This window comes from Schistocerca gregaria, chromosome X (assembly GCF_023897955.1).
Source record: "Schistocerca gregaria isolate iqSchGreg1 chromosome X, iqSchGreg1.2, whole genome shotgun sequence".
Lineage (NCBI taxonomy): Eukaryota > Metazoa > Arthropoda > Insecta > Orthoptera > Acrididae > Schistocerca > Schistocerca gregaria.
Window position 1 is genome coordinate 600,964,324 of NC_064931.1, and position 72,089 is coordinate 601,036,412.

At 39.8% G+C, this 72,089-nt stretch overlaps 1 protein-coding gene across 3 annotated transcripts; it reads right to left on the reverse strand.

Moving 5' to 3' along the window:
* Positions 1-3,784: 3,784 nt before the first annotated feature.
* On the reverse strand, positions 3,785-59,728 carry LOC126297865 (vacuolar protein sorting-associated protein 26B-like). 3 transcript variants are annotated; one of them, XM_049989155.1, is made up of 7 exons: positions 59,446-59,728; positions 49,629-49,772; positions 35,341-35,573; positions 34,926-35,090; positions 24,376-24,482; positions 23,512-23,723; positions 3,785-5,302 (listed from the first exon to the last, which is right to left on the reverse strand). In XM_049989155.1, the coding sequence occupies exons 1-7, from the start codon at positions 59,446-59,448 to the stop codon at positions 5,078-5,080; spliced, it is 1,089 nt and encodes a 362-aa protein (XP_049845112.1). In that variant the 5' UTR covers positions 59,449-59,728; the 3' UTR covers positions 3,785-5,077. The 3 variants fall into 3 exon arrangements, with proteins under 3 accessions (XP_049845112.1, XP_049845114.1, XP_049845113.1); XM_049989157.1 differs by lacking the exon at positions 59,446-59,728 and adding an exon at positions 58,973-59,362; XM_049989156.1 differs by lacking the exon at positions 59,446-59,728 and adding an exon at positions 58,676-58,773.
* Positions 59,729-72,089: the final 12,361 nt, after the last annotated feature.

The following is a 72,089-nucleotide window of genomic DNA, read 5'->3' on the forward strand; positions in this document are numbered from 1 at the left end:
TGTTTTTATGATAAAAATTCATGGCCCCTCTTTGTCTGAAGTTCTGTTGAGTCTTGGAGGGATGGAGGAGACAAGGGTGCTACAAAAATTATGCTATCACCCACCTAAAGCTCTTGAACATGATTAGAATATGGATTATGAAGGTTGATGTACACTCCTGTTTCAATTTCTAGTTACCATCACACACCGTACAGTGGTTTACAGGTTATACGTTTAGATATACAGTAATGATCAAAAGCAGTTTCTGGTGTCAGCTAGCTAAAATTGCAACTGTGGACCACCCTTCTCCCTGCTCAAATTTCTTTCATTACTTCCAATACTGGAGTGAGAAAACACATATGAGTTGCATCAAAGCAACATAAAAATAAAGAAATGAGTAATAGGGAGCAATACCTTTCAAATCATGCCTTACTTGACTGAGGTAACTAGGGGCTGCATTGTAAGTACATGATACAGTAGTCACCTGATTGCCCATTCTATGAAAGCAATTGGTATCTCACAGGTAACAGCAAAAATGTGGGTGTGAAGATGTTGAGAGGAGGGCGAAAAGGTGATTGTACTTTGTAAAGTGCATGGAGGCCAAAAACAACAACTAGGGACTTACATTGAGCCAGTTTAGATGCCTGTGTCAAGAATACACACACAAATGTAGATCAAAGTCATATCTGCCAGTGAGTGTGATTACTGTTTGCCAGTGGCAATATGCTGTCAGCTCAAAACCATAAATGCACACAAAATTGACACACTGTATGTCATCATTGAAATGTGGCCATAGCATTCTGTCCCCAGTTCCTCCCAGCTAGTGAGTACCTGTGGGGCTTTTTATGATCTAAAGACAAAGATTTTTTGTTTGGACAAGGATGGAAGATTTTCTTCACAGAGATAACACTCACTGCTGTCCAAATTGCATTCTCGCCCAAGGAATGATAAGTTTGGTTGTTTAGGAGTGGGTGATTGTATCTGAGGTGAGAGAACTGGATTACTTCATCCACAATGGACTCCAAAGAATATTTTCAGATACCAACTGCTCAAAATATTTAGCCAGCATATGAGATACCTAACCAATCACTTTGTGCATAACAGCAACATGCATAGCCTAAAAAACAATTAGGCTGAATAGGTACTTAGATGCATTAGTATTTGAAACTGGCTTTAAAGTCTCCAGAGGTAAATCCATTCAAGCATGTATGGGCAGTGATGGTTCAAGACTACGTATTGAAACAGGGTTGTACTTTAACCTTCACAATCTTATTTCAGCCATGTAGGAGAGCATTAGGTGATTAACTCCCTTGGCTCTTCCATCCCTTGGAAACATTGGACAATGAATTTTATACTAAAAGCCTTATTTCATTTTAATCACATACACAATTACTTCTTAGTTTTTGATAAAATAATGTAATTATTTCCACAGTCTTCCACCTACAACAGTTCTGGACAGTAAGGGTTCATTGTTTTCTCTCAGACTAGAAAAAAAGATATAACTTTTAGTTTCTCATAACTAATTTTTGTTATTGTTATAGTTCCATAATGACGTCTCATTAAATCTCAGACAAAAAGGTTATTTTACTCATTGATTTTATGACTGTATTTTGACATATCTTTCAAGAATGAAGAAAACGTTACTTTATGATTACATATTTCAGATCAGTATAACTGAGCTCAAAATTCAAAAGCTTATTGATTCAACCTACATACAGCAAATTTATAAAATATGTAAAACAGGCATTCTAGAGAAAAACTTTGCAACCAGTTGCTGTTGATAATTGTTTATGTAAAACCATTATCAGCTTTAATGACGTAAGTATAAAGTCCTTCCATGTATAGAAGGCATTAAAAATTAATTTAAGAAAAGTTGTTCACATAAGAAAAATATGAGTCTTCTTCATATTTCAATCTTGATATGTCATTTTTTTGACAAGTATCTATAAATGTAAAACAATACTATATTAAATTCTGTGTGTGTCATTTTCTATGTATTATATGAAATTAAAATTTGGAACATTAGAAATTCTGATTATTAATTATTGATATGACTCTTCCATGTAAAAATCAGCTTAGTGTTTATTATTGATATGTGTGTATAGGTTAGGCATTTTATTAACGAGCTACCACACAAAGTGGTACGGTGGTTAAGATACAGGATTTGTATTCAGGGTGGCAGTAACTGAAATTTCTGTTCAGTTATTCAAGTTTCAATATTTTTTTGTGGTTTTCCTTAAGCTGATTTACGCAGTGCAGGGAAGATTCACCTGAAAGGGGGGGGGGGGGGAGGAGGAGGGAGGGGGGAGGGGGGAGGGGGGGGGGGAGAGAGAGAGAGAGAGAGAGAAACAAACCCACCAATTAATTCCCCAATCCTAGTTTGCACTCCATCTCTAACCACTTCATTGGTGATGAAATGTTAAATGCTAAACTTGCTTTTATTCTTCCTTATTCATGACCTCTTTCTGATAGATGTAATTGGAAATTCTGTCACTAAGTGTCAGATCTAGGGGTTCACTACAGAAAAAAAAATAATTGATGTAATTTAATATTATGATGTGACTTTGAACAAAGATTTTCTTTCTGTTTTGAAAATTCAGTCAGTAAACTTATGTTAGCACCATAATGTTTTCGATGAAAGAGTATCCCAATATCAACAATGGTGAGTTCAAAGGTTTCTAGAAAATTTCACAAGATTTATGAGACTTTTTAATAAATAATATGGCAATAGCAGATCTCACTCTTGTATGTGCCATATAAAAAAATGCCTGGTGGCAATGCAGGAAGCAGACACTCGTGAAGCTTGTGCTGTGACAGTGCCATCAAATTCTAGGGGGTTTTACACTGCTACATCAAGTGCGTCATATATTCTTTTGAACACGAGTGAAGAAAGTAAACTGGAGTCGAAGAAGTGGGCAGATTCACACAAAAACAATGTGAAGTTAAATTCCAAAGCTGGTAAAGTTGTCATCAGCTACCTTTTCAAATGATACAACCATGACTGGTGAATATTACACCAATATGCCTGCCCAACTGGATGAAATAGATACAACCATGACTGGTGAATATTACACCAATATGCCTGCCCAACTGGATGAAATAAAATGAACTTTTATCATCTTTCATTAGCACAATTCTTCAGCTCAGAAAAGCGCAGTGGTAGTAGGAAAACTGAGGAACAAATTTTTAGTGTATCCACCATATTATTTAGATTTTGACACACACACACAATTCTACATATCCCACCATTATAGAAAGTTGTACCTGGAAACCTGGAAAATATTTTCAGTGAAATGAAGTACTTGTGATGACGATGAATGAGTATTTTCAGACAGGGACAGGACATACATGAACACGTGTGCCCCAGCTGTGCCACTCATCCTACCTATCCCAAGTGCATGGCAGACATTCACAGTGGTTTTCTAGATGTAACCTCACTTTAAACCAATTGTGTCTCTACAGCTGCACTGAAGGAAATTGGCATGGGTGAGACCCAATGCACTTGAGCAGGTTCTAACAGGAAAACCATTGACACAAATTGCTTTACATGCACTCAAAATGTTGGGTGTTATTTTACTTTGTGATATAATTATTTCCCTTCAATTTACAATTTTCAGTATATTACAATTAATTTAGTCGTCAACAGCCTCCTTGGCACTTTTAAAAATGTAATTCTGTGTAATTCTAATTACTTTTTTATAAGAAAACTTTAATTTTTAGCTCCTCACTTCATAATTGTGATAAAATATTCTCAGATTGAAAATTAGATTTGTCAACGAATCTTGAGAAAGAAGAAAATAAAGGCTACAGTAAAAATACAAACAGATCTATTTAACTTCCAAATAGATTCCCACTCAGATACATGTGGTGTACCTTGGTATGACTATAACAGCATTTCATTTTACTACACACACACACACACACACACACACACACACACACACACACACACACACACACTCTTCTCTGAATACAAGAAAGATATTAATCACAATGCAATATAACATTCAAATTACTTAGTCTGCTATGAAAATTGCTTTAATAAGCAACATATATTACTGTACAGCTTAGTTACTTCCTCAACATATATGTTACATATCATTTCTCAAACATGCACATTCACAGTTACTGAGACAGTGGAAACTGAAAATATAACTCTGAGGCTCTCTCTGAGTAACTCTCTACATAGTTTAACATTCTGCAACATGTTAAAATATTGTTGCTCTCACCACTTACATCTTGAAGTTCTAACATTCTCCGCAAATCAACAGACACAATATAATTATTCTTGACTCTTCCACGAGTATTAACTGCAATGATGACAAGCTAAAACATTATTTACTTTACAATTTCATCTTATTTATGTTCTCAACCAATTACAGGGCATAAATAACATATTTAGAATGAAAGAGAGAAAACATAAAGTACAAACAAAGTAACAAAATATTGAAAACAATACATTTTCAATAAAACATACAGAACTCTTTCAAATAAAACAGAGAAAAACTACCAAAGTACATAAACACACATAAAGGACATCATCATCACATCAACAACACTGCAAAAAGAAAGTAGTGCCAGACACTGGTATAAAATAACACTTCAAAAAAACTACTTTCATAAAAGGCTCAATTTTTCCTTTTTGAATCATGATGTCATTCAATATGTATATATTGAATCATAATGTTATCCAGAATGTATAAATCCCACTTTGAGTTATAACATTTCAACATCAGCACTGATTTGATTGCTGTCTTTTCACATAACAAAATATTTATAGAACAACATTCTTTTACTAAAAGCTGCTTTGTAAAAGACTATACAGACAGATTTCACATCTCCTGAAGATAATGGCACATATATGCAATACATCATACAAGAAAAACACAGTATTTGTAGGACAAAATTGATACATACTGCACACTGAATATAGTTACAACAAATGTACAGAGTCACTGAGTAATGAGAACAGCACTCCCAGTAGTAAATACTCGAAGTTCTTAAGCACAATTACATATTTCACATGACCATGTGCATCAGGAATGGGAGCATGTGAACATATCTGCATAGTACTTTACACAATCTGGCTTTTGTGCAGTCAGTCATCAGCCTTGTCACCATCAACAGCCACTTTCCTTCTCAAATCATTCTCAGCACCTGACACTGTACCCTTGTCTTCATCTTCTCGTTTCATATCTTCAATTGGTTGGTTGGAGGTGTGTTCCTGAGTTCCTGGAATTGCGTGAGGCAGTTGGGGTGATGTCCTTGAGGATGTTTGAAGATTTTTTCGAGTTTTTTCACCCTTTCGCCATAACGTTATTTCCTGTAAAATGGACAACACTAGTTTTTAACTTTGATGCCAATATTTATCTAGGTAACGCACTATACCATTATGTACTGATGCCTAGTATGAAGCATTCTCAAAGACAAATATTTAAACCAGTTTTTACACATCTCTTGTGAGAACACAAAATTAAAATCACTGCTAAATTCAAATACAGTTACTTCCATTGAAGTATCAAATCATTGGGCAGGTCTTACGTGGTCCTCATACTGGAAGTTCCTGTTGTTGAACTGCACTTCATGTCTACGATAGGGATTCATGTGAAGGACATGGGTAATGTCTTTGCACCTTTGTCTCCTTGATGTAGGATCATCAACCATGACTGGACATTACAGAGGATTCATTAAAGTTTAAAGTAGCATTTTAATAATTTTTCTATTAGATTGACCTCCAGCACAGGTGTAAAAATCCAAATTAATGTGCTTGGTTTATAACTTATAGGTCAGTGTTTGGAGTTTTAACAATCACAGTCCTTACAGTCCTTAGTTTGGGCAGCCAAGTTCCATATGCATACCAGCTATCTTGCTTCATCAATTGTGGTGATGAACTGTTAGATGTAATCCTCCTGAGCACCATAAGGTTGAAACGGAAACTAAGTATCCATTGCTATTTCAGCTTCAAGACCATGGATCACGAAAAATGAGGTGTCCTATGATTTGCTGTGTAGTTTGTGAAAATCACAAGCATTATCATACCTGAACATATATCTTCATATGTCAACATACATAAAGAGAATATCTGCCAACAGCTTGAAATACTTTTCCACAAACATCAATCATTACACATGGTGCTCTATGCTTCAAAATTATCCCTTCTACAAGGATTCTGGCAATTTCTGGAGCTTTGGCACTCTTGATGACAGTAGTGGTTGATGTAGTCAGCGCACACTATTATCCATTTATACCTATTTGTCAACTTTGAACACCACTCCAAAAATTCAGTTTCTTTCCAGTGAAAGGGAACAACTACAAGAGGATTTGGTATCAGATGTCCTGGGGGCAACTGAGACACATGCTTCCACTGTTGGCAATAAAGTGGCTTACTTAATGTCAGACAGATTGGTGGAGGCCTGGTCAATTATGCCTACTTCTGATTCTGTCACAGATATTTGCAAATCTTAGATGACATGATGGAGTATCAACAAAAATACTTCAGTATGGTGGGCCACAAAGGAGTTTTGATGACAAGCAAACATTTTCATCCCAATGGATCCTAATTCCATTTATACCATGTTCCATCTAAAAATCTGAATTCTCCTGTGACACTTTCTTCCTTCATTAAGGCATCTGTGCACTTCAGGAATGCTGGATATTCCATTTTGTTTGGCTGCAATGTTTGTCAGTGCAATAATTAGTGGGTTATCATCAGCACCAGGAGATACTGTGAAGGGCAGTCGATATCCATGTGTTTATGCCCATTTCTGTATACAACTGTGATTACATATTCCTGAAGCTTTAGTGCACATCTTGTCAATTGTCCTGTGGATCCTTCATCCTTGTCAGCCACCATAAAGAAGGGTGCTCAGTCAGAACACTGAATGGTCTACCATATAAATAGGGGCAGAACTTACTGATTGCCCAAACAACAGAAAGACACTATTTCTCAGTCAGAGTAATTCTTCTTGGAACTGGAAAGTACTCTTTCAGCACTGCATTAGAATTGTACCTAACCCATGATCACTTAAATCATTGTGTAGTTCCATCTTTGTATTCACATAAAAAGGGACAGGACTTGGGAAAATTTCAGCATCTCCTCACCATAAAGAAAATCTTTCTTGCTCCCTGCTTCAAGAATATTTGCCTTCTCTCTGTAGCAGTTCTTGTAGTGGCTATGCCATACAACTGAAATCATTTACGAAGCAACAGTAATAGCACATTGGAAGAAAGCCTCTAAGATCACAAATATTCTGAGGAGTTCGAAAATCTGTTACCGCTCTTACTTTTTTCAATAAAGAGGAATTTCATTTTTATTAACTAGTTGCACAAAGATTTTTATTTCTTGGGTGACAAAGAGGTACATTCTCAGATTCAGATGAAGCAGTTCCATTTACACACTTCAGCACAGTTGTCAACAGGCTTAGATACTCTCCAAATTTTTTCGGAAAGCAACATCTTCATCCTGGTAGCAATGTTATAATACATTTAGACACCAGAATGGGTTGTCCACCATGCTCTCAAAGATGGCTTGGGTGTTGCACAGACCAAATGGCCCATCTCTGAACTCAAGAGTCAGTCAGGTGCTATGAAACCAGTCACTTCTTGGTCAGTCTCATCAACCTCAATTTACCAGTAGCTAATCTCCATATCTATAGTGAAGAAATACAAACATAAAAAGAAAGTTTTGCATCACCATGGTTCCCAGAACTCCTGAAGATAGACATTGATTGTGGATATTGTATCACAGACGCAGTCCCTTTGACTGTTCAAAGATGTCACTAAACCTGCCCAAAGATGTAAACAATCACGCATGAGCAGCGCCTATTAGACAAAGGAAGTCCAACAGCCAATCACTTCTGGTCATTACAGCAGGAAGGAGGTACACAGCTCGTGTTGTCTGTAGCTCATCCATGCCTAGCCAGTCAATACCGCAGTTTGATAGCGTCCACATTGTTACTTTGTGCCACAAAGGGCTCTCACCAAGTTAAGTGTCCACGCGTCTGAGTGAACTAAAGTGATGATGTTCAAGTATGGAGGAGATACAGGGAGATACGAACTGTCAATGACATGCCTCGCTCAGACCGCCCAAGGGCTACTACTGCAGTGGATGGCCGCTATCTACGGATCATGGCTCGGAGGAACCCTGACAACAATGCCACCATGTTGAATAATGCTTTTTGTGCAGCCGCAGGAAGTCTGTGTTATGACTCAAACTGTGCGCAATAGGCTGCATGATGCACAACTTCACTCCCCATGTCCCTGGTGAGGTCCGTCTTTGCAACCATGACAACATGCAGCCACGCAGCGTGGTACAGATGGACCCAACAACATCCCAAATGGACCGCTCAGGATGGCATCACATTCTTCTCACCGATGAGTGTCGCATTTGCCTTCAGACAGACAATCGTTGGAGACATGTTTGGAGGCAACCCAGTCATGCTGAATGCCTTATATACACTGTCCAACAAGTGCAACAAGGTGAAAGTTCCGTGCTGTTTTGGTGTGGCATTATGTGGGGCCAAGGTATGCCGCTGGTGGCCATGGAAGTCACCGTAACGGCTGTATGATATGTGAATGCCACCCTCCAACCGATAGGGCAACCATATCGGCAGCATATTTGCAAGGCATTCATCGTCATCAACTACAATTCGCGCCCCCATTTTGCTCATCTTGTGAATGACTTCCTTCAGGATAATGACATTGCTCGACTAGAGTAGCCGGTGTGTACAGCAATCTAGACCACCAACTCTGAAGGACTCACTGCATGGCGGTACAACATGCAATGTGTGGTTTTCATGAGGAATAAGCATGGCAGAAATAATGTGGTATGTTGATCTCTATTCCAATTTTCTGTAAAGGTTCCGGAACTCTCGGAATTGATGTGATACAAAACTTTCTGAAGTGTGTAGTTTGCACCCTTCAGTGCAGTGCTACCCAGCACCCATAGGGAGGCTGTTACACACACACACCTCCAAGGCGATCTGTTTCGCAGCGAGAGCTTTAATGATTGAAGCAGAAGCTTCTCTTAAACTGTGTGCTGTATATTGAATTGCAAATTCACAGTGCTTGTTGATTTTAGGAGAAAACTGCTGTGTTTTTGCTGTTCTGACAACACCAGTAAATTTTCAGTGTTAAATTAGTATGCAGCATGGGAGGTACCAACCGCAAAAAGCCAAAGAAGACTATAATATGGCCGGAGATGTCCACCACTCAAAAACCAGAGAAGGCAGGGTGACAGAGAAGACAACAGTGAGGAGGAGGAGGAGGAGGAGGAGAGGTATATTCACGTTGAATGACCAGGATACAGTGAGGAAGATTATGATGGACTACCGTATTGAAGAACCAATTAGAACAGCACTTCAGAAGAAAACACCACAATTTATGGATCTGCTAAGTGATCTACCATGGAGATTCGATGTAGAAACAGTGTGTCACACACTGCTGAACTGCAGATTTGCTGCCATGGTGAAACTACACAACTGAACAAACAAGAACAGACCACCATCGTTTGTTCTGGCTGTAGATACATCACAACAAGCGAGTTTCAAGAAGGCAAAAGAAATCTTTGAGGTGAAGAGCCTCGTGGGATTTGACACCAAGATCGAGCCTCTCCAGCAGGATTTGACATTAGACACAATGCTGTAAGTGTCAAAAGTAAGTATATGTGGCAAAATATTGTTACAATTAAGCAAAATGCATTAAGTGTGCTGGCAGTCATGACAGTTGTAACTGTACGCAGAGAGGAAAATCCAACATGTGCTCACTGTGGGGGTCACACATTGTGAGCTGATGTGGCTGCAAAGCCTTCAAAGCCCACAATAATGCTGGTGAAAAGAAACAAACAAATTCAGAAGAAATTGCTAAGAAGAAGAGGCAGTGAAGAAGGCATAGGAAATGCACAACATTGTGGAGTCAGACCAGTGTGGAGTCAGAGCAGACAGCACTGAGACATGAAGGAGATAAAGCTGCTGCAGTGACAGCAGGTAGCCCAGAATCCTAAGACCAAGAACCTGGAGTGGAGCTACTGCTTAGAATCGAAGCACTTGTCAATGCAGAAGTGGCGAGACTCTGCACCTAGCTTGAGAAGAGATTTTTGAACAGGATTGAGGTGGCAATTCATGCCACAGTGAAGACTTTGAAACAGCGCAGAAGTGCACAACCAGTTCGAGCCTAGGTTTTAGCAGTGGTTTTCCTTTGGCTGTGAGGCAAATGTCGAGACTTCCATTTCTTCCTCCAGCCAGCAAAGGGTGTCTTCACAAAAGGTAAAATAAATTGTCTCTCCACAGATGTACCAAATATTCTTTGGCCCAAACTACTACATTATTTTGAACACAGGCCCAACATCCCTATCACCAATGCAATGAAAATGATAAAAAAAAAGGACAGTCCAAAGTGTCATAAATTCCTGACAATAGGTATATATTTTTGGTAATCAATACATAAATGTCACATGCCATCTTTCTTCTTCACAAACCTTCTGACAGCCGAATAATGTCTTGCAGAATTTTCTCCACTTCCATCTGATTTATTCATCATTCAGCTGGAGCCACCATACCGAAGTACTGACTTAAGAGGGGTATGATACCCAGTGTTGCAAATTGTGTTTCACATTAGATTGTTTCTTTGGTCTTGCCTGTACTCCAGACCTGAATTGGTGCAGAATGGCCAATGACGTTTCTAAGTCATTCTGGGACCTATTGGCAGCTCATAGTAGAAAATACCTAGGGGTAGTCAGTAGTCGTATGATTCTCCACGAATGACACTGAGTAGACCTACCTGGACTGGTTTGCCTATTGCTACCCACATACCCTTCACAGCAGTTGCTGCTGTCCATGGCAACTGGTGAACCAAAGCTCTCGTGGGGGAAGGTTATGACTGTCACTGACATACAGACTTCTTTTATGAGTCTGAATACCTTTCTGCACTTGACTAGAGCTTCACAGTTTAACTGTGGATCCAGATTGTCAAGTAGAACTATTTTCATTGATGCTTTTAAAAGTCAGACAACTGGCCAGACCAATCATCATTACATGAACATTTTCTAGCAGCTTTCTGAATAGGTTACTGTGGGTTGGTTGATTGATCAGGGAAAAGAGGGGGGGGGGGGGGGGGGGGGAGTGAGTGCAGCGAGGTCATCTGTCTCGTGATATAAGGTGGCAGAAACCAAGGGAGGAACAACACAAATGGCATAGTCCTGTCAAGGGAAAGGGAAAAGGGGGCAAACAGAGAGTGGCGGAGAATACTTTGAGTACCTCTATCGTTTCTCCCTTCTATTCCAGTCTCATACTGTTCAAGGAAAGAAAGGTTGTCAGTATGCCTCTGTGTGGGCTCTAATCTCTCTTATTTTATCCTCATGGTCTCTTCATGAGATATACGTAGGAGGGAGCAATATACTGCTTGACTCCTTGGTGAAGGTATGTTCTCGAAACTTCAACAAAATCCCATACCGAGCTACTGAGCGTCTCTCTTGCAGAGTCTTCCACTGAGTTTATCTATCATCTCCGTAACGCTTTCGCAATTACTAAATGATCCTGTAATGAAGTGCACTGCTCTCCATTGGATCTTCTCTCTCTCTTCTATCAACCATATCTGGTACGGATCCGACACCGGTGAGCAGTATTCAAGCAGTGGGCAAACAAGTGTACTGTAACCTACTTCCTTTGTTTTCGGACTGAATTTCCTTAGGGCTCTTCCAATGAATCTCAGTCTGGCATCTGCTTTACCGACGATTAATTTTATATGGCCATTCCATTTTAAATCACTCCTAATGAATACTCCCAGATAATTTACGGAATTAAATGCTTCCAGAAGTTGACCTGCTATATTGTAGCTAAATGATAAGGGATCTTTCTTTCTATGCATTCGCAGCACATTACACTTGTCTACATTGAGATTCAATTGCCATTCCCTGCACCATGCATCGATTTGTTGCAGATCCTCCTGCATTTCAGTACAATTTTCCATTGTCACAACCTTCTGATATACTAGAGGATCATCTGCAAAAAGCCTCACTGAACTTCTGAAGTTCTCCACAAGGTCATTTATGTATATTGCGAATAGCAACGGTCCTACAAATCACACTTACTTTGGAAGGCTTCTCTCCGTTGAGAATGATATGCTGTGTTCTGTTATCTAGGAACCCTTCAATCCAATCATACAATTGGTCTGATAGTCCATCTGCACTTACTTTGTTCAGTAAATAACTGTGGAGAACTGCACCAAACGCTTTGCGGAAGTTAAGAAACATGGCATCTACCTGGGAACCCGTGCCTATGGCCCTCCAAGTCTCGTGGACGAATAGCGCGAGCTGGGTTTCACACAATCGTCTTTTTCGAAACCCATGCTGATTCCTACAGAGTAGATTTCTAGTCTCCAGAAAAGTCTTTATACTCTAACATAATAAGTGTTCCAAAATTCTACAACTGATCGACGTTAGAGATATAGGTCTGTAGTTCTGCACAGTGTTTGATGTCCCTTCTTGAAAACGGGGATGACCTGTGCCATTTTCCAATCCTTTGGAACGCTACGCTCTTCTAGAGAACTATGGTACACCGCTGCAAGAAGGGGGCAAGTTCCTTCTCATACTCTGTGTAAAATCGAACTGGTATCCCATCACATCCCGCAACCTTTACTCTTTTGAGCGATTTTAATTGTTTTCCTATCCCTCTGTCATCTATTTCGATATCTACCATTTTGTCATCTGTGCGACAATCTAGAGAAGGAACTACAGTGCAGTCTTCCTCTGTGAAACAGCTTTGGAAAAAGACATTCAGTATTTCCGCCTTTAGTCTGTCATCCTCTGTTTCAGTACCATTTTGGTCACAGAGTGTCTGGACATTTTGTTTTGATCCACCTACTGCTTTGACGTAAGAGCAAAATTTCTTAGGATTTTCTGCCAAGTCAGTACACAGAACTTTACTTTTGAATTCATTGAACGCCTCTCGCATAGCCCTCCTCACACCACATTTTGCTTCATGTAATTTTTGTTTGTCTGCAAGGCTTTGGCTATGTTTATGTTTATGTTTGCTGTGTAGTTCCCTTTGCTTCCATAGCAGTTTTCTAACTGGTTGTTGTACAACGGTGGCTCTTTTCCACCTCATACGATCTTGCTTGGCACATACTCATCTAATGCATATTGTACAATATTTTTGAACTTTGTCCACTGATCCTCAACACTATCTGTACTTGAGACAAAACTTTTGTGATGAGCCATCAAGAGCTCTGAAATCTTGCTTTTTCTCACTTTTGCTAAACAGAAAAATCTTCCTACTTTTTTAAAAATATTTCTATTTACGGCTGAAATCATTGATGCAGTAACCACTTTATGATCACTGATTCCCTGTTCTGCGTTAACTGTTTCAAATAGTTCTGGTCTGTTTGTCACCAGAAGGTCTAATATGCTATTGCCATGAGTTGGTTCTCTGTTTAACTGCTCAAGATAGTTTTCAGATAATGCACTTTAAAAAATTTCACTGGATTCTTTGTCCCTGCCATCCATTATAAACGTTTCAGTCTCCCAGTCTATATCTGGTAAATTAAAATCTCCACCCATAACTATAACATGGTCGGGAAATCGACTCGAAATATTTTCCAAATTTTCCTTCAGGTGCTCTGCCACAACAGCTGCTGAGCCAGGGGGCCTACAGAGACATCCTATCACCATGTTTGAGCCTCTCTTTAATCATGACCTTCACCCAAATTATTTCACATTTCCGATCTCCATCAATTTCCTTCAATACTATTGCACTTTTTATCGCTATAAACATGCCTCCCCCTTCACTGTCCAGCCTGTCTCTGCGGTATACATTCCAATCTGAGTTTTAGAATTTCATTACTGTTTACATCTGGTTTCAGCCAACTTTCTGTCCCTAGTGCTATGTGGTTATTGTGACCCTTTATTAATGAGAACAGTTCTGGGACCTTTCTATAGACACTCTTGCAGTTTACTATTACCACATTAATATTGTTATTCCTTGTTGTGTTTTGCCTACTACTACCTTGTCGCATCTCAGGAGGCATCTTGTCAGGCCTAAGCAGGGAATTCTCTAACCTAAAAAACCCACATGTGCACTCAACACGTACTCTGCTACCCTTGCAGCTACTTCCTGCATTTAGTGCATGCCAGACCTATTCAGGCGGACCCTACATTTCTCCACCCGATAGCGGAGGTCGAGAAATTTGCACCCCCAGATCTCCGCACAATCATCTGAGCCTCTAGTTTAAGCCTTCCACTCGGCTCCAAACCACAGGACCGCAATCGGTTCTCGAAACGAAACTACAAATAGTTAGCACAGATTCCACCCCACAAGCGAGGCTTTCCACCTTCACCAACTCTGCCAACTGCCTGTATGAACTGAGGATGACCTCTAAACCCAGACAGCAGGAGTCATTTGTGCCGACGTGAGTAACAATTTACAGTTGTGTGCACCCAGTGCTCTCTATAGCCGTCGGCAGGGCCTCCTCCGTATCTCAGATAAGACCCCCCGGCAAGCAGACAGAATGAACACTGGCCTTCTTCCCCGGGCTTTCCGCTATTTCTCTAAGGGGTTCCATCCCCTGCCTAACACTGGAGCTCCCAATCACAGGCAAGCTGTGTCATAGGCATTACAAAGATCAAAGAGAACCATGAAAAGATGGCGCCGCTGAGAAGAAATCTGATGAATTATGGTTTCCAATCAAAGCAGATGATTGATCAGAGACAGTCTCTCCCAAAAGCCGCACCTTAACGGAGATGAACAGGAACCACTGAGAAGGGAAAATACCTTGGCAACAAATACAGTTGAATACCTGGAAGAGATATTGTTGCTGTGGAGGATTGAGGTGTTGAAGCAATTGGTTATGAATGAAATCATGCCCAAGGGCTGAATTGTGGGAAGAAGAGATGTCCAGAAGAAGTTCCCATTAGTAAAAAGTTCACTGGAGGATTCCACGTGACAAGGAGTACAACATAAGTGGGAAGCTCCAGCCTGCTGTTTCCTGATGAGGAAGGAGACTATATAGGAGGCTGACACTGATGCCGCCACAAAATGGGTCTGTGAGAACTGACAGAGCCATAAAACGGCCACTAGGAAGGGCAAGCCTTGGAATGTAAGACTGCCACACACAACCCTGGAGCGTGCAGCGAGGAGCCCACACCCATGACGAAGGGACAGATGAACCTAAAGAGGAGACAATGCAGACCCAACACCCCCACTTGCTCTGTTTTAGTAACAGGCTTTGATGCAAAGATGTTGAAAGGCAATAGACCAGATGGGTGCCACTTACGATGTTGCAAGGCATGACAAAGATCACAGATGGCGGCAGCAATGGCTGTACTCAACAGCAGAACTGGCCAGTGGTGAACGATGCCTGTCGAGTGGGGAAAGGCAATGCCGGCAGCACAAATTATCTTACTGGATGGATCATGAATGACTTCATCAATACAACCTAAGAAAGCAGGTGTGAACACAACCTGGGTAGTACACAGAGGCCAATCAGCACGATAGAAAGCGTATTGGGGTAACTTGGACATTGGAATGGAGAATCAACGGAATGTGGTCAATATCACAGAGGTCATCTGTGGTGACCAGTGTAAGGAAGGAACAAGGGAAGGGGAGGAAATAGAAAGAGCAATGGTAAAAAACTAAGTGCCACACATGGCACTAAAATGAGTAGGGGAACCATCATTAAGAAGGCACAGGTTGTGCTCTACAATAAATTGGTCAATGAGGAGCCACTGTGTAGATGAAAAAGCACTGTCCTACAAAGGGTCATGGGCATTCAAATTCCCAAGGAGGAGGAAGGGAGGGGGAAGTTGCAGAAGGAGAGCAGTTAAGGCAGCAGATGTAGGCAGCAGGTCAGGAGAGAGAGATAGTAAGTCTGTCAAATTTCTGATGAGTCTCAGTTCTCCAAGGACTCATACTCTTGTATCTTCTTTTCTTTCTTGTAAGCCGGGCAATCTGGTGAGTGTTGAGAATGATAGTCATGACAATTACACACATACGTGGTGGAAAACAGGGGCTCCCCTCATGGAGTGGGTGTCCATATTCTCTGCGTAGAGGGTCGGCCATACAGTGGGAAGACATGTGCCCAAAATGGAAGCACCGAAAATACTTCATGGATGGCGGGACGTATGGCTTAGCGTCACAATGGTAACGCATAATCTTGATCTTCTCTGGGAGGGTATCTCCCTCGAAAGACAGAATAAAGGCGCCAGCATCAATGGGACTGTCCATACATCTTTCTGAAAATAATGAACAAAATGACCACTCAGTCATTATAGACTGGCCTGGAATTATTCTTCAGTTTGAAGTATGAGATCCCCATGAAAAATGACTCACCCGACCATATTCATAGACTGGTGAGGTGTAACGGACACCAGGATGTCACCAAGATGACCACAAGCAAGAACAGCTGCAGATTTGGTGGTATAAGAAGTTTTAATCAACAGGAAACTCGACTGTATCTAACTGAGAGACTTCACTTTGTTAATCTTGTCTTAAATATTTTCCACAAAAAATAATGGTTTGGTAGCAGTGCGTTGTCAATGCTAGTGCAAACCAAGTAGCAAGTAAAGTATTTCCTCTCAAGCCGGTGAGCCTGGCTCCCTTCTCCCAGGGTGTAGCGAGGGAAGGGAAAGCCGCAGGGTCACAAGAAGCAGCATTAAATGATCCATTGCCAACCAGAGATGGCTGCAGAAGAGTAGTCAGTTCATATGCAGAGCATCTGCCCCAATAACACCGACCCAGACACAGCAAGCGCCATCTTGCACGACAGCCAATGCCGAGAATTCCCTTGCTTCAGTACAACACACAGCCACCCCTATGCATACATGGGGAAGGGACAGCTCATTATCAGAAGTGTGATCTCTGTGTTGTCAGGGGTTCAGCCAGATAGATACATAATAGCCCCGCCACATGGGCTGGTTACATGTGCTGGTGACATGGGCTACAAAGGGGAAGGAAGGGAGGCAGGGGTATCAACACTGTAGACGTCAGTGAGTTCTTCCCCAAATGGCTCACACTATGGAGAGAAATTTTAGAAGTGAAGGCCAAACTCCAATTGATGACCAAAATGCCAAAAAAGAAGGATGAAAACAAAAAAGCAAGGGGAACAAAAACCGGATAGCAGAGCCGACATAAGTAATAACACAGAGAGAGGCAAGCTGGGGGCAGAGAGGAAAGAGTGAGGACAGGGAGGAAGGGAGAAGAAAATGCAGCCCAAGAAGGAAGAATGGACCACAATATCTTTCGGACTCGTGCGCCAAGCACGAACTCGTGGAAGACCCATGAAGCCCCTGGAGGGTACTGTCAGACACATTTTCCATTTGCATGATGGCTTTTGTATTTTCAGTTGGTGATGAAAGTCCTCAATATCACACAAAATGATACCCCAGAATTAACTATTGCTTGCATAGGTGGACTGTCAATAATGTGCGATTTCCCAACATCTTGCCACCTGACATTCATGGAGAATTTTCATCTGTGACAACCTCACCTAGACAGATAGTAGCCTGACACAGCTTTCCCAATTTTGGCAGCTGGGAACAGCTGGAACCTCATTATGATGGCCCAACTACTTCACGCAGAATCCAGAATCTATACTCGGTTCATCATAAAATAAACCTGATGTAAACAAGCAAAAATGCGATGATTGGTCAAAATCTGTAGCACACCTATACTGGTGGTGCTATGCTCTTGAAAGGAGGATATACTTTCACATTAAATATATTACTACTAAGTTGCATTAAATGAAACTTTAAGATATTCAAATGTATTAACAGCCACCAACGTTTTTCTTAATCATGCTTTAGCTATGTAGTTTTAATTTCAAAAATCGTGTACAGTCACAGCCACTGCATTTCTGTGTTCTGATTGTTGCGCTGTTAATATAGCAGTATGAAAATGGTTGAGGTTGCTCCCTGTTCCGTAGTGAAACCCACATGTGGAACACGGTTAAAAAGTACCAAGAAATAGGTTATTCTTAATGTTCGTCATAATTTCACAGAGATAAACAACTTTGAAGTTTTATGAGAGACTGTATTAGACACAACTGAGACAAGCACATGTTCACTATAAATCAGAATTGGTAGTGTAGTGACTTGACAACTGATTGCAATTTATGGTTTGGTGGTTGAAGCCTCGCCTGTGTCAATTTTTTTTTCTTGTTCAATTTCAAATACCTACATATTTTAATTGTAAAATTCATCATGTTTTATGCCACACATGTACATATGTGTTGTAGAAACATGATAAACAATCATCTTCACATCATCGAGCACTCCATACCAATGTTGTAATTTTACATTTGCCACTGTACCATTACAATGTGAACCTAACAGAACTGATCTGGAGCCAAGTTAAAGAATTTGGCAAGAGAAATATGACCATTAAGCTGCCAGACATACTGGAACTAAAGCACACAGCTTTTTCACACGTCGCTGTCGAACACTGGGGGGCTATAGAAAGGCACGTCATAAAAGAGGAGGAGAAAATGTGGCGCATGGGTGGCTTCATGGATTGTGTTGCTGATCGACTCATTATCAATGGAGCAGATGGCAGTTCCAGAACTGAAGTGCATTTCTGATTCGGATAAGGAAAGAGCTAAGAGATTACCAGATGACTGACTGTAATTAATACCTTCAGTATTCAACAGCACACTGAAATCCCTACAGTATGCTTTTGTATCACACATAGCTCATTCAGAAAAATTACCCTGTGCTTAAGTTAAGAATTTTCATTACTCTTGTTTGTAATCAGTCAGGGGACAACGAGAGCATTTTATGCTTTCCGTCTGATCATTTAACAAGCACGCAGTAGTGCTGGAGTTTTGCCGAATACTATTTCATTCTCTTTAAAAGTTAAACATCATTTGAAGCTATACTGTTTCTTTGTCTGTCTCTTTTTACGTCTGAACTGCAACTGCTCAAATCATTGCAGATTGGGTGGACCGCTGGATGGCCATGGATGTCCAAGTTTAATGCACCAGTAAAGCTGTTGTCCCACACATTACGCTCAGACTGTGTGTGTGACAAGGCATAAAATGTATCCTCATGATTGTACTTGACTGTACTGGTCACAACTTGGCTTCCACTCCACATGAAATCCAATGAGATTCAAGCAAATGCAGAAGAATACATGGCTTAATGTTTACATCAGGTTTATTCTTATGGTGAACAGAGTATAGTATCAGTTATGAGAGTGAGGTCACATACAAACTAACACTTCAGACTGAAAACATGGTTATTGAGTGCACATGATGATGATGGAATTGTTTGGATATACAAAACTGAGATCTTTAGTGCCCATAGCACAATCAGACAAAACAGCTGTCATTACAATGGCTAAACAGATTAAAATAACTCTTAACATTTTCCTTAAAGTTCAAAATGTTTCTTATGTATATTATTCTCCCACAGCTGAACGGCATTCTGAATCAACAGCAAGACAGTTCTCAGGGGAGCAGCACATCGTATCACACTATGTTTCCTACAGGCCTAATTGGTCTGCTTGCTCACAGATTTCTACATGACCTGGTATCCAGCACAACAATTTCTGCTTCCCCTGCTGTTGAAGAAGAGCAGTTTCCCCTGTATTGATGAGATTATTTCCTCTGTTGGGTAAATTTGTTGCAATGCTTGTAGAGCTCTATGGCACTTAGAGCAGATGATTTATTCTGTTTGGTTATTTCTTTATATATCTGTTTAAACAGCTCACTCTAATGCCTCCAGGAGTACATACAGTTAAACACTAATAACTTTAAACTGGTTGGGAAGTAGAAACCCAAAGACACAGTCACAGAAGACTGTCTTTCCAAGGATATCCCTTGTTTCATGTCATTTGTATATGCTATTGTAAAATTGCAGTGCTTATATAAAATATTGTAAAAACAGACATAAAAAATTGGATTTCGAATGCATTCTTTCTTGAACATAGTAATTCTAAAACATTTCTGGGCCTATTAAGAAGATGGGTTTTTTACTCCACCCTAGGCATAATATATAAATATCTACCACTCCAGTTTCCAAAAGGTAAGCCTTTGCAGTAGTCAAAAGGGCCTAATTACTCTCTCAATGGTGTTAAGTGTGTATATGTTAAGATTGGCAAGCAATGGAGCAACATGCAGATGACAGGAGATAGAAAATACTTTGCATGCTTGTCACACGACAAGCCTGCTGCTTCCTCCTCGGAAGGCAGCTGCATAGGAAGCTGATGCCATCGCAAAATGGGTCACAAGGTGTTCTGCAAGAACTGATGTATCTGTACAAAGGCTAACAGAAAGGGCAAGGCCCTGAATGAAATATTGCCACAGACAACCATGGAGGGTGCAGAGCATAGACCACATCCATGGCAAAGGGACACAAGAACCTAGAGAGGAGACAAAGTGTTCCCAACACACCTGGTTCCTCTACTTGATTACGTAATAGGCTTTGGCAGGAAGACATTTAAAGGTAATAAGACTAATAGAGGATGGGTGCCACTTACGATGTTGCAAAGCACGACGATGATCAAAGATAGCCACGGCAATTGCTGTGCCCCACCATGGAATTGACCAACTGTGAATGGGGGCTGTCAAGTGAGAAGCGGCAATGCCAGCAGCACTGGTTATCTTATCAGACAGATTGCGAACCATTTCATGAACACAAACTGACAAAGGAGAAAACACGACCTGAGAGGTATATAAAGAGGCCAATCAGCACAATGGAAAGCCCAGCAGGTAACCAGGCCATTGGGAGGTGGGAAGGGGAAGAGAGAATGAACGGGAAGCGGTCACTATCACAGACTTCATTCTGTGGTGACCAGTGTAAGGAAGGAAGAAGGGGAGGGGAAGAGAATGAAAGATCAATGGCATAGAAAGTGCCATATGCGACACTAAGATGAGTAGGGGAACAATCATTAAGAAGGCACAGGTTGTGTGCTACAAAAAAATTGGAAAATGAGAAGCCACTGTGTAAATGAAAAAGCATGGTCCCACAAAGGGGTGTGAGCATTAAAATCCCTGAGGAGGAGGAAGTTGCTGAAGGAAAGCAGTTAGGGCAGCAGGCTTCTGCCAGATCTGGAACTGAAAGAGTCAGTGAGCTTGGGATGCACAGCCTCTTTGTTCCACGGTTGAGTTGTGGTAGCAGGCCTTCGGCCTGAGAGACACCAGGAGGAGGGGCCCCGGAGGGAGCCCAATCACCGGTAGTTTCCGGAAGAAGGGAGGCAACTCCAGGCATGGGAACTGCGGGGGAGGGGGATAGGAGAGATGGATGGAGCGGCAAAGGACATAACAGGGCGAAAAGTAGAAGTCATCGACACAGGATGAAGTCTGTCAAATTTCTGATGAGCCTCAGTTCTCCAGGGACTCTTACTCTTATCTTCTTTTCTTTCTTGTAAGCCAAACAATCTGGTGGGGGTGGAGAATGACAGTCATGACAATTAACACACATGCATGGTGGATCACAGAGGCTCCTCTCAGTGGGTGTACATTCACCGCATAGAGGGTTCGTCGTACACATCAGGAAGACATGTACCCGAAACTCAATCACTGAAAGCAGTTCATGGGTGGAGAGACGTATCAATTCATGTCAAACTGTTAACACATAACGTCGACCTTCTGTGGAAGGGTATCTTCCTCAAAAGACAGAATAAAGGTACCGGTATTGGTGTGATAGTGCTTGCAACCTTTCTGAACATGCCAAACAAAATAAACTCCCCATCATTGCAGACTGACCACGAGTTCCTCATAAATTTGAAGGCTGAAGTTCCTATGAAAAATGACTCACTGGGTCACATTCAAAGACTGGTAATGTGTAATGGGCACTGGGATGTTGCCATGGTGATCACATGCAACAACACTCGCACACTGGATGGCATAAGAAGTTTAGTGCACAGGGAACTTAACTACATCTTACTGAAAGACTCCAATTCATTAATCTTGTCTTCGTTATTTTCACAAAGAGAGAGAGAGAGAGAGAGAGAGAGAGAGAGAGAGAGAGAGAGAGAGAGAGAGAGAGAGAGAGAGAGAGAGAGAGAGAGAGAGGGGCGGCTTGGTGGCAGTGAACAATTCCTTGTCAGGGCTAGCGCAGACTATGTAGCAGGTAGAAATATTTCACCCCAAGCCAGTAAGCCTGGCCCTGCTCCCAAGGTGTAGCCAGGAAGGTAAGGCTCCTTAGTCAGAAGAAGCAGCATTAAATAATCTATTAGCAATCAAAGAGTCGGCTGTAGAACAGCACCAAATGTTTTGGAGCTTACTACATGTAAAGTGTCTGCCCTGATACCACCCACTCTGATTAGGGCTTTTCCCATGGGCGCCACCCAGCCACAGCAAGTGCTGCCTTGCACAGCAGTGCTCCAGAACAACAAGCAACCACCCCTACACAAACATGGGGAAGTAACAGCTCAGTACCAGAAGTGCAATCCCCGTGTTGACAGGAGGCTCAGCCAGATTGGGACATAACAGCTCCGCTACAGGGACTGGCTACATGTGCTGGTGACCTGGCAGTGGGGAAGGGGGCCTACAGCCTATAGCGAAGAAGGAAGATGGGAAGGGGGGGGGGGGAGGGGGGAGGGAATGTATGTTGTAGATGCCAGGGAGTTCTCCCCCAAATGGCTCACATTATGGAGAGAAAATTTAGAAGTGGAGGTCAAACCCCAAAGGTGGACCAAAAATGCCAAAATGGAGGGATAAAAGAGTAAAGACAAGTGGAACAAAACTGCAGGAAATACAGAAAACCAGGTGAATATCCAGGTTAAAATCAGTAGGAACACCGAGAGAGGTGAAGGATGGATAAGCAGGGAAGGAGCGAGGATTGGGGAGGGAGGGGCACGGGGAAAGAAATGCAGCCCAGGAATGAAGAATGGGTTGCAACAGCTCTGGGCCCTGAGGGCACAATGCACTAACTCACGAAAAAACCGTCAGCCCCCAGAAGGGGGAGTCAATCCAAGCAAATTAAAAACAGTGTGTGAATGGTTAAAAATGACACCTATAAATTTTTCAGTCAAGAAAACCTAAAACTGATTTTGGGGGTGGTGGTGCTACTTTCCTCAGAATCTGGTGGGTTATGTCAATATTGCAGCTACACATTACATTCCACAGGCACAGGGAAAATGCTGTCGCTTTACAGTTATAAGTGACTGGCAGTAATGACCAGCCAGTCCCTAATTCAGGGTCTCAAGGATTGCTATTTCTGGCCCAGTTTCTTGGGGGCAATCTCCTGAATTTGGTAACAAAGTATGAATTAGCAATGTAACAAGATGTCCCAATTTTTCTGTGAAGTAAAAACATATCTTCCTAAAATGTGTGTGAAATAAAAAATAAATATCATGCAAGCAAACAAACCAAGCATGTCACTGCTGTTTATTACAGATTTCTCGTAAGTTGGAAGATTTCTGACTGCCACTATAGATTTAGAAATAAAATACAACAAAAGGACAGTATTCCAATTGCAGTAATTCAGATAATACACAGAACAAATTCACCTCAAATTTTAACAAAAGTGTGTTTACATTTCTCAATCTATGTCTAAATGTTAAAGAAATGGTATGTTATCAAATTAATTCAAGATCACCACACCTGTTGCTTGAAATAACGGCGATCTTCTTCATCCATAAGCACGAGATTCAAATAATACCGCACTGAAAATTTTTTGTTAATATCTCTCATTGTAGGAGTAAGATCATAGCCGGCAAGAAATACTCTTATTGGAATGCTCTCTCCTCTGACTGGAGCTCCATCCATTATTTCATATTTTGCTATAGTTTCATTTTCCGTGAATGTGTTTGGTCCTACAACAATAATAAGAAAAGGACATAATAACTGATTAACACTTTTTATAACAACAATTTAGTAACTCGAATTCACTTATTCCCACACAGAATGAAAGCAAATGTTCAAATATTCCTTCAATTATGTGCATATCCAAATACATGTCATTCCTAAATTTAAAAAAATAAAGATAATTAAAAATGTTTCTGCTCTACATTCAGTAATGTTAACCACTCAGACTGGAAAACAAAAGTTTCAGTTTGTGTGCATACAGGTTTCGGTTTCACACTGTTGACACAGAGCACGCATCAACCTACCTCTGAATGGGCATATCTCATGAATACCACATATATCTCATTTAGGTTTTATGTCACTAGTCCTCACGCTGTGCTGTCTTCAAAATTGTTGTTTCTGCTGAAATCATTTATATAATACTTCTACTGACACTTCAAGAATATTTAACTGAATTCACTGAATGTCAATATCACTATATTACACATAGATTGCAGATTATGGTACTTCCGGTACTTGTGATCGTCAGATTCTTATTTTGCAGGCGTTTTTCCTGACAGTCTCACGGTAACAGAAAATTCTGCTTAATATGAATATATATTACATTGACAGATCTGAGACAAGGGCCAAGAGTGGATATTTATGACAATGTTTACTTACCAGATCCTGTGGTTTCCCTTTTGATTATTGCAATCTCCATATGTTTGATTTTTATGCGCACAAGCAAAAAGTATATCTTTCCCACTATAACGTCTTTTAAATGATACCTGTAAAAAAATTACAAAATAACCATTACCAAATGTAAAATCAGTTATTTATAGTTCAGTAAAGCAGACAGTGTCAAAAACCAACATTTCAAATTTAGGTTCATTATGACCGAATACTCTAGTAAAAACAATGACATTTAGTTGCCTTTCAAACACACTGAGTTCTTTGTCAATTAGACTTTAAATTTGAATATAGAGACATGTTTAGTGAATTATTCTCGAAACAACTGTTGCATTTGTTGTGAATAGCCACTGCTTCTGATGTTGTAGGTGACAAATATTACATTAACAAATGTGATACATCATTCACAAAATACGAGCTTCCTTGAAGATATAAGCAGTAAACAGTGGCCTGATTTAGATGTTGGCTTGTCCTATAAATGTACTTCAAATGCATATGGCATCAGCATGATAATCATTGAACAGATTGCCCATGGAGTTAGTTCACCTGTCTAGAATTGTGAACATACATTTTTTTTTATCTCTAGGTGAAGGTCATGGTTGTGAGAAGCCACTAAAAATAGTCAGAAACCTCAAGCAGGAAACTGAGCTACTGCTCTTTCTTTAATTTAAGTACACATATTCACACAGCATTCCAAATTCACTCAATCACTAAGCACTGTGGATGTGTGGAAGAGTATGTACAAATTAGCAAGAATTTAATAACATTCTTTAATTTAAGGGGACATTTTATGTCCTATGATGCCAATGTTAAATTACTGAATGCAAGTTTCTAGATACACTGAACTAGAATTATTACTAAAATTGTATTCTGGGGCATGTTATTTTTTTCGAGACACTAAATCTTTGGCACAATTTCATAAATAGATGAACATAAAAACAAAACAACACAGGATATTTTTATTATTCTAGTTCCATATGTGTTGAATCTCACATTTGGCATGCTGTGAAAATAGTGTGTCTCTACCATCAGTACTTTTTTAGAAAACGGGTCATTTATTGCAAAAAATGCAGTTCAGAGATATTGCGGTTTAAAACTTTTTTTACTACAAATTCTTATACAGACTTGCATTTCTGCATCTTTTATGCACTAGAATTGCCCTGGCCCATAGTCTGTGTCTTCTTCAGTGTCACAACAGCCCAGTGCTTGTCTCCTTTTCATTCTTGCTTCTTTTGTCATTTGCTGAACAGCTAACTCTGCTTCACGTACACGAAACTCGCCCAGTTCCCGTAGTCCTTTAGCTGTGTTCTGTCCAAATCTTACACCTAACTTCTCCAGAATCTTAAGTTTTTCATAGTTCCCACCATTACAAGTTATTGCAGCATCAGATACTGCTAACTTTAGAGTCATAAGGCCAACAAATACGTTTTTAGGCACATAACACCACACAACATTATTGAAGGACTTATTTACATTCTGGGTCTTCCCATGTAAACACTTCTTTAGTAGCCTACGATTTGCCAAATCTCTGTAAATAGGATTGATTGCCTCCATTACTGCCAAAGGAAGAGAATGTTTGTGTGTAAATTCATGCAGTGTGCCAGAAAATTCAGCTTGCCTATATTTACACCAAGCGTTGGAGGTGGACACAAAGCATAATATGGCTTTTCATCAGTTGATATTCGTATTTTCAAGCACTTCAGAAGAAAATGCAGGTCTCGCATATATGTTACCTGCGCATTTGCAATTCTTGAAGTTACTTTTACGCTTAGTCATTTTATTTATGTATAAAAAGCAATAGAAGCTAACTTACTACAAAAATAGCAGATATTCACACTACTTTAAACGAAAACTAGTATCAGAATCGAAGGACTGATTTGTTTATTCATAATGTCAACTTCTGAGATGTAGCAGTAGGCACAAAACAAAGCAATTCATAGCCTTCTAGACTGTGTAGTTCCTAAGATATGACTACTCAGCTGTGACAGTATATGCGTAGCCACAAAATTTGACAGTCTCACGTCAACATTAAAAATATTATTTGAAGGTCTCACGATTGTCCGGTTTTAATGTATTATATACCAAAATGTTCAGAAAAGTCAAAGTACATTATGGAATAGAAAACAGAAAATGTCAAATTTCAACGAATTTCATAGATGTCCCTTAATACGTACAACAAAAATGAATTTCGAACTACTGAAAAATTATGCTGTAAATATCAATAACCTATTAACTTCAAATGCAGTATTGCTGCACTGTAATGAATATTGTGTGTTTATGATTCAAATACCTAAATACAAACAAAGGAAGTAAAATTTTAATGGAGCATAAAGACATTGTTGCTAAATGGATACTGACAAAGATAATCCAGGAATATGATGTCTCATCTGCTGTGTAAAACATGGCTAAACCAGAATATGAGGAAAAAGTTAGGCAAAGAGCAATGGTTCAGGCCATTTAAAAGTATACCAGACTGGGCTGGAAAAATTGTCGTATTAGCTGGTCGTACTTTGGAGTATGTTATGAAAATCAGTATTCCAGGTCAAAAAGAGAGCTATTCAGACAATAACAATTAATCTTGAGCCACCAAAGATATGGTTGATGAAACTGTATTTCATATCGCCTCAAATAAAGTAGTTGTTGAAAACGAGCATTATCCTTCAGGAGTAGTTGGTGATGAGACACCCGACAATGAACGCAAAGAGAGCCAATATCACATGCTGTGGATCCTCTGACTCTCACAGAAATTCTTAAAATGTTATGAAATCAACTGTATTCCAAATGTACAACTACACACAGCTCTGCAACTACTACAATTTCAACATAATACAACACAACTTCTATGGGCACAAATCACAGTGTATGTTGCACAATGAGACATGTTTTAAAACTACCGACATACTAATATTTGCATCAACCCATTGACAACTTATGTTCTTCAGAATAGGCTGAATGAGGTCAGCATGGTGAATGGCTACAAACAGAGGACATGGAGGAGAAAATTTTAATCTATTCTCTGCTAGATCTGATTATCACCACAAAAATCAGATAAACTCAATGACAGCAGAATAAAAATTATAAGATGAACAACATAAAAGTAAAACAAGGGTAACTGAATGCAATTGAATGAAATCAGGTGATGCTTAGGGAATTAGATTAGGAAGTGAAACAGTAGAAGAAGTGGAAGAGTTTTACTATACAGGTAGCAAAATAAAGTTTATGGCCAAAGGAGAGGGAACATAAAATTAAAACGTAGACTCACAATAGCAAGAAAATCCATTTCTGAAAACAAAGTGTGTGTTAACAAAGAATTTAGATTTCGAGATTAGGTGCCTTTTAGGAAGGCATTTGTCTCGAGTGTACCTTTGTATGAAAGTGAAATGTGGATTATAAGCAATTCACACAAGATTAAATAAAAGCTTTTGAAATATGGTGCCACAGAAGACTGCTGAAAAAATATGAGTAGATAGAATAACAAACGAGGTGGGAACAAAACTGGGAAAAAAATAAATTTACGACCAACATAACTTAACTAAAGGAAGGGATCGGATGATAGGACACATTCTGTGAGATCAAGGAATAGTCAATGAGGTAGCAGAGGAGAGTGTGAGGGGTAAAAATTGTAGAGGGAGGAGACCTAGGCATGAATACAGTCAACAGGTTCAAATGGACATAGGTGCAGTAGGTATTCAGAGAGGAAGAGACTAGCATAGGACAGACTTGTGTTGAAATCTGAAACAAATCACTCTTTGGACTGAAGACGATGACATCATTTACATTACTTATGATACTTAAACTGCTGTGTCAGACGTTTATTTAACATGTGTGTCCAAATTGGCAGTAATTACTTTCCCACCTCACTGTACACAGGCAGAGAAAATCAAACCAGTATTTATGACTTATAAGCATATGAGACACTGCCTAAGTATGCACCTAATACTATAAGGCAGTTGAGTGTAGGCAGCTTTGTGTAGTGTAGCCTTTCTATTTCAGTTCAAAGGTCTTCAGAAATTTCATGAAAATTGTTTCAGTTCATACGTCTTCAGAAATTTTAAAAAAGTTATGACATCCGTAGGTCCACAAGCATTAACCTGTTATCAGGAATAGGTAACACCCCAATTACTGCCACTGCCCCTCTCAGTATGGCCCATTTCTGTTCATAACTCACTATAACTACAGTAGAAAAGGTAGTTTGTCACAATTATTAGTGCTCTTAAACAGGGTATTGGGTCACTGTCTGGCAGTCATAATGCTTTGCTATTTTCTTGGTCTCCCAATCCATGGGACTGTACAATAGAAAAAATGGTTGTAAATTCTGTTACGGATTCATGTAATGTAATACGTAAATCTGAAAACATGGATTATGTCACACCACAACTGCTGCAGGTGCAGCAGCAGCAGCAGCCACTTCAGGAAATGGCAGAACAGCAAAAGCCGCAATAATGATATTTCAGTCACTAGTGCTCCACTAGCAGAAATAACTGCCACTGCTATCATAGTGGAACATCAATGCACCAACCATATCACCAGGGCCACATGCATTTTCAAAGAAAGAAAGAAAGAATAAATGAAAGGAAGACTACAGTGTAGTGTGCTGTTGACAATAAGGTCATTAAAAATGGAGCACAAGCTTAGATGACAAACAGATCAGGAAGGAAACCGAGTGTGTCCTTTTCAAAGAAGCCAACCTGGCATTCAGCTCTATGAACACGGACAAAGAGGGTAACTGTATGCTGCTGCTCCTGAATCTCATTCCAGGACAACCACCATGACTTTTCACTAAATGCCTTCTTTTTCAGAATTCTGTCCAGCCAGGGATGATAGGCCAAAACATTAAATGACTGTCCTAACATTTTCTAGTTCACAACAAAACTTTTATTATGCATTCTTTCTACCACAGACAGAACTGAATGTATTTACATTATTGCATCATAAGCAGAATAAGCATTTTTGACAGAATAATGCCATGTCAGTGAATTAATTTTTCTTTTGAGCCAATAAATGTCCTCATGAGTCAATAAACTGCCGGTCACAGAAACTCATGTCCTTGCCAAGCAGTGTTACTTCAACTGTGCACAGCTGTGCTAAACTGGTACGTACTAAGTTCTGCAGCTTGAAGGGGTGTTTATTAAGTTTATAGGCAGAAAAGATAAGAGTCACAAGATGAGTATCTAGAGCTGCCAGTAAATGATGCCAAACAATAAGTAGTTGTCAATACAATTCTTGGCATATACCAATATCCGCAGCTTCCACAAGAATTCATGTGCCTGAACAATTTTTCATTGTTTCTTACAACAGATTACTCATCATATGTTCAGTTGTGCATTACAGGGGGGCACAAGCAAAGACCACATGGAACATTTTCAACCTCTTTTTTTCACATCTAGCAAGAAGCCATGCTTTAGTGCAGCCTCATGAATTCACTTTTTTTTCCAACTCCAAGTCAAATACTTGGACATATCCTAGACAACATTGGTATATGGCAAAAAACGACGCATCTCCCAACTATAAACAAAATGCCACAACACCACACATCTAAAGGAGCTACACCCATTTATAGGAGAGGTATTTAGGTTTCAATGAGCCGGATTACTGTCTCAGACATGCCATGAACGTGACATGCACTGCTGCTGGCACTGCTTTGATGTTGTCAGAAAAAGCTGTTCTGTATTCGAAATCCTTAGAACTTGATGGTATAATACCGACTCAAAGCCCAATTCCAGAATACCAATCTCACCAGGAGGCTTACTGGTAGCCAATTTGGCCAGCCTTTTTTTTGTTTTTTTTGTTGTGGTTTTAGGGCACAAAACTGCTACAGTCATTAGCGCCCGGTCTGTGACTTAGGAAAAGGGGGAAAAAAAAAATTGGAAACCAGCAACAATGAGAGCGAAACTCAAAAATTTGAAGAAACTAAAAACAGAAGGAAAGCTTTAAAAAACCACTATAGAAGGGGGTTGGTTGTCCCCAAGAAGAGCTTCAAATGACTGACGTCATCTCACTGGCACTAAAACTCGAGAACGCGATCGGCTGAGCGTGTGTCATCTGCTAAAATGGAAGATATATCAGGCGACAGCTGTACAGGGGCGCGTAATGGAGTAAAATAGGGGCACTCAAGTAAAAGGTGTCTTACCGTCCACAGCTGAGAGCAGTGAGGACAGAGTGGGGGAGGATCGCCACTTGAAAGATGTTGATGGCTAAAAAGACAGTGCCCTATCCGGAGTCTAGTTAAAATTACGCATCCAGGTGAGTGTTGCTGAAGAAAAGATAATTGGAAAATGTCACACAAATTGTAATGAACTCCCTAATGAACTGCAGGGAAGAATCCAAGGCTACAGATGGAAAGATCAATGACTGAGATAGTATTGTGCACCACACTAAACTGTGTCATGGCTCCAGTGTTGAGGAGGCAGAGATCAAGCCCTGCCATCAGGTCTTCAAAAATTTTTCCCTGATCAGTGGCCGCAGTCCCATCCAACAGAGTGAGAGTGTTATGGGCATTAAAATCCCAAGGTGAAGGAAAGGGGAGGGGGGGGGGGAGGATGGGGGAGGCAGGAGCTGCCTACAGAGGGCAAGAATAGCAGGAAGCATAGGAGGTTGGTTGGTTTGTGGGGGTTAAAGGGACCAGACTACTTAGGTCATCGGTCCCTAAAGCATAGGAGGCTTGTGTGGGGGAAGATAAGTGCAATATGAAGCATAGGAGGCTTGTGTGGGGGAAGATAAGTGCAATATGAAGAGGAACTGACAGTTTCTGTGTGGCCAAGGTACAGACACCACTGGAGGCTCACAAAGGGCTGATTTGGTTGCAACAGTAGGCTTGGAAACCACGAAGAGTCGGCGAATGAGTACCCACAAAACAATATTCCTGCAATACAACACAAGCTACAGAGTGTAGAGAAAGAAGGGACTGCAATTCTGGAATGTGACAATTGTTAACATTACAGTTCCACTGGGAGTGAGTAGTAGAAGATACCAGATGGACACTGAATGGGCCAGAATTGGTCACTGTGCCAAGTCCATGTCCGTCACTGGTAAGGATGGAGTGACATCCATGACTTGGGGGGGGGGGGGGGGGACGGACCTCATCCCAAGACTTATGGTTATGCATCTCTTCCTCCTCAGGACGAGAGGTGGTGTAGTCGGGAAGAGAGCAAGTCATAGTAATATCAGGACCCAAAAGAGAATTAGCAGCATTGAGCCTCACAGAGTATGTGTCCCGTGTCTGACTCAAAGTAACAGGCTTCTTGTTCTGGAGACACCAGAGAGGAGTAATCATATAGGGAAGGGAGTCACATTCCTGGCAGGTGTCAGAGGAGAGGGTTTCTTCTCCAGCTGTGGAGAAGGAGTGGTTCCGTGAGGAGAGAGAATGGCCACCACCAGGGAGGAGGAAAGGGAAGGGGCACAGAGGTAAGAAGGAAGTGGGAAAGAGACGACAGAAGCAGAGGTAACCGTTAAAGTTACAGGGTGGAGATGGTTGAGTTTCTGTCAGCCTCAGAGCAAGATAGACATTGAGAATATTGAATTCCTGAATCTTCCTATCCTTTATATAGATTGGGCAGTCCAGTGAGTGAGGAGAATGTGGGCCTGAGCAGTTCACGTACTTGGACAATGGGGTGCAATGACTCCCCACGTGATGAGAGTGGCCACAGTTCTCACAAATAGGATTTGCCTCACATCACAAAGATGCGATCGAAGAGACACTGGAAACAGCGCATGGGAGGTGGGATATGGGGGTTTACATCACTAGGGTAAAAAATAATTTTGACTCTTTCTGGAAGGGTAACCACCCCCCCCCCCCCCCCACACACACACACACACACAAAAGCCAGGATGAAAGCACCAGTATCAACATGATTGTCCTTAGGACCTCTCTGGACTCAATGGACAAAACAAACACCACACTGTTCCAGGCTAGTCCCGAGTTCACCGTCAGACTGAAGGAGGTACTCCCTGTGGAAAACTATGGCCAGGTTCATATTTAAGCTGTGGTGAGGAGTAATGCTCACTGGGATGTCTCCTAAGCACTTGCAAAGGGAAGCCAAATGACCGGCAGAAGAGGTTTTAATCAGTAGGGAACCAGATCGCATCTTACTAAGTGAGCCCACTTCATCAAATTTATCTTTGATATGTTCTATGATAAAGAGTGGTTTGGTAGTGGCCAAAGTCTCCCCGTCTGTCCTGGCACAAACCATGTTAACGGGGAAAGGGTTTTGCTCCAAGCTGGCAGGCCTGGGTCCCCTCCCAGGGAGTGGGCACAGAGGTGAAGGTCATGAAATCAAAAGTAGGAGCAGATACAGAACAATTCCCATCTGAAGACACGGCCATGGAAGAGCACCCAGAAGTATGGAGCTTAGCACATTTCACGGGTTGAGTGTCCACCCTGGTACTGGTATCACTCACTCCAATCAGGGGCTCACCCGGTGGGTGCCACCCAGCTGCGGAAAAGGCTACCTGGCATGGCAGTAGTTGGCAGGAGTTCTGATGCCCCAAAAAGATGAGCGATAACACCTAGGCAAACATGAGGTTGTGACAGCTCTGGTACCAGAAGTGTGATCCCTGTGTTGTCAGGCATCTCAACCAGATGGGTACACATCGGGAAATGGGTGGGGGGGTGGGGAGGGCAGAAGGAGTGGGGAGGAGAGCTAGGATGGTAAGGGGTGGATATTATTGGGAATGGTATGCAGCCCAAGAGAGAAGAAAGGCTGCAATAGCTTTGGGCCCTACGTGCACCACTCTCATACCTGTGGGACCCCTGGCAGGTACGTTATACACCATTCGTTTAACAAACATTGTCAATTCAGCACTAAGGTGCAGAAAAGCATCAAAAACTCAGCGGATAGTGCAAAATGTGAGATTAATTTCCATTCAACAGTTGCCACCCCACCCTATGTTTCTCAACAGCCCTTGATCTAAATTTTGTCATAATGGTGTGGGTGAAGTTTTGCATTTATAAACACCATGTGTGTGAGCCAAATGTATAAATCTCTTCAGCATTTCCATGTTTTGCTTACGTAACAACACCTTTCCTGTAACTCAGGTGTTTTGTGTAGTTCTGCAATTATCAAAATTATTTCAAATTTTTAGCTCACTCAACACTAGTGAATGATTTTGGAACTTTACAGTGAACTTTGTCACCAAATACCTTCTTAATTTTTCCAAAAATCCCATCAAGCCTCTTGAGACCCTTTCACACAGAATGGAGAAACATCTGAAAATGTCTTCACCTACATTTTGGCTCAACAAACTGGTTCTGCGATACCATACATGCCCTCTACTACCAACAGATTTATTACCGAGTAAGGTGGTACAAATGAAGAAGGGTTAGACTGCTATTCTGGAAAAAAAAGATACAAATCTTGAACAATCTATTTTTTGTGTGGTTTTCTGAATATCATTCAAGTGACTACAGGATGTTCCTTCAATATGGGCACAACTGACACTGCCTCATCATTCTCCTCGGAACACTTGTCCAGCGGAGCTCCTGCATAGTCTCTAATGAATTTAATCAATGTTGTTGACAGTTAAAACTCTTATTTAAAAACAGTATCTTATCAATTAGGTTATTATTTTATGGTGTCTGACCTCACCAGCTGTCTTATTTGTTTGAGTAGTAAATCATTTACAGTCAGCCTGTGCCATTGGCAAGTAATGTCCCCAAAACAGCTTCATTTTTGTCTCAGGGGCCAAAATGAAATGCACTGTGAGTAATTAACTGGTATTACAACAGTTGGCCTATAGATTGTGCATCAGTGAATGTTTCATCTACACAGCTAGTCATTACTTCAGCAAGTTGCTCTAAATTAAGCCTGAAAGGCAATTCTGAAAGAATGGCTGCATTAACAAAACTCCTAAAACGGCGGTAGGAGCAAGCAGATTGTTTTGGTATACAATAAATTTCTAGCTAGTTGAAATATAATGCCAAATATATCACTACTGTTTCTGACTGAGATGGTCTTATTCTATTTAAATTTCCCATCTTCCCTTTTTTTATTCAAAATATCCCATCTCTCTTGTTTGCCATTCTTCCAAGTTCTATACTTTTCGCCTTTATGTTTCTTATACTCTGTTCTATGTTCCAAAGCACGATTCTATGCCATGGGTTCTTATATTTGATGCTTTAAGTTGATCAGCACTCCTTCCATGTCATTTTTAACCTTCACAGTCCACTGTCTCATTCACTTTGATTTCTCTCTCCTTTGTTGCTGTCCAACTAACTTATCTACCTGGAAATAAAAGATGACCCTACATGGTAAAACATACTATTGTAATAAGGGTGACAAATACACAGACTTCGCTGACATAATGTGAAGGTATCGTAATTTGTCAAACAGGCTTATTAAAAGAGCCACAAAAATGTTATTTTAACCTTTGTAAAGTGTGCTGTTTTAATTAGGTAAAAAAAAGACAAAATGTTAGTTGTTCTTTCCAGAAGCATTATTTTAGCCTAAGACATCACATTATTTTAGCTGTCTCTCACCTCAAGTTTTATACATGAGCAATGCAAGGATACAAGGTTCTCATATACACCTTCATACATAACTTACTTTGATTTATTGTACTCAAATTCTATATGTAAGCAGTCTTCTATGCCAACTTCCATTTTTATGCTGTTGTTCATTTCTGGGTAGCAAGATAAGGTGTGAACAACAATATCCATTTCCTTAATTATGTCTGAAAGCCTTCTCACAATAGTAACTCTCAAAAAATACCTGTAACAGAAGTGATATTAACATTATGTCAGTGAACTATAGGAAAAAATCTGAATTTAGCCCCATGACATCAAAAAACTAAAGTACAAATATAAAATTGACATTATTAGCTTGTATAGAAGGTATTCATGATTCTGTCCACTTAGTAGAAATTCTTATTACTTTATGGTCATATTACATCACGAAATTTTGAGACATTTCATTAACTCTTTTGAAAATAAATACAAGCAATAATTTAAAATCATCTTACCGAAGTCGTACATTTGAACCAGTGTACGACTCAAAAGGCTTTTCAACATTAAGGAACTCAAAAGCATAGGACATATTTTGCATAAGTTCACCAGGACGAGCTAGTTCTTTGACTAGAGATGTGAATTCATGATGATTGCCTCTGTCATAATAGAGTTCAATCTGACCAATGAATTCTATTTTTATTCCTTGGTGTTCCAGTTTTGAGCCATACTTTTTCAGGGTTACATTCACCTAAAAACAACAAAAGAATGTGATAAATATACTGGGACATTTATACTCACTATTCACGACCTACAAATAAACAATAACTTGTGCAAAATTTTATCTTCTACATCTACATCTACATCTACATCCATACTCCGCAAGCCACCTGACGGTGTGTGGCGGAGGGTACCCTGAGTACCTCTATCGGTTCTCCCTTCTATTCCAGTCTCTTATTGTTCGTGGAAAGAAGGATTGTCGGTATGCTTCTGTGTGGGCTCTAATCTCTCTCTGATTTTATCCTCATGGTCTCTTCGCGAGATATACGTAGGAGGGAGCAATATACTGCTTGACTCTTCGGTGAAGGTATGTTCTCGAAACTTTTAACAAAAGCCCGTACCGAGCTACTGAGCGTCTCTCCTGCAGAGTCTTCCACTGCAGTTTATCTATCATCTCCGTAACGCTTTCGCAATTACTAAATGATCCTGTAACGAAGCGCGCTGCTCTCCGTTTGATCTTCTCTATCTCTTCTATCAACCCTACCTGGTGCGGATCCCACACTGCTGAGCAGTATTCAAGCATTGGGCGAACAAGCGTACTGTAACCTACTTCTTTGTTGTCGGATTGCATTTCCTTAGGATTCTTCCAATGAATCTCAGTCTGGCATCTGCTTTACCGACGATCAACTTTATATGATCATTCCATTTTAAATCACTCCTAATGCGTACTCCCAGATAATTTATGGAATTAACTGCTTCCAGTTGCTGACCTGCTATTTTGTAGCTAAATGATAAGGGACCTATCTTTCTATGTATTCGTATCACATTACACTTGTCTACATTGAGATTCAATTGCCATTCCGTGCACCATGCGTCAATTCGCTGCAGATCCTCCTGCATTTCAGTACAATTTTCCATTGTTGCAACCTCTCGATACACAACAGCATCGTCTGCAAAAAGCCTCAGTGAACTTCCGATGTCATCCACCAGGTCATATATGTATATTGTGAACAGCAACGGTCCTATGACACTCCCCTGCGGCACACCTGAAATCACTCTTACTTCGGAAGACTTCTCTCCATTGAAGATGACATGCTGCGTTCTGTTATCTAGGAACTCCTCAATCCAATCACACAATTGATCTGATAGTCCGTATGCTCTTACTTTGTTCATTAAACGACTGTGGGGAACTGTGTCAAACGCCTTGCGGAAGTCAAGAAACACGGCATCTACCTGTGAACCCGCGTCTAAGGCCCTCAGTCTCGTGGACGAATAGCGCGAGCTGGGTTTCACACGACCGTCTTTTTCGAAACCCATGCTGATTCCTACAGAGTAGATTTCTAGTCTCCTTCATATTGATGTAACTTCAATCTGTCTTCTTTCTTTGTTTCCTATTTTTACAGTGCTCCAGCTTCTCCCACATTGTCTTTTCCTTTCTTCTGTCCATTTTGTGCCCAATTTCTTATACATGATACATAAATTGGTATTCACACATTTTTTTAAGTTAACAACAACCACTCTATGTTTGTGTTACGTTTTCTACTTTTAATTCTTGTTATCTTTTTTACTGTCCAATACCACAGTTCACAAGTCATTCACAGTTTCAAATGAAACTGGAATACAGTGTTCCAGAAACACAAATACATAACAGATTTTACAGCTGCTACCTGCTGATGGTTACATACTCCACATTCAACAACACAAAGATTTAACTTCTGCTACTGATTATTTTGACGACAAAATATCCAACTTGAAACCTTTCAAATAGCTCCAATATTACTGTGGTCTTTACACATGTGTTATTGTAGTTCCAAACTCCCTAAATAGTCAAAGATCCTACATTTATGTAAACAGAATTTCTCATATCAAACACAAGGCTGAAGAAGTTTTCTGTCATTCTGCCTGTCATGTAATGACACCAGCAGCAATCTGCATGACCTACTGCCACCTTAAAAAAAATAGGTGGTGACAAAGGGCGATTTGTGGGGAAGGCACTGAGGAAGAAGAGGAAGTTAGTATAATGTTGCAATGATGTCAAGGTCATTAAAAGCAGGTCTGGGTCTTTCAGAAGTGATACTATACAAAAGAAAACCCTCAGTAGGACCTTAACAATTTTAGTGGTGGTTTGTCTGGACCCTGAAACTACCTTTGTTTTAGTTGCATAATGGAAAGAGCGTAAGTAACAAAACACAATGTGCTAATGTGAGACTGGGCAGTCAACAGGTACACACAAAAAAGAGACTGACACCTACCTATGCTTTCAGTGCTGCCCTTCACAGGTATGAAGCACAAAAAAAAGACTACATTGTATATGCACACCAACTTGAGTGGGGTCAAGGAGTCGTTCCGATGAAGTGGAAAAGGGATTAAAAGAGCCAGCCACAGGGAGGGAGCATAGGACGGTAGGGTAGCTGGAAGCGAGTTGTGTGTGGCCCACAATGACACAGCAGTGGATTGGAAGTGTGAGCAAGTGTAGTAACCCACCAGTTACTACACCTACAGGCCACAGTGGTCTTAAGTCAGGGTACCACAGCAAGCACAGTGTGTGCTAATATTCAAATAATGTTCCCATAACTACCTGAGGCCGCCACCAGGGGCAGCATGGTCACCGACTGTCATCACCGGATTTACTGTGTGCAAGCAGCACTACATCAGTTATATCTGATGAGGACAGAATCTTTATATGGGCTTGCAAGGGCCTCCGGACCCTCAGTTGTTAAATGTTTTCGAGACATGTAAACTGCTTTCATTGTATTCTTGTTGATGTCACTCCATGACCAATAAATCTTATCTTTTTTACAGCAGTGTGTTTCCTTGAGTTCCTAGTTAGAACACGAGTAGCAATATCAAGGGTCAAATTTTCATGCGTTATGGGTTTGGTGGTTTTGCCGATGTTCGGCTCTACCATGGAGATTCTACTCCGGTCACTTGTGCAACACCAGCACGCACACATGGCTGTGTTGTAAGTTGACTACGTTGATCCAGGCCCTCCTCTTCTTCCCCCACCCTAAGGAGTCATTGGCAAAATCAATGGACGTCTATATTCATACTGTTTCATTGTTATGTTCACTGTTCTGTTCACAGCTGTAAGCAGGCCAGAACAAACTTTTCATTGAAGTATGGGTGACAGATAAGCCATAAATCCTACAAGTCGACACAGGGGCCACTGTCTCTCTCCTCAATTCACAGTAGTACACCAGGCAAGGATCCCAACCATTGGCATGCACAAGAGTCGGTCGGTAAGCTAGCATAAACAGCAGATTCCAATTCATGGTCAACACAGTTTACAAGTCAGCCCCGGAGACCCCACTCATACAATATGGCAAGGGTATGATTTTAGCAGGTCAGGTTGCATGCTTTACATAAGTCAAAAAATATGGCAACCACGCATTGGCGTCTGGAAAAGGCTATGCGGATGGCAGACTCGAGACACACAAGATTACCAGTGGTACAGTGACCCTGGCGGAAGCTGCCCTGGCATGGAGCTAGTAGGCCACGTGACTATAGGACCCAACCCTACTGCCAACACACCATACAATTCAGCAGCTTACAAAGAACATTGGTGAGGCTGCTGGGCTGATAGCTATCGACATAAAGTGAGTTTATACCGGGTTTGAGCACCAGAATGATGGTGCTCTCCTGCCACTGCGATGGAAAGGCGCCATCGCACCATATCCAGTAGAAGACGACGAGGATATTTCGCTTGTAGTCAGGTGAGAGATTTTTAATCATCTGGCTGTGGATCTGATCAGGCACAGTAGCTGTATCCGGGCAATGTGCAAGGGCACAAAGGAACTCCCACTCTGTAAATGGGGCGTAATAGGACTCACTGTGGCATGTAGTGAATGATAACTTTCCCTTCCAGCCACCATTTGAGAGTGCGAAAGGCTGTAGGGCAATTCTCCGACGTAGAGGGTCAAGCAAAGTGCTCAGCAATCGCATTAGCATCAGTAGATAACACACCATTTATGTTAACATCGGGAACACCTGTTTGAGTGTGGTACCTGAAAAGATGTTTGATCATTGCCCAGACTTCGGAAGATGACATATGGCATGCAATGGTCGAGACATATCGATCCCAACGCTCCTGCTTCCGTTGTTTGATAAGTTAGCGAATGCGGGCATGGAGCTGTTTAAAGGCTATGAGGTGCTCCAGCGCAGGGTGCCGCTTATGCCGCTGTAGAGCTTTTAATTGCTCCTTAATTGCTTCAGCGACTTCTGGTGACCACCAACTGACTGGCTTATGCAAGGGGCACACTAAAGAGTGAGGGATCACGCTTCATGCTACAGAAACAATTGTTATAGTCACCTGCTCAACCATCACATCGATGTTACCGTGTGGGAGAGATACAATGGTGACAGCAGAGGTGAAAGTTTCCTAGTCCGCCTTGTTTAAAGCCCATCTGGGCAGGCAACCATGGGCCTGATGTCGGGGCAGTGACAGGAAGATGGGGAAGTGGTCAATACTACACAGGCTGTCACATGCTCTTCAGTGGATAGATGAGAGAAGTCCTGGGCTGCAAATTGATATATTAATGGCAGAGTAACTACCATGAGCCACACTGATTTGTGTGTCGGCCCCAGTATTTAAGAGGCAGAGGTTGAACTGAGACAAAAAAATTTCGAAGTCTTTGCCTCGGTCAGTAAGCACGGTGCAGCCCCACAAGGGGTTATGGGCATTACAATCTCGCAAAAGTAGGAAAGGTTTAGGGAGTTGACCAATCAGTGCAGCTAATACATTCAGGGGTACTGCGCCATCTGAAGGAAGATATACATTGCAGACAGTTATTTCCTGTGCCATCATTCTCACAGCCACAGCTACAAGGGAGGTTTGAAGGGGCACAGTGTCACTACAGACCGAGTTTAGGACATAAACGCAAACTCCACCTGACACTAGACAATAGTCACTATGGTTCCTGTAATATCCCTTATAGCCGGGGAAGGAAGGGGTCCACATTACCAGGAACCAGGTTTCCTGGAGGGCAATGCAGATAGTAGGTGTAAAGCTTAAGAGGTGCCGTACCTCAGCCAGGCGGTGGAAAAAACTGCCGCAGTTCCACTGGCGGATGATGTCATCGTGGGACTGGGAAGGCATGGAACATTCAATAAGGCAGTTTATGCCTCTGAGTCACCTGCTGCCATCAACTTATTGCCTGAGCAGTCTATATCCATTGTGTCCGAGTATCTGACAAGATCTAGGTCCTCAGCGGACACCAGAATCTCCACCCCATCCTCAGATGAAGAGCTTGCATGTAGCAATGGTGTTGGTGCCACCGCAAATTCCCTTGGTCTTAGGGGACTGCTTTTTGGGTTTCTCTCGCTGCTCCTTGGGTTTCTGCAGCTGGGAGGACTTCACTGATTCAGTCTCCGGGACTGAGGATAAGCATGAAGCCCTAGGACCAGCTGCTTTTGGGCTCTTCAGCCACTGGCGGGTGTCGTCTTTCCCACTAGCAGAAACCTGGGAAAGGAGTGACCGAAGGGACCCCTTCATAGCGAGAGGAGCCGAAAAAGACTTCTGCATCTCCAGTGCAGAAGTGTAGACTGATATCCCCGATGGTTGAGGGGAGAGGAGGGCGGGCTGTTGCTCCCGAATTAGGTGATGCAGGAGCAACAGGGAGGGAAATGCTCCCCCACCATCAAGGGGGCATGTGTAGTCTCCCGGCTCTGAAGTGACTGGGGTTGGCGGAGCTGATGGAGCCAGAACTGTTGTAGCGGCGGCGTAAGAGAATTTCATACGTACAGGATGCTGGCATTCAAATTATCTCTTAGCCTCAGTGTAGGTCAGTTGGTCCAGGGTCTTGTACTCCACGATTTTCCCTTCTTTCTGGAGAATCCTGCAGTCAGGCGAGCAAAGCAAATGGTGCTCTCCATAGTTGACATAGATGGAAAGCAGGACACATGGAGTATTGGGAATTGATGGGCGTCTGCAATCTCGACATGTGATGCTGGAAGTACAGCGAGGAGACATATGCCCGAACTTCCAGCACTTAGAGCACAATATTGGGGGAGGGATAGGGTTTTACATCACAGCGGTAGACCATCACCTTGACTTCCTCAGGCAATGTGTCACCCTCAAAGGCCAAGATGAAGGCACCGGTGGCAACCTGATTATCCCTCGGACCCCAGTGGACATGCCAGATGAAATGTACACCTCGCCAATCTACATCGGTGTGCAGCCCATCGTCAGACTGGGGGGGAGGGGGGGGGGGGGGGGGAACGTCCCTCTGAAATATGATATTCTGGACCATATTTATTTAAGCTCTTAATGGGCGTGATGGTTACAGAAACATCCCGCACCTTGTCACAAGTGAGTAACGTCCACGAGTGGGCAAAGGATGCTGTTTTGATCAAGATTGACCCAGATCTTGTTTTGGACAATACCTCCACCTCCTCAAACTTTTCCTCTAAATGCTCAACAAAAAACTGAGGCTTCATTGTCATGAAAGATTCCCCATCAGCTCTCGAACATACAAGGTACCGGGGCGAAGATACGCTGCCATCCTTAGCCTGACGTTCCTCCCATGGTGTGGCCAGGGAGGGGAACGATTTGGGGTCGTAATTCTGTGCATTTAATTGAGCTCGTGAATGCTTAGAGACTGCTTCATCGCGTGTCTTCCGCCCTGATGCCACCCAGCTGCAGCAAAGGCCACCTGCTGGCAATTCTCCAAACTATACCTATGAAAACTGCGAAGTGATGCTGTGTTTCTATGCAACGTTTTGTTCATGAATGATGCATCATTCACCAATGTTGCACAACTTGTTCTTCATAATAAAGCCCTACTGGTCAATTCCATATATACTCTCGCTGAAAGGACTTGATAAACAACAGCCTCAGTGTCTCAATGCATGGTGTGGGCTTTCCAAGAATCCCTTCAATGATACTTGTTTTGTTGATGGAACTCTAAAACAGCCACAAGTAGCTATAGTTCCAAACAGATATGTTGCCTTGACACACACACACACACACACACACACAAAACAATCCATGTGGTACCAACCTGACAGGCATCCCACCCATTCCATGCAAATATTTACAGATTTTTCTATGAAAACATTTGGAGATTGTTGGATTTGTTGTTCAGGATACAAAAAATAATCTACTTTTCACACTTCTGGACCTGCATGTGTGGAAAATTTATGCCCATGTTCTACAAGACCACACTGACAATGCCTCAACATATGAAATGCTGTACAACACTTGCCTGTGCTGCAATAAGCCCAGATAAGATTCAGCAATCATCATCGTCTGCCTGGAATCACTTTATGACGTATATCAACACTCAATGTCAATATTTTAAGCATTTGTATGACAGTCACAATAACAAACATACAAACTGTACTTCAGTTAACTTTTTGCTTCCATTTGGTACAGCAGAGCAGCTATTTGTGGGTCCTCTTCTCCTGGTGGCAGGATGGTGGCATTCCGCACTTATCCTGATATTATTTTATAAAGTTTCACACAAGTTAAGTCATTGAAGACCTCCTTGGAAGGCTCTTTCCAATGACAAAGGAAAAATTATACAGTTTATAAAAAGAGGTACGTATCATTATTTGGCAACTACAAATGTAAAAAATTACTTGTGAATGTCACGAAATTAGGCACACTGTCCACTACGACTCAACAAAAACTGAACCTTGACATATTTGCTCCTTCAGAATATATTTTGGGTAATCTGTCTTAGTTGCCTCAACCTGTGCAAATGACCTGTCACATAACGCCTGTGACTCTACAACACTGTTAGGAGATAACAGAGGTGTACACTATAAGGAAACATTACTGATGATCTGTGTGTGATGCAGCTGATCCTATACATAATGAAATGTAATGTAATTTGTATAAATATACAGAAATACCAAATATTACTAGACTTTGTGGTCAGTAATCAGTCACTGTCATCTGTCAAAACCAGCATATATTCCACAGTAGCCACCTGGGATGATTTAAGGTAGAAGATCCACATCTACATACATACTCCTCAAGACACCATTCAGTACAGTGTATAATTGTCATTCTGTTTCATGTTCCACTTGAAAAGGAGCAAGGCAAAAAAAGTAAGAGCCTTGATTTCTCTTACCTTTTCTTCGCGTTCCTTCTCGAGATGTAAGTTAGCGGCAGTAGGATTCTTCTGCAGTCAGTGACAAATGCTCTCTCTCTCTCTCTCTCTCTCTCTCTCTCTCTCTCTCTCTCTCTCTCTCTCACACACACACACACACACACACACACACACACACACACACACACACACACACACATGTTCCTCCCTGTACAAATTCCCTTTTCAGTTCAAGAGCATTTCCATAATATTTGCACACTAATCAAACCTATTCACCTATCCATAACCAATCTAGCAGCACACCTCTGAACTGCTTTGATGTCTTTTTTTAATCTCACCTGATGCAAATCCCCAACATCCAAGAATGGGTCACCAACATGTTCTATATACTTATGTCCTCCACAGATCAGCTCCACTTTCCTAGAATTCTCCCAATATAATTAAGTCTAGCATTTTCTTACAACTGACACGTACTCATTCCATTTCATGTAACTTTGCAATGTTACAGCTAAATATTTAATCAATGTAACTGTGTCAAGCAAAACACCACTAAAACTATTCAAACATTACAGTATAGTTTTTCCTAGTCATGTGCATCAGCTTACATTTTCCTAGATTTAGAGCGAGCTGCCAATAATTACACTGAAGATTAACTTTGCCCAAGTCATCCCAAATTCTCCTACAGTCACTCAATGACGACATTTTCCACATACTACAGCGTCATCAGCAAACAGTTGCAGATTGCTGCTCACCCTATCCATCAGACCATTTATGTAGGCTATACAGAGAACAAGAGTGATGCTATTACACTGCTCTGGACACTCAAGAAAATACCATCCAGACATACTGTGGTCTATTAACTGAAAAGTTTTCAAGCCATTCACATATCTCATAACATAATCCCTATGCTGGAACCTTCATTAACAGTCTGTGATGGGACACTGTGTAAAACGCTTTCCAGAAATCTAAGAAAATGGGACCTGCCTGGGACCCTTCCTCCACGGTTCACAAAATATCCTACGAGAAAATGGCGAGTTGAGTTTTCCACAAATGATGCCTTCCAAATCCATGTTGACCTTTAGATACAAGCAATGCTCCCTCAATGAAAGTTGATACATTTGAACTTAGGATATGCTCAAGAATTCTGCAGCAAACTGATGTCAAGTATATTACCTTTCATTAAAAAAAATTAATAATAATTTAAAATGTTTCTTCACACATTGCCATCCACATCTCTTGTACAAATTTATTTGCCTGGCGCCGGCAGCACTAATTCGGATTACTTGGCTTGTCACCGGCCACTTGTCACCTTTCTGTTGATGACAAGCTTCAAACATATTGACTTTTGTGCACTTTAATTTCCTGGAAATCCTCTCTTTTACTATATTGTTCCACAAACTCTAATTTTCTTTTCAAGTAACTTCTCTGCAAGTTCTACATTGTTATAATAATTATCCATACAGAGGTGATGCCACTTTCCATCAGAAGTTGTCAGTAGTTCTATCACTGTTTTCGCTAAAGGCTGTCCAGTGACATAATATATCTTGAATGAGGAAATGTATCCCGTGCTCAAATCACACAGCATCTGAATGAGTATGCCGTATTTCATAATTTTCGACGGATTGTAAACTTTAAAATGTAACCGTCTGCACCACGGTATCATTCCTTCATCAATTGGGATGTTTTTACTTGGATTAAACATTTCTTTAAACTTTTTGGAAAAATAATCAATTGCAAATTGCATTTTGACAAGCCAGTCGGCACTGTCCAGCTTATTGTTGCTGTCGGAAAAATGTAAAAATGATTTTTTTTTCTTTTTTTTTTTTACAATTCCAATAAGGATAGCAAGCCCAAACCATTTTATAAGTTCGGGTCCAGTAAACTCGACAAATTTGAAATTTTTTTTAAATCCAGTTTCCTTCTATTGCAATTCTGACTGTAGTACTTGTTGGTTTCATTGCTAATATATTCAAATAGATCGTTCCCAATATATATTTCTACAATATCCTCAACGCTCTGTGTATCTTTGGGAAATATGTTTGGCCCTGGGGATACTTCAAATATATTATCAGTCCTCGGTAAATCAAAGTCTGACCACTGTGCACTTTCTTCTTCATCCAATTCAGCCGAATCAATTGGCAACGGTGGTGTTCGCTGAATTCTTCTTGGACAGATTTCACTATCTTCCTATGATTCTGCTTCACTTTCATTTTTTCGATATCCAATGTCTTCTTCCCAATCGGCCAAGTCATCCGGAACGTCAGACAAGATGTCCGCGCATTCATCATAAACAGTCCTATTGTCTTTTTCGTCCGCCATGATGAAAGGGCACAAGTACTTATAAAAACAAAAAACTTTTTGACGTGTGTAACTTAGTGTTACCTAAACAAAACACTAACAGAATGCAAAAGTGCAGTTGCCAGCCACTGCGCGATGCTATGCTCACGACACCACTGCGGTGTCACCGGCCACTGAGCGATACTATGCAGACGACACCACTGTAGTGTCGCCGGCCGTTGACCGCTTTTTCGCGCACGACACCACTGTGGTGTCGCCAGACGGCATAGTGTTAATTTGGAAACTGCTAAGGAATCATCATTTGTTGGGAACCTTAGCAGCTCTCCAAGTACTTTTTCTTTTGCTTTTTGTCACAGATTTCACTTGGAATGCATCAGAATGGTAACAGACCAGAAGAAGGTAAAATTTGTCACCTCACAGAATCCATATCTGTGACAATGGTACCGTAAAATTATTGATATCAGTATGGGAGGGCACCACTGGCAAAAACAAGCTTAATGAGTTGGTTCCAAATTTTTGAAGTGACAGGCAATGTCTGACTTTCATCATGTGATATCCCTGTGTCTCATGCATGTGCTAACAAAAAGCAAGTTGAATTTCAAGATAGCCCCCAGAAGTCAATTTGCCGTGCACCATGCAAATTGTAGGAAGCAAGATCAGTTGTGCATAAAATGGAAACTGTACTGTCATATTAGCATTACAAAGTGCAAATGGTACAAGCATTATAGCCGAACGATTGTCCTCTGCGATATGCACTTGCGTGTATATGCTGGCCTCTGTAGATGATAATGACTACTTGAAAAAGTACCCTTTTCAGATGAAGCAATGTTCCAAATTCTGGACATATGATTCATCATAACATTATGATTATTTTGAGCTCTGAAAACACGTGAGCACACCCATGATAGCCCAGAACTGGTCCTCTTCTCTTTGTAAAGCAAATTGTAATGGGAAATGTTTAGCTGGAAATACTCTAACAGTTCCTGCGAACACAACTGAAGAGCTGCAGCCACCCACAATCAAACATGATGGCACCCCAATGTCAGAGTTCGAATGTATGGGATGTGCCGAATGACAGATTTCCTGACAGGCGGATGGGTCATGATGGTCTCAGAAGATGGCCATGTCTCTAATAGTTTTCAAGTTAAGATTTTTTTAACAATAGAGGGCTTTATGGATATGCTGCAGTTTTTTCAGCCACTCAGAACTTTGCACTGGGTGAGACATTTGCGATACATCCAAGCTAAGTAAGGTGCCAATGGAGAAGAATATTCTTTGCAAAACCGAACTGGTATTCCATTGTAACTGGTGATTTATTTGCTTTCAACTTTTCCAGTTGCTTCTCAATGCCAGGGATGAATATTTCTATGTCCTCCACGTGAAACTGTCAAACAGCGGTATATCTGTATGATCCTACTGTGCGAATGATTTCTTTAACACGAGATTTAAAATTTCAGCTTCCCTTTTACTGTCTTCTGTTGTTACACCAAACTGATCTACAAGTGGCTGAATTCTGTGGGGAATGCAAAACCCAGAGTTAGATTTACTGGAAGAACGCTAAGTGAAGTAAAACCTGCACATGTAAGAGGTCACTTACAGAGGATTTGTTTGGCCAGTTCTTGAATACTGTTCAACAGTCTGTGAACTTTGCCAACTTACTGGAAGAGAGAACAATCAAAGAAGACAGGTGCAGTTAGTCAGTCACTGTGACAAAACCACAGATATGCTCAATAAGGTATAGTAGGGGGAAAAAAGCTTCACTAACAAAAATTTTAGGACACCCGTTCCAAAAACAACACAAGAATCTATTACTGCCTTCAATACATCTCTTGTAATGATCACAATGGTAAAATTCGAGAAATTCAGGCTTATGTAGGGAGGTGTCAATAACATTTCTACTCACATACAATCTGTACATATAACAGAAAAGATGGAACGTTATTCCAGTACACCATATATTCTTTACCACTCATCTTATTGTTGGTTGTAGAGTACTGATGAAGTTAAATGCATTAATAATAATAATAAAAAATTAGCACTCAATTAATAATAAATGAAAACACTGTTGACAAAATTACGTTTAAACCATTTTAAGGATGATTGGGTTTAAGATCTTTTACACAATGGGACATTAAGAGATGCAGCAAAATTAGCAACGATATTACACACACACACACACACACACACACACACACACACACACACACAACATATGTAAAATATATATTTTGTAATTAGGCAAGCTTTCAGAGCCAATGGCTTTTTCTTCAGGCAGAAGGGTTGAAAGGGGAAGGAAGAGAGGTGAAGGTAAAGAACTGGAGAGGTCTAGGAGAATAGGTAGATTTCAGGAAAGTCACCTAGAGTCGTGGGTCGGGGAGACTTACCGTACGGGATGAGAAGGAAAGACTGATTGTTGGGGACTGCATCTGATGAGATTTGAAAACCTGAGAGCCTGAAGGTGGAAGACAGGGTAATATTCAAGGCAGAGATTACTGCTAAAATATCATGCACGAGTTAATAAGAGTGAATAGCTAAGCGAATTGTATGTAACAGAGGTGGGAGGGGGCCGATGAAAAATAGATGCATAAGAAAATAAAAGATGTAGAAACTAAAATGCAGTGAAGAAAAGAGTAGTTAATGTGAAGAAATGCTGAGACGAAAGGAACTAACATAAATTAAGGCCAGGTGGGTGGCGAGAGCCAAGGACACGTTGCAGTGCTAGTTCACATCTGTGGAGTTATGAGAAACTGGTGGCTGAAGGAAAAATCCATATGGTATGTGGGGTGAAACAGGGACAGAGGTCATGACTGTCATGTTGTAGAGCTTGCTCTGCAACATGATATCACGTGTTGCCAGTATACACCCTCTGCCTATGCCCATTCATTGTAATTGATAATTTGGTTGTAGTCTTCCCAGTGTAGAAGGCAGAACAATGTTTAAATAACACCTGGTATATGATGTGTCATTTCACAGGTAAGTCTCCCTTTGATAGTATATGTTTTTCCAGCTGGTATAGGTAGTGATAGGAGGGTGCATAGGGCAAAGGCAACTCTTGCAGTGGGGACGGTCACAGGGATAGGAGCCATTGGGTAGGGAGATGGGTGCAGAAGGAACATACAGTCTGACAAGGATATTACAAAGATTGGGAGGGTGACAAAAAGCTGTTCAGGGTGTGGCACGCAAAATCCCACACAGAATGGGTTACATCTCAGGCCATGATTTTAGGAAGTCATGGCCTTGTCGAAGTAGTCGACTGATACATTCCAGACCAGGATAACACTGAATCACCTTCAGTGCACACCACTGGTAACCCACCTCTGTTATGTACAATGCACTTAGCTTTTCACTCTTATTAACTCATGCACAATGTTTAATCTGTAACCTCTGTTTTGCGTATTACTCTGTCTTCCACCTTTAAGCTCTCAGGTTTTCAAATCTTGTTCAATGCACTCCCCGACAATCAGTCTTTCCTTCTCATCCTGCTCGGTAAGTCTTCCCTGACCCATGGTTCTGGGTGACTTTCCTCAAATCTATTCCTTTTCCTGAGCCTCCAGTCCTTTTCCTTCATCCCTGTTTCTTCCTCTTCAACCCTTCTGCCTGAATATGGCATCACTGGCTATAGAAGTCTGTCATATAATAACCTTCATTAATTTAAGTATCAAGTGTAATTGCATATGCAATCCAACACAAATTTAGTTTCTAATTAAATTTGGCTGATATCTCGTGTAACTCACCTTCCCAGATACAGTCTCTCCATCATAAAAAAGATAATGTCTCTCTTTTTTCCCATCCTCCGACTTGATATCCGCCATTTTACGGTTCTCTGTGCCATCTAAAACAATGTCAATCTCAGCACTCTGCCCAAATCCAAAGAAGCTCTGAAATCAGTAATAAATTCACTATTAAAGAAAATAATAATAAACCATAATAGACCATGAAAATGCTACAGATTGAATTAAAGCTCAAAACAATAAATTTCAATGCACTGTACAATACTGAGGCAGGAGTCATTAGCAACTTCCTGAGGCAGGGGGTTGGGAAGGGGGGGGGGGGGGGCTTGGAGGGTCACTTTAGGTAGTGGTGAGGACAGCGAAACTCTTGTTTCTATGAATAAACTAGAAGAAATTTTTGAAGTAGTTCCACATAAAGAACAGGTACAAAAAAAATCATGTGGCAATTTCAAGCATATGTTTGGTTACACTGCATGCGACCTGCGGAAATCAGCAGTGAAGGAATACAGCCTACGTCTCCCCTCTTCCGCATCATTTGACAAAAAGTGCTTAATTTTTGGTCTTCATTATTGGTCAATCTGTAGCACATATCTGCAGGTTGCACCAAGAACTTACCGACAGCATCTATTATAAATACTTGTCCACATGCAAATTTTTACAGTTTCTTTTACTGTAAAGTACCAGTAAGACAAAACATGGCCAAAGACCTTCATATGTTCAAAGCTGATCTTACGCCCTCTCACAAAGCTATGCTCTGCTATGGCTGACTTTAAAACCTTTCTTAACACACTGTGCCATTTGTGTTATGTAATTTGGCAGCACGTGCATTGTTTTACTTTTATTACTTTCAGTGCATTCATAAGTCACATTGCACATGTATGCCACACACTCTTAAACCAAGGTTGTCTTTCACTGAATGCAACATTTCTTTAATTTTCGATGCTTGCTACAAAAGTTTTGCACTGTGTGATCAAAGGTATCTGGATACATGGCTGAAAATGACTTACAAATTTGTGGTGTCCTCCATCGGTAATGTTGGAATTCAATACAGTGATGGCGCATCCTTAGCCTTGAAGACAGCTTCCACTCTCACAGGCACATGTTCAATCAGGTACTGGAAGGTTGGTTGGGGTATGGCAGCCCATTTTTCATGGAGTGCTGCATCAAGGGAGAGGTATCGATGTTGATCGGTGAGGCCTGGCACGAAGTCAGTGTTCCAAAACATCCCAAAGGTGTTCCATAGCATTCAGGTCAGGACCCAGTGCAGGCCAGTCCATTACACATACATTATTGTTGTGTAACCACTCTGCCACAGGCCGTGCATTATGAACAGGTGCTCGATCATGTCTGATGATGCAATCGCCAACCCCAAATTGCTCTTCAACAGTGGGAAGGAAGAAGGTGCTTAAAACATCAATGTAACCATGTGCTGTGATAGTGCCATGCTAAACAACATGAAAAACACAACCATGCCATAACACCACTGCCTCCGAATTTCACTGTTGGCACTACACACACTGGCATAGTATGTTCACTGGACATTTGCCGTACTCACTCCCTGCCATCGGATCGCCACATTGTGTACCATGATTTGTTACTCCACACAACATTTTTCCACTGTTCAGTTGTCCAATGTGTACACGATGGGTGGCTTATGAGCAGGCGCTCGACTATGAAATCCAAGTTTTCGCACCTCCCACCTAATAACTGTGAGAGTACTTGCAATGGATCCTGATGCAGTTTCGAATTCCTGCATGATGGTCTGGAGCGATGTCTGCCTATTACACATTACAACCCTCTTCAACTGTCGGCGGTCTCTGTCAGTCAACAGACGAGGTTGCCTGTACGTTTTTGTGCTGTATGTGTCCCTTCAGGTTTCCACTTCACTATCACATCAGAAAGGGTGGACCTAGATATGTTTATGAGTGCGAAAATCTCCTTTACAGACATGTGACAAGTGACATTCAACACCTGACCACATTCGAAGTCTGCGAGTTCCGTGGAGTGGCCCATTCTGCTCTCTCACGATATCTAATTACTACTGAGGTAGGTGATATGGAGTACCTGGCAGCACTTTGCACCTAATATGAAAAACGCGTGGTTTTTGGGGTATCTGGATACTTTTGATCACATAGTGTATAATGTCATTTTTGCTAAGCAAACATGCTACCTCATTTGGAGGTGCTCAGTAAAATGGAAGGAGTGTTGTGAGCCTGTTTTTCTATGGAATGAATGGGTTCACACATTCTTTTCTCTTCTAATGGATATATAATTTGGTACTGCTTGTATATGTTCTTTTAAACACAGCCTTCAAACGTTTTAAACCAGATTTCAGATTCATGTGGTAGAAAATTGAACTCTAAATATGAAATGATCAGGTCAAAATTATTCTCTGCAGATATTGGGAACAGCATTTATTTAGATAAATAAGCTATAGGTTGGCTTTCTGTACACACAGTAGCCCAGTGATCATTTGACTCCCATTCAACCAACATGTCCAAGATCAGCAACTCCTTTTTCTTTTCACTTCTATCATTAATCTGCTGTTTGGATGAAGGGAATTAATGTGGAACAAGAACTGGTGTAACGTATCCACAAACTAATAGGAACAGGTTAGATGGGGTGAATCAAAATTTAAAGTCCATTCCTCAAAATATTTAATGCAGAAGTTGTCAATTGCTGATGATTCGAGTCTGCAACTGCGATATCAATCGTTTGGGTAATGTTTCACACTGTAAAGAGAATAAATGGGCATCAAAATGTATCAGGAAAGTTTGACGATGGCAAATGTGAAGTGGTCTGCTAAAAGAGTCAATGTGTCGATATAAAAGATATCGCTTTCATGATCACGACAATCTCATTTAGAAATAGCTGCATGCTTTTGAATTAATGGTATGATGGTTACAGAGGGCGATCACAGGCACCAGTACTTCAGTAACATATTTTGCCAACCCTCAAGTAGAAGGTACAATAACACTGACGACTGAAGTGGGTGGTATGCCACCATTGCATAATTTTGGGAAACTGTACACTCTTGGTATAAGACCTTTAACTACATTGTCAGCGAGGCAGGTATTCTTCAAAAGCAGCTCCATCTTTCTGATGTTGGGGATGTTAACTGCCTTTTGAGTTACTGATACGTACTGTCAGACAGTAAAATCGACATTTATTTAGGCCTACAGCAATCTGCAGCATTCAGGACCACAATGTCATTACCTTACACTCCAACAATACAACTAATTCATTATTATTACGTACAAAATGGAGCCTTGCCTCTCCAGCTAATCATAGGAATACCATACTATTAGTTCTATAGTTACTTGGGAGTAGCTTCACTGAGATATACTCCAAATTGTCCTATAACTACGATTAAAGTGTGAAATGACCCATAGACAAAAACACACTCTAGTCCCCATCACCCAAGTAAAACACGAAGAAATTTGTCCATCAGACAGTTCCTGAGAAATATATATGTTAATGGCACCACAAAGTAAACAGACTGGGAAACTGATGTTACAATCGACGATCAAGAGTGATGGAACAAAGTGCAGCAAACCACTGAACAATTCAATGTCAAAGTATGGAATTAGTGTCTCAGTCACTTTCAGAACTAAATTCATATAAAAAGCAGCACAATGATTCACATATCAGAAAGAGGAACAACAAAATGAAATCAATGTGGAAAGTTACTAATAATTATAGAGGCAAGCATGGAAATGCAAGTAATAAAATCACCATAAAACACAGAAAGGAAATTGCTGATCTACTTGACGGCTAATATATTTAATGATTATTGTCTTAATGTAGCACAAAATCTTATCACAAGTAAATATAATCCAAAGACAAAAGCAATAACTCCAATAAATGAAAGGACGATGTACCTATATCCTGTGAGACCTGAAGTAGTACAAAGAGGTTCCAGCAAACTAAAGAGTAAAATGACCTGTGAACTTTATGATACCCTTGACAAAATTATTAACTATAGTACTGATAATGTTCTCTCTCAACTTGCGGACATCAACAGTAATACCAGTTTATAAAAGTGGTGACAAGTTTTTACATTAAAAAATTCAGACCACCATCACTACTATCTGCATTTTCAAAAATAAGTGAAAGAATGATGTATAGCAGATTGCTCGATTTCCTAAACAAAAATAAAATTCTTGTAAATGCACCGAATGGTTTCAGAAAAGGCAAATCTATGCAAATGGTTCTCTTCAATTTCCTAAAACTCTTTTACGAAACTACTAAGGACAGGGAACTGACCTGTGGGTAGTTTTCGGAAAATTCCAAAGAGTTTGATCTGATAAATCATAATCTACTACTGTCAGAACTACATAATTATAGTGTCCATGGTTATTCTTACGAGTGGTTAAGTCATATTTAACTGATATGAAACAAAGACAGCAAATTTCTCAGGATGGTAATGTGTGTCATAAAAATTAAAAAAAAAAAAAAAAAAAAATATTATTATGTGGTGCCCCAGGGCTCAGTATTGGGACCATTGTTATTCTTGGTTTTATTAATGAACTGCCACAACATATTTCAACAGCTGATACTGTACAATTTACTGATTATACCAGCTGCTTTATAAAAGATAATAATGATTTTGAGATGCAGCAAAAAATTGACAAAACAGCAGAACTGGCTGGAAATTGTTTAAAGATAACTGTCTAGATGTCAATGACAAGACAACCACATGAATGAACTTCAACCACATAAGGAACAAAAATAGGACCACTGTGAAATTCATGTTATCAAACAGCCAAATTCAGCAAAAGAATCACATAAAACTTTTAGATTACGGGTGGATGAACATCTAAGGTGGGAAAAACATGCAGAAACGCTTAACAAAAAACGAAGCAAGTACTGTCAGATATTAAGAATGGTTAAAGATTGCTGCAATATCAAAACAGTGTTAAGTGATGTAAATAGTCTTCACGGGTGTGCCGCCGGATGACGTTGTGCAAATCCCACAATATTTCCTCGGAGCAACTTTCTGACATCATCAGGCGGTTGAACCTCGCTGGTGCCACCAGCGAGGTTCAACCGCCTGATGATGTCTGACAGTTGCTCCGAGGAAATATTGTGGGATTTGCACAACGTCATCCGGAGGCACGCCTGTGAAGACTATTTACAACATATCTGCCGGGAAAGCCTGAAGAGTCACAGTGTTAAGTGATTATTAGGCATCCATGCATAGCCTACTGAGGTATAGTATAGTATTCTGGGGAAATACCTCTTTTGCAAAGCAGTCTTTTAAACTTCAAAAGAAAGTTTTAAGATTAATAAGTGATGTTGCTTACAGAGAATCATGTAGAGGTATCTTTGAGGAATTAAAAATCATGACCTTACCATCAATATTTAGATCTGAAAGTATCTGTTCCATTAAAAACCACCAAGTTTCAGCTTTTGGTAGTGAGATCCACATTTATCAAACAAGGAACAGGGATGATTATCACAGGGATGTGCACAGAAAATCAATATATCAGGACAGTGTTGCCTACAGTGCATTGCCGTACAACATAAGATACCAAACACTAAAACATTTTTAAAAAGAACTAAAAATCTACTAATTAACAACAGCTTCTACAGCATCAACTAACATCTGGAATTTTGCTTAAATCTGTAGGTCAACCTCATAACTTCTCTAAACAAAGATTCATAATTATCAAGGTATTCCTGGATAAAACTAAACTACTGTCATCAATGTACATATATAATTATGCACCTAACCTTCGTGCCATATGTTCCTATGCCTGTTTAACTACAGTACTGGTATTTAAAAATTTTAGTAAAATCAACCATGGCATTATTTTTATCTGTAAGTACATACATAATTTTATAATCTAATTAAGCAGAATAAGGGTTTTGTTATAAAATGTGTAGATAAGAATGATAAAATTTTGTATATGGTGTAAATATATAATATTTGATACTGTTTTGTACTTTGACATATCCAGTATTGTGAATGTGATAATATCGACACTAAATCAATAAATCCTGGGGGAAATAGCTAAAATCCACTTGCCTCAGACCTGGGTTTAGCATTTCTACTCTAAAGTTCTGTCTATTTAAAAATTCACCCAGATGCAAATTATTTTAATGGATTCGGTTTCAGATGACAACTGGAATGTTATAATCACATTCAAGTGGAGAATTTAAATACTTTTTTCCCCTACAGTTTCATAAATTTTAGAACAAAAACCAGTCAGTACACATATCTATAGTGCTCAGATTTTAAACAAGGACTGGTTCTTCTCACACTGATACCCAGTTATATTTCCTACTAACAGAAATATTCACAGCATGTTTTAGTTATTTCAAACAACAGCTCCCTGGATACCAAATGAGAGACTGCATTGGTATTTCAAGATGTGCGACACCCATAATCTTCCCATATGATAAAAACAATATTCAATAAAATATCATGGTCTGAAACAGCTGTTACTCTCCAGGAACACAATGAACTATGCACCAGTCTCAGTTAGTTTGATGTCGCATGAATCATTTGCATGATGAATCTTAATCTAAATATTTCACACATTATCACAACAATGTGACATGCGTCGGAACTACCACAATTATCCTCTAGCTGACTGAATCAAAAATAAATCTCAAAGTACAAGTTTACTCAAGAAATAAATTAGGTGTACCAATTAATATATCCAGTAGACCAATACTTTAGAAAGTCAATCTATTCAACTTATGTCTGATCACAAATTACTATCATCATCTATAGTTGACATGAATGGTGGTCAATTTTTTCTCCGTTGAATACTTTACTCTTTCTGGGTCACAACAACATTCAGTTTAATACTAAAAGAGTTATTACTAAAATTACATGTATGTTAATGCTACTGTTTACAAACTGAAAGCAGCCATTAACAAGCTTCACAAGTCAATAGTTTTCTGTATCCACTTGGTGAATACAACATTATCATTATCATTATCATCATCTAAAAATAGAGCAAAATTTTGAACTAAAATTACACATTTTTAGTGAAATGATCTGCAAAATTATTAGGAACCATTATTCACAACCAGCGATATTAAATTTTCAGTTGGTTCAATTGTCAGAAGCTTCATGGATTTTTATTGTTTGTGGTGATTCCAGGTATAACATGAATAAATGTCCAGGTAACAATTTTAAGCTCATTTAATTAAAATACGTATCTGCTGCAACCCCAATGTGCTCTCAGACGTGCCCAATATTCATTCTCACTAACTGAGAAGAAGCACATACGGGGCGACACCTCTGAAGCAGCAAATAATGAAAATCAACTTCTTTATCCAACATATTTGGACCACTTATCGGCGAATTTTGTCAGTGAAGCAGTTTCTAAATTATGGTTACATCTTATTTATTTTTAGAAACAACGCAAGTTCTGTTTACTGTCTTGAATCGATAAGAAATTTTATGTAGCAAGAACACACCTATTTGGGCACCGTTGTTTTATTTCTTAATGAGTTCACAACCGATAAATTTGAATTTTTTTCCGTTCAGGTGAACATAAGCTTAAATGACACTATTCTTCTTGTGCATGTCTGTACTGTTACTGGGCTGTACCCATTTGCACATGACCAACCAAAATCTCATCACGGTCAATGTTTAGCCCACTGCAAATTGACAAACTCTCAGCACGTTATATTCAATTAAAAACTTAAGGGGACAGGTGTCACTCAAACATAAAATTGAAATAACTTAGTGCAAGATACTAAAGATAATGCATTATGTAAAAAAAAAATGTAAATACCACCTATAATAACTGTGGTACCTCATGTCAATATTGCATCTAAAATATTAATGGACAAAGATCAGTTTCCACGCAAAAATTTTACTACACCATTTATATTGTTATGCACCACATTACTTTTGTGGTAAAATTTTGATAAATTTTAACTCATCCCACAGCTACATTAACAATACTTACTGCTCCATAAAAGTGTATGCAGTCATACATTGTTTTATTGGTCAATACAGAAAGAAAGTACTAATTTATCCCCAACAATTAAGTGTGAATATATCCATGACCTAATTTTTGAAAGTTTTAATATAGAAGTTTTAACTGAAATTATATTAGTCATTTTAATTGAAAATTATATTCCAGAAGGCAAAATAATGATAGCTTGCAACAAGATTTGTGTTGCATCTTCAGACAACAATGGCAAGACAAGTTACGTACAACATTAACAATCTACTTTTGTTCTGAAGATCTGTTGACACCACAATGCAACTGCATAACAACACATATCTACTGGTGCTGCCAACAACTCTCATCATTATGCTTGCCCAATAATATATCGAGAATTCTGATTATAATCAAACCATCTTGCGTGTTAATCCAAAATTTGTCACATAACTTTATATTTTAGTCCAACTCTTATTTTCCAAAAAAAGGTGTGTATGGAAACTACAGATTTTTCATATTGAATACTTTAATATTTTGGTGAAAAATAAATCACTAGCAGAGCTGTAACAGATATATCACTTATTATATTTCAAATACATATACAGGAAATAAATTTTTAATTACTGATAATTCACAGCCAATAATTTTCCCCTAAAAAAATTAAGCTTGTACTGAGTAAAAAAAAAAAAAAGTATGTATACTAAATGAAATTGACATAGACAACATTTTTTTTTTTTTTATCTTCTGTGTAGTGTATGTGAGTAGTCGCAAATGGCAAATATCTTAAGAACGCAACTACATCCGAGTCATCCATCAAAGTAACACCAGCACACATGATAGTTGCACATCTGTCTTCGAGCTAAACCAAAACACTTGAGAAGTCAGTCTCTCTCTCTCTCTCTCCCTCTGTCTGTGGATGCCTGGGAAAATTATTTATATGGTTCTGTTGCATTAGGACAAATACTTCGACTTTCTTTTCCCCTAGCGGTTAACTATTATTCAAAATGGCAAAGGAATTTAATGACATTCCAGTAATAGCTTATAGCCACATACAGTTCAAAATGTTCAATATGTAAAGTAAAATTTCATATTGCTAAAAGTGTTTAAGAAACTGTAATATAAAGAGGAATCGCTCACAGCTGACTTTGAATAGCTGTCATCACAATGTTGCCAAGCATTGATAGAAAAGTTGTCAAGCCACAACTCAATATCACGATGTAATAAATGTTCTGGAACATATAAACAAACAAAATGCAATCAACATTGCACATACCAACACAAATCGAAAATTAAATCGACCTGGCAAATCTTAATTGTGATTGTATCAAGTATGTGAATGCAATGTACGCAAATGCAATGGCATCAGGTAAATATTGCGCGCACACAAGTTTATTACTTTTGGCAAAACACACGTCACTTACTTTGGTCACTTACTTGGAGTATCGTTAAATTGCAAAAATACAGCTCAATCGCACCAAATTCTCAAGTGTTGGGTCACATACATGGTCACAAAACAACACCAACGGATGACCGAGAACTTAACGCAAATAAAAGTACCAAACAGCACGAAATAATTCAAATACTGCTGTAAGTGCGCCCTGTTGCCATAGTGAGACACATAGAACGCAGGCACGCAACTTATACTATTACATAAATATGGTAAAACACTTAACAATGTGATGTGCAGTTTGTGCCCGTTTAAAAGACTGTCGCTTCACTATTTTTCCCCAGGAGATATTCGACATAATGTAGATGTGATTTTTTGCTTGTGACACGATCAAAACAAATTAGTAATGACCTCTTCCAAACAGTTGTTTACTTCCACGGATTACAACAAGAGCGAAAAGGTTATAAACGAAAAAAAAGACGTGTACGGTATATCGAAGACACTGGCAACACACATTTACCATTGTGCTTCCTGCGTTGAATTCAGTAAGCAGGAAATGAAAAGCTTGGGAATTGAGACAACTACCGCTTCGTAAAACTTTGCAAGTACATAACTACATCAGCCACAACACCCTCCACAAATGTCACAACTGTGGTGCAAAGTTCTTATACACGTTGATTCCAGAGTGTTTCACATTCGAAGATCTATTTAACAAACTTTCACAAAAATAAGCATCACTCTTACGTGATGTAATTCCGTGCCACTTACTAAAGTAACATTGAAACTTATTAACTAGAATCTTTGAATTAAATCAATCATCACTTAAGTCGATAAATACTTAGGTTTCTTAAACCAGAAGTGACGGAGTCTACGCAAAAAAAAAAAAAAAAAAAATGAAAGCTTTATGGAATATAGGTTTAGGACAACAGTCAAACATTAATTCTCTTTTCTTACGTATTTCGCCACTGATCCGACAAACACAATTTTTATCAAGGTGATGAAAACTTCAAGCGAAACTTATGTCAACTAGGTGACTTCAGTGACTTTCCCATGCCATTCGTAAATCTTCTATAGTTGTAATAATATATTATTCACGTTTTGGCACAATAAACTTAGAGAATCCCACTTAATTTTTCTGTTTTTTCCAACAAATTAATCTGATAGCTTTCATTCACTGTTAAGTTCTTACTTTGGAAATCTTTCTCACCAGTCTGTTGTTTACGTGCAGTTTGCATACAATAAAGTTACGTTCTGTTGTGATTAACATAATTCAAGGGATACTGCAGTTGAGTGAGTGCTAAGTTCTTGTTGTAAGCGTAAATAAATAACTTTTTACGTTATGTCATAGAACTGAAGCGCTAACCCATAGGCCTAATTTTTGCTGCTCATAAGTAACGAAAATTCCTATAGCGATAAATATGTTAAGTGATTTACTTGTATTTGTAAGCGTGTAATCTGTGTTGCAGTGCGTGATAAGTCTGGATTTTGCAGTAGGATAGTCCCAGAGGAAGTGGCATGTGTATAATGTGGGTACTGTTAGGAATTTCACAGAGGTGACTGTAGTGGGGGACCGAATGGGAATCTCAACAAGGCCTTCCCATGGAACTGTAGACTCTGGAAAGAAGATTAGGGAATCATTGAGAAGGAGGCAAATATTTGTGCACTTCAGGCTCAATTAGATCACGTGAAATTTGAACAAGATAGGCTGAAGGGGTTAAAATATCTGGGGAAATACTGTTCAAACCCTAATTAGTCACTTAAAGAATAACCCTATGTCGGCCCCTCTTTCGAGTAACTACTTCACTGTTCTCATCACCAACCTCAGAAGCAGAAATCGGAAATACAGTAGGCCAAAAAATAAAAATGGTTCCCTCTGCTGGACAAGGTGAAATCTCGTTTCCTTGTTGACAGATGTTCAAGTATAATACACAAGTCTCTCTCACATATCATTAATTCTTCATTTCTGGAAGGTGTATTCCCTAAATTAGTTACCATAGCAAAATTTATACTCATACACAAAAAAGTCTCTAAACAAGATCCCAATAATTGTCACCCAATAGCAGTCCTCTCTGTGATAAATGATGACTAACTGACAACCTCAGCTGCCGACAGGTGGTGTTGATATACCTCTATGTGGACAGCTGAAAATGTGTGCCCTGGCTGGGACCCGAACCCGAGAGCTCCTGCTTACATGGAAGACGCTCTATGCATCTGAGCCACCGAGGACACAGATGAATAGCGCTACTGCAGGGATTTATCCCTTGCACGCTTCCCGTGAGACTCACATTCCCAACACAGCTGTCCACATCGACGTATATCAACAACACCTGTTGGCAGCTGAGCTTGTCAGTTAGTCATCATTTATTCCAGGGAAAAGCTGCACCGTCATCAACATTAACTGTTCTTTTGAGAACAAGTTACTGTCTTTGTATATATAATCCTCTCTGTGTTCAGTGAAATATTTGAATATGTAGCAGCTGACAGACTAAAATCATTTCTGAATAAATACAGTATCTTTCTCCAGCTCAATATAGGTTCCAGGAGGGGAAAACAAAAGTAGATGCTGTTTATAAATTTCTAGATACAACTCTAACTCTCATAGATATGAAACAGCCAGCTGTGGCGTTGTTCCTTGATCTTTCAAAGGCCTTCGATACTGTAAACCACAGTGTACTATTACCATAACCATATAAGTATAGAATATGGGGCACTGCCTACGATTGGTTTGCAAGCTACCTACTTAACAGAAAACAGTATGTGCAGTTATGTGAGGTCACCCCTTCAGGAATATCCAGTCGCATACTCTGATATGCAAACCATAAAACATGATGTCCCTCAAGGATCAATTTTAGGCCTGACCTTATTTCTCCTGTACATTAATGATCTTCCTTCTCACCTACTGACTTGTAATACCTTCCTTTCTGATGATGACACCAACATTCAGATATCTAACTCAGATGATCACATTGCAGTTGCAGTCAATCAGTGTACAGCTCTACTGCAGTCATGGCTTACAGCTAATAAGCTACTTAGTAATGCAAAAAAGACTGTAGGCCTAACATTTCATACAGTCCAAAATAGAAATCTGACCCTCCCAACTATACAGATATGTGGAAATAGTATTGAACTGAAAAATGTAACTAAATTCCTTGGAATATCAATCTCTGACACATTATACACCAAGAGCTGACTTGCACTTTTACAGGTAGATGCAATGGATACTGACTTCACAAAAGGCTAGGTCAAGCACAAAAGTCCTTTTAATGGAGAAACTTATTTTTAAAGCATATAAATGTGAGTTAGTAATTCCTATTTACCACTTTTTACATGTAACGGTACTAGGAATTTTTCTACACAAGAGAAGAAGTTTCCAAAGAGAAACTTTTTCAGTTTATTTTCAAATTTTACTTTGCTGTCAGTCAGACATTTTATATCAGTGCCTGCTTAAGTCATCAAAAAATTTTGGTTGTAGCATTCTGCATCCCTTCTTGTGCTAAAGACAACCTTAATGTGGAGTAATTATATACATACATTACTGTTCCTTTTGAACTTCATGAGAGAATAAATGTACTGTGAAGCAGCAGTGAAAATACCTGACTCCTTTAGCAGATGTGTACAAGATTATCATGGGTGAGCACCACATAGAGCGTGTTCTTGAGCAATGAGCATGGCGTGTTCTTGAGTAATGAGCTCTCTACTTATTAAAGGTGAGTTATCCCAGAATATTATTCCATGTGACTTTGTTGAATGAAAATATGCAAAAAATATCAGCTTACTGACTTCTCTCTCTCTAAGATTTGCAGAAATTATAAGTGGAAATGTGACAATAGCCCACTGCAGACTGTTAATGAAGTTATGTGCATATGGAATAGGCTCCCAGATATGTGACTGGCTTGCAGACTTCTGAAGTAAAAGAACCCTGTATGTTGTCCTCGACAGAGAGCGTTCATTGGAGACAGGGGTGACATCAGGTGTGGCCTAGTGAAATGTGATAAGACTGTTGCTATTTTCTGTGTACATAAATGATCTGGCAAATGGAGTGGGCACATTCTACGGTTGTTCATTGATGAAGCTGTGGTGTACAGGAAGGTGTCGAAGATTAGTGACTATAAGTTGATAAAAGATGACCTAGACAAAATTTGTAGTTGGTGTGATGAATGGCAGCTGGCTCCTAATGTAGAAAAATGTAAGTTAATGCGGATGAGTGGGAAAAGCACTCCTATAATCTTTGAATACAGCACTAGTGGTGTCCTGTGTGACACAGTCAAGTCATTTGAATATCTGGCTGTAATATTGTGAAGTGACATGAAATGCAATGAGCGCATGAAGTTTGTGGCAAGAAAGATGAATGGTCGACTTGGGAGTACTGGGAGAATTTTAGCAAAGTGTTGTTCATCTGTAAAGGAGACTGCATATAGGACGCTAATGCGACCTACTCTTGAGTACTACTCAAGTGTTTGGGATCCACACCAGATCGGATTGAAAGAAGACATCAAATCAATTCAGAGGTGAGCTGCTACATTTGTTACTGGCAGGTTCGATCAGCATGCAAGTGATATGGCTATACTCTGGGAGCTCACGTGGGAATCCCTGAGGGGAAGAAGACATTCATTTCGAAGAACACGACTGAGAAAGATTACAGTATCGGCATTTAAAGCTGATTGTAGAAAGATCCTGCTGCCGTCAACATACATTTCCCACAGGGATCATGAAGGAAAGATACGAGAAATTAGGGCTCATACTGACACAAATAGACAGTCCTTTTCCCCTCGCTGTATCAGTGAGTGGAATAGGAGAGGAAATGACTAGTTGTGGTAAATGGTACCCTGTGCAACACACCATCCGGTGGCTTGCAGAGTATGTTTGTAGAAATAGATGGTACTAAGTTATTTTGAAGGTCCCAAAATGTGCTTTCTCCAGGTTAATATCTCATCACTGTGGACACCTAAGGATTTTGAACTTTTCATTACTTCCTCATCATGTGTTACACTTATTATTGGTGTAGTATCTGTGGTTGTGCAGAACTGAACATGTTGTGTCTTTTTAAAATCGAGAGTGCCACCATTTGCAGGAAACCAGTTGATAATACTTTTAAGAACTTTGTTTACCATTCCTTGCTAGCCTATGTGGCCGAGCGGTTTTAGGTTCTGGAACCGAGCGACCGCTACGGTCACAGGTTCGAATCCTGCCTCGGGCGTGGATGTGTGTGATGTCCTTAGGTTAGTTAGGTTTAAGTACTTCTAAGTTCTAGAGGACTGATGACCTCAAATGTTAAGTCCCGTAGCGCTCAGAGCCATTTGAACCACTTCTTCTGTAGCTGTATGTGTGTCTGGATTAAATAACAACACTTGTGCCATCTGCAAAAAGAACTAATTCTGATTGGTGTATATTAAACAGAACATCATTTATATGTAAGTGGAACTATTGTTAAGATTGAGCACTGGGGAACCCAATATGGGATTCCTCCCCAGTCAGAATAGTTTATCTTGACTGCATTGGTTGAATTACTAAGTACAACATACTGCATACATTTGGTTAGCTATGACATTATCTACTGGTGAGGTGTACCATCAATCCCATACTACCTCATTTTACCTAGGATAATACTGTGATCGACACAGTCAAATGTCTTAGATAGGTCGCAAAAAATACCGATAGACGCTGTTTTGCTATTTAATGCTTGTAAAATTTGGTGAGCGAAAATGTAAATGACATTCTCAGTAGAGCAACTCTACTGAAACTCAAACTGCCATTTACTGTAGAAATTATTGTTGATCAGGTAAAATACTATTCTAGAATATAGCACCTAAAAATTTTTTGAAAACGATATCAGTAGTGAATCAGGTCGTTAGTTATTGGTATCTCTGCTAACACTTTTCTAGTTGAATGGTTTAACAACTGCATATTTCAATCTCTCAGAAAAAACTCCTTAGTTAGTGCTGTGTTATATATTTCAAATAAAACAGGGCTTATTTTATGGGAACAGATCTTCAGCGTTCTATTAGAAACACCTTCAAATCCTAATGAGGTTTTATTTTTGATGGAATGTATAATTCTCTTAATTTTAGATGGAGAAGCTGGTTTGAATTTTATGAGAGTTGCTTTCTCAACATATTGCTGTGAGTTTGCTCTTAAACTGTTTGTCTCTATGCTTTCTACTATGTTTAAGAAATGATTATTAAATGCATTCGTTACCAGTGACTTATCATTTATAGTCCTTCCATTCATTACAGTAGTGATGTCTTGTTCTGTGGATTGTTATCCTGTCTCTCATTTCGCTACATTCTATGTAGTACTAAGTCTGTTCTCAGAATTACTGATTTCTCACATTATGAGGATGTTCCTTGATTTTTTAATAACTTTTCTTAGCAATTCTGAGTAGTTTTTGTAGTGTGCAACTACTGAAATCTACTTTTTCTTGCTTACAGACACATTTCTTTTTTTCCGTTCACAAAGTAGTTTAATCCCTGCAGTGATCAGTTGCTTTTTACATGGCTGTTTAATGTCTTTTCTGATTAGTTTATGCAGAAAGCTGTTTTCAGATGATGATATGAATTTATCAGGGAACATATTAAATTTTATGGCAGAATTTGGTTCAATATAAATTTCGTGCCAAATTGTATCTTCTAAACTATTCTTCAAAATGCTTGTTGTGGAGTCATTAATTATTTTAACTGTTTTCGATTGTGGAGTATCAAAATAGTAGGGCACTACATTATTTATCCTAACTAACTCTGCATCATGATCAGAGAGAGCATTTCTTACCAGGTATACCGTTATTTTCTTGCTTTAGCTGTGTCAAAGGAAACATTAAGAATTAGATTTGCAATAGCTTTTGTCCACCTCCACTGGGAAGTTAATTACTGAGATCAAGCTGTAGAATCCAAACAAGGTTTCCAGATCAGTCCTCCTGTCAGATTCTTTTATAACAGGGGAAGCCAAGGTTTTGGGTCATTGGTAAGTCTCGGTATGGATGCCAAAGCACTCAGCCTTGTTTCACATTTCCTCCCCCCCCCCCCCCCGCCGCCCCACCACCACCACCACCACCACCACTACCACGCCATGCTACCTGAGGACGAGGAGACGGTAGAGGGGAAAACTGCGAACATGGTGCATCTAAATGGCAATGCAGTCGCCCTACATACAACTTGGTTTTACATTTCTAGTTTCTCAATAACACAGATCACAAGCAAAACAAATTTTCAGTATCATTTAATTATTTTTGGTGCACTGAAGAATATATAAATTTTATCTGGTACAAACTGTCAGAATACGGAGAGATGCAGACAATTTCATAGTCATTCATACTCAAGTTGTCATGTAATTGTGACTTATTTCGCTTTATAATCGAAAAAAGATCTTCTACACAAATTCGTTGATCGAAATATTGTGGCACTTTTGAAATCTTATTATCGAGACTTGGAAACTCTACTTGAGGAGACATCCCAGACAATTTTAACATAAAAAGACCTGTCATTAAAACTGGAATTTCCTTGCAGGTCAATGTTACATTTGCACATGCACAGGGGCAGTTTCAACTGAAACAGCAAATGATCTCAAAAACAACCCAGAAACAGATGTATGGATGTAAGATTGGCAATGTCCTCAAAATCTTTATAAAACTATCCTTGTAATTCTTTCAAGGCCACGATCAAATCTTCAAACCCTGTGGTTTATTTAATGTCAGTGAGCTTAGGGAACCCTATTGTCTTCGTCAGGATGTGTCTCTCCGACAACGCAATTTTTTAAAACTGCATTCGCCTAAAGTCATAAATAACTTACCTTGCAATGCCTTACCACAGCGTAACTTAACACTAGTTCAATTCACACTGGTCATGATGCACCATCATGTTATGGCACAATCTCGTCAAGATGTATTCACACTGTCCGTCATGTCACAACGCTTCAAGTCAGTTCAAGTCACTTGATCTCAACTTGCATGGTGGTCCTCAACTGTTTTTTCGCAGGAATTCTTTGCTGGATGATTTTTAATTGCTTCTGCACGTGAAGTGCACACACACAATGCAGTAGTTTGTATACGTGGATGCTGGAGTGTACTTTTGTACGAAAATGACATTTACTGGTTTGCTTGCTGGGATACCTTGTATATTAGAGAAGGGAGGCAGAAGTGCAAAAAACACAAAAAAAGAGGTGGGTCTGAAAAATGTCATTATGTGCTGGAGAAGAGGAATTTCACACACTATACCAGGAGCTCAGGGAAGAGGAATCCACATTTTGTATTTAAGGAAAGCATTTCTGAAGAAGAGAAATTTGTTAACGCCGAGTATAGATTTAAGTGACAGGAAGTCTTCTCTGAAAGTATTTGTTTGGAGTGTAGCCAGGTGTAGAAGTGAAACATGATCGACAAATAGTTTAGACAAGAAGTGAATAGAGGCTTTCGAAATGTGGTGCACAGAAGAATGCTGAAGATTAGATGGGCAGATCACATAACTAACGAAGAGGTAATGAACAGAATTGGGGAGAAGAGGAATTTGTGACACAACTTGACAAGAAGAGATCGGTTGGTAGTACATGTTCTGAGACATCAAGGGGTCATCAATTTAGTATTAGAGGGCAGCGTGGAAGATAAAAATCGTAGAGGGAGACCAAGAGATGAATACACTAAGCTGATCCATAAGAGTGTAGGCTGCAGTAAGTACTTCGAGATGAAGAAGCTTGCACAGGATAGGGTAGCATGGAGAGCTGCATCAGACCAGCCTCTGGACTGAAGGCCACAACAACAACAGGTAGTCAAAGCATCAGTTTTCTTATTTGTTATATCAAATTGCACACAGTATTACTAAAAGAAGCATAGTGTTACGAACTACCAACACATCCCATTACAATTGGATTGTTTAATGTTAAGTTTAGTTGCTAGTCCAGTGTAAATTTTTGTTTGATATTCACATCTCCCTGAATACGTTTCCCTTCAAGAGTTACACGTTTTCGTTACATCTTGCACTTGTGTTCTAATAATTCAAGTGCCTTATTTGTACTGGGGTAAGCTAACGAAACCACAAAAACATTGACCACTGAAGCATGCAAAACTGCTTCACACACAATCGAGAGAGCTACTTAACAATAAATAAGCCTGACTACTAACAAATATTTAAACAAATAACTTGCAGTATCTGAAGGCTCCAGTCCATTTCTTTATGAAACACTACTAATGCCTGAGAACATTAAAAATAAATTCTATCTACTAATCAATCTGATTCTGCTGAATCCTGCCAAGTTGTCAAAGATGGTGTGTCTGGGTAAAGCTCCTTCTCGGATCATTGGACAACAATTCAAGAAAATCGTATTAATGAGGTTTATTATGAAACGTACATGACAATATTTAACTTTGAGAAATGCAAATGTGTCCCAAGCAAAAGGTGACATCCAAAATAAACAATGTTCTTCAGTATATAGAATACCTAAGTTGCTGGTCTTGAAGTACCTTAGCTTGATGCTGGTGTAGCAGTGGGCCATGAGCAGTCGGTGCTGAGCTTATGTCCTCTCTGCATAGAGGCCACTGGAGAGGGGACGGTGTGCGTGCAGTTGGCTGATGTCTTCTTCATAGCCCTCTCTACTCTCTCGTTTCCAACTCGTGTGCTTGTGTTTGATTTTATGCCATAACAGATTCTACCTACAGTACTTTTTTCACTTCAAGTTGCAGCCATACTTCAAGTCACTTCACTGTAAAATATTAAATATGCTACTGGTATGTATAAAAGTCCACTTGATTCATTTATTAGCATTTTTTGCATGCAGGACATCAAGCTGATGACTTTTGCAAATGTCATACATGTGCTGAATAGAATAATGTAGATAATACTTACATACAGTAGTGGTACTCATCTTAATATTCTAATTATATTATGTGTTACAACAGAGGGCAAATAGATTAGATTTCACTAAGAAGACTTTTAACTCTCTGAGGAAAAGCTTTGGTTCACAAGTTTTCAAAGCATGTGGGAACTTGTTGAAACATATCTGCCCATTAATATAAAGAGTATTGTCACTCATTTTAAATTTTGTCCTCTGCCTCCACTTATTGACTTTGTTTTCACTATTCAGAAAAAAATAATAATTTTATATAAATACAGGGAATATATTGTTAAATATATATGTTGAACAAGATTTATGACAGGACTCTCTGGACCTCAGTTCATGCTTTGACCTAATGGCTTTTTTCTGTGATGCTGATATTTTATTTAGGTGTAGGTCTGCTACACAACCCTATAGTTCAATACCACACTTAAGGAATGGATAAACTGTTCCTTGGGAACCAATTTTTAGTATTTGACTTGGAACTATTTTTGTCAGCGTAGGTATCAGAGACAAGCTACTGCTCACCTTCTCACATACAGAGGTAATGTGGCTTACCCAAAGGAGATTTTTGTCCAGGTGGAACCAAGAAATTTAATGTTATCTGTTTCTGCTGTTGTAATACACCACATATATTATTTATTTAGGTCTCATGAGAACCAGTTGTTTTAAATGTTAGTATCTGGGATTTACTGGTGATGGTGTTCAAACTCTGGTTTAGAAAATATGTGGTTACTTCTGTCACGCCTTTAGTTACAAGTGAGTGTAATATCTCAAAGACTTTTTCATAAAATAAGAGGGTGCAGTCATCAGCATAGATTACAAGATGTGAGTTGAAGGGTTGTGTCATGTGATTGAGATAAACCAAGAAGAGAACGGGACTGAGAATGGATCCCTGTGGTACCCCTTGACTAGAAAGTCTCTAGAAGACTAGAAATCTATTACCTTTTTGTGTATTTTACTTGGAAGTTTAGTACACTGTTTGCAGTTTGCCAGCTAATTGGTGAGTATTGCATAGATGAGTCCTTGATGTTGTAAACTTTCAGTTTCTTAATGAGCAACCATTGGTTGACTGAGTCAAAGGCTTTGGAAAGATCTAAGAATATGCTTGCTGTCTTCATACCTTCGTCTACGAGGATGTACACTTTATGGAGAAATTCAGCACCTGCAGTAGTTGTGCACCGGTCTTTCATAAAGCCATGCTCTGTTTCTGTTAACAATGTGTTTTTTGTAATATAGGCAGAGAGCTGAGGAAGGATAACCGTTTCAAAAACCTTACTAAACGTAGGGATCAATGATACTGAACAGTAGTTTGAAACCTCTTTTGTATTTCCTTCTCATGTACTGGTTTAAAATGCTCGTTTTTGGACTACTAGGATAAGTGATTTCTCTAACACTACAGTTTATGAGGTACATTAGTGATCTGACTATTTCTTTTATGCATTTTAACTACTACACTTGGCATACCATCACATCCAGCTGACTGTTTGTTCCTTAATGTGGTGATTATCTTGCTTATATCATTTTCTTTAACCTCACCAAATTCAAAACGCACAGCTGGAGGGGTGTGGTTAGGTATCTCTCAGTACATTTCTAAAGTTGTTGGATTTCCTGTTGGTGATATGAAATGATTATTAAAAAGGTTACATAATGGTTTGGGTTATTTTGTAACATTACCATCCTGTATACTGCATAATGGTTTACTGTTCCTAGTTGTCGAGGTTTTTCGGTACTTATTAATCAATTTCCAGAATATCTTGCTTACTTTTGTAAACTGTGAGATTTCATTACTGTGGACTTGTTTTCTAAGGTTTGAAAGTTTTGCTTTAAAGGTATTCTTACTTGTGTTATATTTTTGTTTGAGAATATGCAGTATTTTTGAATTGTACAGGACATCTAGATCATGAATATCTTGTCTGAGTTTAACAAGGCTGGCTGGAAGTCTGGGTTTCTTATTTCTTTCAGTCTTATTGTGCACTGGCCCTGTCTGCATTCCGATAATGTGACAACGATAATCAAAGTTTTTAATTAGGAACATAAAACTCATCCGATTTGTCATCTGATCCTTCCACTTCTCCTTAGCTAGTTTAATTTGCAGAGAGTTGATGTTACCACTGCTCGTAACTTGTTTCTTTTCAAAAGCTTTTGATATTGTTTTAGGAGCTCTTTTCCTATATTCCATATGTTGTGCAATGTGCTCCAAGTAGTAAAAGACTATGTTACTATACTTAACAGTATCTTCAGCAGTTTTATTACTTATTGTATAATTTGTCCTGGTAAAACTAGAATATCAGACCCTGGTATCCATGGTAACTATATTTCTAAGATCATATAAAGTTAATACATCTACAAGTCTTATGTTACCTATGTTGTTAGAGTTTGTATCAATGTTAAGGTCTCCAAGTATAGTAAGGTCATTGGGACCAGTTTGCCTAATTATGGTAATGAAGCTATTATGAAAATGGATTACATCTGCATGAGGTGGTGTGTATATCTCTACTACTTTATGTTTTACTACGTTGACTCCATGCTCTTTTAGTTGAATTGCAAATACCACTAACTTCTTAATATCTCCTCTTCACTGAATTTTTAATAAATTTAAGTTTCTTACAATGAATATATTCTCTCACAAAGAGAGCAGTTTCCTAAAATAACTGTTTCCCAGAAGAAAACCATCTACTTTATAATAGTTAATCTCATTACATTTTAGACTACGTTGAATTAATACTAACACTTGTGGCGACTGCTCATGTACAAATAACTGTAGTATACTAAGTTTCTTTGTAAGGTGCTGCACATTCAGATGTATCCTGTTAAGTGGTCCCTGTGTTTTGTTCACTGTTTATACACCTGTGGCTGTCCACCTGCTTAGCTGGACAGTAATCTGCTCGCCTCCCATGCAAATGGGCCCGGTTTCAATTCTGTGCTTGGGAATAGGGTGTTGTGTTGTCCTCATCATCATTTCATTCTCATCACCGGCGCACAAGCTGCCCTGCCTGGTATTGACTGCAATAAGACTAGCACTTGGCAGCTGAACTTCCTCAGATAGGGGCCTCCTGGCCAAAGATGCAATATGCTAATTTCATTTTTTACATCTGTGGATGTTGTAGTGTACTGTAAGAGGGAAACCAAGTTTATCTTTGTTGTTGTACTTATCTTCTACATGTGTGATTACACTGAATGCACAGGGTTCACATACACCTAGTTTGCCTGGTTGATCCCGGCTGTAGTGGTTCTTTTCTCTATAAACGCTTCATGATTATAACCTGGTGCAAATGGTTCCTTCTTGTCGGTGAATGGAGCATAGAGAACTGTTATTTCATTCACTAACCTTAATTTTCGATTCCTGTT

Bases quoted from the DNA above. Each gene is read 5' to 3' on its own strand.
- LOC126297865 (XM_049989155.1), bottom strand. The intron at 24,483-34,925 runs GTAAGTTATGTA...ATTTTTTTACAG, and splicing joins TTTGAGTACAATAAATCAAA to GTATCATTTAAAAGACGTTA. The intron at 5,303-23,511 runs GTGTGGTGATCT...TCCATTTTACAG, and splicing joins GCCGTTATTTCAAGCAACAG to GAAATAACGTTATGGCGAAA.